The 55,686-nt window shown below is 33.7% G+C and overlaps 1 protein-coding gene and 1 pseudogene across 1 annotated transcript; one reads left to right on the top strand and one right to left on the bottom strand.

Moving 5' to 3' along the window:
- The first annotated feature begins 726 nt into the window (after nucleotides 1-726).
- On the top strand, nucleotides 727-35,348 carry LOC128556657 (uncharacterized protein DDB_G0271670-like). The gene is made up of 4 exons (XM_053542262.1): nucleotides 727-798; nucleotides 2,300-2,341; nucleotides 8,240-8,311; nucleotides 35,076-35,348. The coding sequence occupies exons 1-4, from the start codon at nucleotides 727-729 to the stop codon at nucleotides 35,346-35,348; spliced, it is 459 nt and encodes a 152-aa protein (XP_053398237.1).
- A 4,526-nt stretch (nucleotides 35,349-39,874) lies between these two features.
- Nucleotides 39,875-42,682, bottom strand: LOC123552090 (uncharacterized; annotated as a pseudogene).
- Nucleotides 42,683-55,686: the final 13,004 nt, after the last annotated feature.

Raw genomic sequence — 55,686 nt, 5'->3', positions numbered from 1 at the left:
ATGTGATGTACAATTGTCGCTAAATTTGTGATGAACATTCCTAACGGAGATGAGACTTAACTGTGAGACATAAACTTTCCTATGTGTGCGTGTCATTTACATTGACTTATGTATGTGAAGTGATATTTTCCAAGTGTTAGTGCTCGTGCTTTAATTTCTACTTTAAGTAAGTAGTGGATACAAGCAAAAACGAACTATGTCATATATTTATATATTATATGTTGGCTGAAAGACAAATAATTTCTGTGTATATACATTGATAAGAATGAATATTATCTTTAAATGATCTTATACTATGATTATGAAATATTCTAATTATGTCACTCAAATTTTGTGCTTGCGGGGAAGAATTCTGCCGATCGGAAGTTGACTGGGCGTAGCATACTTTAACATTTTTATTTACTGTCAAGTACGTACTTTATTCAAAATGTATATAACTCTGGTTCTGGTTTTCGGCTCGCGCGAGTTACCAACGTGAATCGGGGGACTAGAGCCAGAGCATTTCAATTCTCTTTTGGAGGGTCATTTTTATAGACAACTTGCGTGGCATCGAGTAGTGGTGTACAAAAGGTATTGCCCTAGTACTCTGGTAATATCTTTATAGCGTTGCGTTATAGCCTTGCCTAGCTCTATATAGCCTTGCTCAAGGATACCTTGCCTTTGCCTTGCCTTGCCTTGCTTTGCTTGGTGATTAATTCTAGCTGGTTATCCAGCTAGATTTCCGTTATGGCTATGGTTACCCGTAGAATAATGAAGGAGTCATACTTGCTGATGCTGGTCACTACAGTGCTGTGTCCGGTTTGGTGACACGTTTGGTATTTTTCATTATTGCTATGGTTGCCCGTAGGATAATGGAAGATATCACTCGTCTGTCATTTCGTCCGTCGTAGTGAACCGTAGCATTGATGAAAGTTGTGTCATGTTAAAAGTTGTTTTTCTGTAAATAAGTAAGTTTTGCTGGTCATGGGTTAGAATATAGACTCGGAGCACGCCTGGTCTTCTTTCGGTCGGCTGATTTGTTCCCTACAATTTGGGCTGGTTACCCGGCTGAATTGGCTGGTTTGACTGGTTACCCGTTTAAACCTTGAGTGGCCACAATATCCCAATATTTAAGGAAAAGCTACTCACGCTTTTGAATACTTATATTGATTATATCATATTTATTCAAAGATTAAATATATTGAATTAAATTGAGAATATTGCACGTTTTCTTTTGGTTTTGATTTCGGGTAATGAAATAATGTAAGATTATGTGATTGCCCCAGACCAAATAATCATCGAAACAATCCTAAAAAAGTTATTGCAACCGATTGTGATGCTAATGAAGAAAAAATATATAGAAGCACTTACGCAGCATTTAAAGACCTTGATATTAATTCTGGGTTAATAAAAATGTGCTGTGAAGGGAAGAATAAAGTAAAAAGTGGAATATCAAAAACTAATGAAAAAAATATAAATTTAAATATTTTATTCCTTCTTAAACTTTATTTATTTTTTTAACTTAGCGATTTTTTTTCTAAACATAATATATAGATACCTGTCAGAGAAACTGAGAGGTCTTCAAATCAATATATTAAGAAATTTGAAATTGAAATTACTTAAGAATTGAATGGTGTTTTTCTGCGGTTCATCGATGTATGAACTGTTCGGAAGTTTACACCTAATTTATAATTACAACTTTCAAATATTCTTCAATTTGTTTCCTATTTGAAAAATCCAAACTTTTATTCTGAAATGCAACCTTAAGAGTACTTGGGGTTACGCGTATTAATTTCGTCGTCATGGACGCAAGCGAACGACTCATTTGCATAAAGCAAAAGAAAGATGGCCGATATCAACGTCGCGACCGTGACGGTCTGGAGTTTTAGGCTTGATTAAATCAAAATCGGATTTTTTGAGGTTGCTAAGATGGAATTTTGGTTTAACAACTGGAACTTATATCAAAGATATTCAATTTTTATGAATATAACGTTTAAGAAATTCATTTGAAAGGATGATTGGAGAAAACAAGTGTCAGAGTCGGTCAGTGAATTGGAAATTGTATTTTTGGAAACTGGAGCAAGGAAAAACTTTGAATGGATGATAGCGATAGGTAAGGAATTTAATTCATTATATGTCTGTTTATTGCAATAAAAAGTATCTACAGTTCACAAATCAATAAACGCGGAAAAACTCCACAAATTGAATTTTTTTTTTTTGCAAATTTTGCGTGGCCTTAAATTAAATTTAATTAGATCTACTAAATTAATTCATCTGTTCACATGTGTTTAGATCTATATCAATTTATTTCTGTCAACAGGTCAACAAGTATTATGTACCCGTGTTCTATGAATTAGATCAGGTATTGAAAATTTAGCACTGGGACAATGAATTATAACAAGATAACAAAGTGACCATAATTCTGAATCTGTTTTTCAAATTGAAATTGTGTTTTCAGTTTTAGTATTAAACTGAAGAATCTGAGCTTAATTTTGAGTATTTAGGGTACTTTGCAGAGTGAATGTGCAGTTGTTAAATGTGCATGAAGACGGATTAAACATTCCCATTCCGGAATCTTGTCGACACATGGTGTTTTTTTTTATTTTCATAGGTTGGATTTAGTATACAAATGTAGATGGCTGCAATTGATGTACGTTTACCAATGTTCAGTCACAATATGTAACCAAAGACATATAGAATGTAACCAAAGGGATATAGGTGGTTACAAATGTATACCTTTGCGCAGAGGTGCACTTTTTGGGCCATATATTGGACTTGGACCATCCGAGATGGGAACCGGAACTGCATTTGAATTTAGCTGAGAATTTTCCTTGGTGCCAGTTGATAATCCGATGAGGATTTTTGACATTCATTTTCTGCTCTGTATTCGTTCCTCTGCTGTATGTCCAAACAGATGCTTCGTTACGACATCCGGTCATAAGCATTATATGCCGGAGCTGAGTCACATCTGGCATCATCTAGCCCCTTGGTTGCACTAGCACGAAGGCAGTGTGCGGTTTATCACCAAATGCAATGGTACCGTACAATAACATACAATCTTCGATGTTTATGTCAATTAGTCGTAAACTTCTTGACAGTTTATACATAATGGACTGCAAAAAAATAACATTCAATTCTTATATCTGTGTGAAATGTTTAGTATTGATTTTTTTTATAAGAAGCTAATTTTGTTTTTAAAAAATGGAATTGAAATTATTTGAAAACAGAGTTACCGTGTGTCAAGACGTGCATTTCTAGAAATATCGCCCATAAAACTGGTGAATTGTTTGATGCTGACTGGTTTAGTGTTGTACCAAATCTGACAAACATGTTTACATGGCAAAATAGCTTTTCAGCATTTGGGTCACAGTGAGCATACAAGCCTTCAAGTTCTGAATAGGACAATTTTCACTGTCACCTTCTATAGCATAAATTTTCTTTTCATTTGTGACGCCACTTTGATTTTCTTTTTCTTTCACTTCATGGGTAAGAGAAATGTACTCCCTGCCTTCCTCATCAGCACAAATCTGAAGGCTGTTGCGGTTCAGCTGTGGGTGAAATTCAAGATACTGCAGTACCGGAAACAAACTTTATTTTTCTATGCCTAATTTGTATTTGTTTATGACCATCAATGTTAAAAAGTAAAATAGGATTTTATGAATATTTTTGTGAGAATTTCAGCGAGCTAATTAGAAAAAGGTGGTAAATCAGCTTTAATGCACAGTTGATTTAGTAGAATGCTTACTGAAAATCCCCATATGTACCAATTTATTTTCCCATCTTAACGCTCCGTTTTAGCTGTATAAACCAGAAATCGAAAAATAATCTTATGTTTTTGCTAGCATATTGCAGTTCCACTGGCCAGATAGCTCGATTGGCAGAGCAACCCAACACTGTGGAAATTTACATAAGGTAATTTGTGTTTGGGGAGGTTCCAGGTTCTGGTCTGGCTGTGCAAACTGTCACGTTGTCAAGACAAGAATAACTTTCTTCAGTTTTTATGGAAGATACCGATAAAATATAAAGATGGATTTTTTACTTAATATATTGCTGTATCACTGCATTTACCTTGAAATAGATTTATTCGCCACTTGGTCAGTATTTTGTTTTGTCTTGGGTAGGGGTGTAACGATACATTGAAATATCGATGTATTGCGATCGTGAGTGTCCTGATAGTATGCATCGATAGAATAGTCACGATCCAATAACAATCGCCGATAGTTCCTTCAACAATCGATAGTTTCGAAATTTTAATAAATACAAAATGCGAAAATGAGTCAAACAGATACAATATATAAATCAGCTTATTTTCAATCAAAGGCTTTAATTATTCTTACAAACAAATTAATAAAAAACACTTTATGTCAAGCTTTTGATGAAATAATAAAATGGATTGGTAATTGGATTTCAGAAGGAAGTGACTGGAGAATAGAGTCAGTTGATGCTCATTATATAAACAGATATAAATATAATCCATTAGCTGCTTCAAGTTATTTAGAATTACCAAAACCATTACAACATCATAGAAAAGGATTAATAAATATAAAGAACGATGATAATGAATGTTTTAGATGGTGTTATTTGGTTTACAAATTTCCTGTTGAAAAAGATCCTCAAAGGGTTTCAAAATATAAAAAGCATATAAAAGAACTCAATTATAAAGGAATAAAATTTCATGTAACATTAAATCAAATACCTAAAATAGAAACTCAGAATGATATTTCATTTAATATATTTGGTTATGAAGATAATAATGTTTATCCATTATACATTTCAAAATACCAATATGAAGAACACTGTGACATGTTGCTAATCAGTAATAATGAAATAACACATTATGTTTGGATAAAAGATTTTAATAGATTAATGTTTAACAAAACAAAACATAAAAATAAAAAAAACATTTTTGCAAATCATGTTTACAAAATTTTTCACAAGAAAGAATATTAAATGAACATATTCCAAATTGTTTAGCTATTAATGGTGTTCAAGCTGTAAAAATGCCAAAAGAGGGAAGTAAAATTCATTTTAAAAATTATCATAAAGGTTTAGCAGTACCTTTTGTAATTTATGCTGATTTTGAATCAATAACTGAAAAAATATCAACTGCTTTACGATCACCTGAATCTTCATTTGCTGAACCATGTCAAAAACATATAGATTGTGGTTACAGTTATAAAGTTGTTTGTTGTTATGATTCTCACTATACTAAACCAACACAAGTTTACAGAGGTCCTAAGTTTATACGTTTAGTAAAAAAATGCTTGAGGAAGAGGAATATTGTAAGGAAATATTTAATGAAAACTTTAAGAAAGATTTGAAAATGTCTAAAAAAGATAAAGCTTTATTTAAAAAACGAAAGTTTTGTCATATTTGTGGAAAAGAATATAAGGAAAATGAAAATCCTGTACGAGATCACTGTCATATAACAGGAAAATTTAGAGGAAGTGCTCACTCAGAATGTAATATTAATTTTAGACTAACACACAAAATTCCTGTTATTTAATAATTTAAGAGGTTATGATGGTTATTTTATTATGCAACAAATAAGAAAATTTAAAAAAGAAATTAATGTAATTCCTAACAATATGGAAAGAAATTTGGCATTTATGGTAAGTGATTTGGTTTTTATAGATAGTTTTCAATTTATGTCTCAATCATTGGATAACTTAGTAAAAAATATTCCAGAATTTAAGTACACATCTCAAGAATTTAAAAAAGAAAAAATTGATTTATTAAAAACAAAAGGTATTTATCCATATGATTATATGGATTCATTTAATAAATTCAAAGAAACAAAATTACCTCCTAAAGAAGAGTTTTATTCAATTTTAAACGAAACACACATATCTGACGATGAATATGAACATGCTAAAAATGTTTGAAGAAATTTGAAATAAAAACAATGGGAGAATATCATGATCTATATTTAAAAACTGACGTATTACTTTTAGCTGATGTTTTTGAAAATTTTAGAAAACTATGTTTGGAATATTATAAACTTGACCCCCTTGCCATTACTTTAGTAGTCCTAGTTTAGCGTGGGATGCAATGTTAAAAATGACTAAAATAAATCTAGATTTAATAACTGATATTGATATGTATCTTTTTATTGAAAAGGGACTGAGAGGAGGAAAAAGTTATATAGCTAATCGTTACAGTAAAGCAAACAATAAATATATGAAAGATTATGATCCTGAATTAGAATCTAAATACATTATGTACCTCGACGCCAATAATCTTTACGGTTGGGCTATGTGTCGACCTTTACCCTCTGGAAATTTTAAATTGGTCACTGAAAAACAATATAAGAAATTAATTGCAAAAGGTAAAACTAACTTTATAATTGAATGTGATCTTGAATATCCAAAAGAATTACATGATCTTAACAATGATTATCCTTTAGCTCCTGAAAAAATTAAAATAGCAGACGAATGGCTTTCAAATTATAGTCAAAATATTAAAGAAGAATTTAAAATAGGAAAAAGTAATGTAAAAAAATTAGTTCCAACTTTAATGAAAAAACAAAACTATGTTGTCCATTTTGAAAATCTTGAACTATATGCACAATTAGGATTAAAAGGAACAAAAATACATAGAATATTAACTTTTGATGAAAGTCCTTGGTTAAAAATGTATATTGATTTTAATACTCAAAAAATATCTAAAGCAAAGAATTATTTTGAAAAAGACTTTTTTAAACTCATGAACAACTCTGTATTCGGTAAGGCGATGGAGAATTTACGCAAAAGAATCAATATTAAGTTAACACATGATGAAAACCTTTTATTAAAATATATAGCAAAACCTTCATTTGTTAGTTCAACAATGCTTAATAAGAATTTGTTTGGTATTCATAAAATAAAAGAAAGTTTATTATTAAACAGACCTTGTTATGTTGGAATGTGCATTCTAGATTTATCAAAATATTTAATGTATGATTTTCATTATAATTACATTAAGGAAAAGTATAAAGGTTCAGCAAAGCTTTTATTTACTTACACTGATTCATTATGTTATGAAATAAATACTGAAGATGCATATAAGGATTTTATAAGGACAAAGATTTGTTTGATAATAGTCATTACAACCCAAATTCAGAGTTTTATTTTGAAGATAATAAAAAAGTAACGGGAAAATTTAAAGATGAAGTGGCCGGCATTCCCATTGTTGAATTTGTTGGATTAATAAGTAAAATGTATTCATATTTATTAGAAAATGAAGTTAATATTAAAAAATGTAAAGGAATTAAAATGCATGTTGTAAAGAAAACAATAGTTCATAAAAATTACAAAGATACCTTATTTAATTCATCTCAAAGTAATCACACCTTTAAAGTTATTCGTTCTGAAAAGCACAATATTTATAGTTATGTTATTAATAAAACATCTTTATCATGTTATAACGATAAAAGATATATTCTTGATAATTGTATTGAATATTCAAGTATTTCATTTGGATCTAATTCAATTTCATCTGCAATTTCATTTAAGTGATTTATTAAATCCTGATATTTAGATTGTTCTAGGTTTTTAGCATACAGGTATAATTCATCATAAAATATAAGAGGTTTTCGAAGCATATGCATTAGTGTATTTGTTTTTCCTGATCCGGAAGATCCACATATTAACATTCTAAAACATGAATCTGGCATAAAAGGATAAAAATGCTTAAAGTTATTAGATTTATCGTTTTTTTGTTTCATAATTAGGAATTTCCATTATATGATAATATTACATTATCTTACATTATCTTATATTATTATACAAATGCTAGCAAAACGTAAAGAAATAAGAGAAATAAACAACCTAGTTGGACAAAAAGTAAGAGCTAAAAGAGAAGAAATAATGAGAGAAAAAATAAGAAAAGCTACTGGCCGAGAAATGTATAGTGAAATTTATAAAAGAAGAATTGTCAAGAGAATTAAAAGCATTACCTGGAATCAAAGAGCAATTAGCGTTACTTCCAAAAGGTATATCAGAAGATCTGACACAAGGTATTAATAAAATAACTAAATGAATGCAGGAAGAATCTAAAAAACAACAAGCTATAAAACCAACTATCTATAAACCAATAGATTGGGAAGCTGAATATACCGGATTGGTTCCTGAAGATGAATTTAAGAAATTAGAAGATTATGGAAGAGAAAAGATGGGAATAACTGAAACACCGTTATCAACAGCAAAAAAAAAAAAAAAAAAAAAAAATAACACCAGAAGAAATAGAAGAAATAAAAAAAAAAATTTTTGAAAAATATGAGGATGATGAGGATGATGAGGAAGATGAGGATCATGAGTATGAAGAAGCTGAAGAATTTCCTAAAAAATCGGAGGTAATACCGAAAGAAGTTGAAGTTAATTTTAATAGACCTATTGATTTGGAACTTTTAGATATAGAAAAATATAAAACACCAAAAGATTTGTTTAACCTAATTCGCGCTAAACAAATAACTGAGGAAGGCTTAGATGAAATTATTGAAAATGCTTCGGAGGATTTCAAAAAATGGGTCATGATTTTGGCGCAATAAAGAGAATAAAAAATCCCACAAATCTCGAACAAAATTATAGAGATGCGGTTAAAGATCTGAAAAAGTATGTGACAAAATATTCGGGAAAGGGAATAAAACATCACAATCGAAAACAAAGTTTTCCTAAAACATTAAAGGTTCTAAATCCATATAAAGTTTCACCAAATGGACAATATGATAATTTAATTATTGACTTAAATAAACTTTATGGCCAAAACAAATTGATTGCTAAGGATCAAAGGACTGGAAAAGAAGTTATTAACGTTAAGGTAGATAATGATTTAATTGATTTGATTAATAAAAGATATAACAATAATAAAAAACATTCAATAAAGAATTAACAGAAAAATCAGGATTACCTATCAATAAAAGATCTATGAAATTTAAAAAAGTAATTAGGGGTCAAGGTTATGACGTTTGTCCATGCACTCCGGAAAAACTGGTTAATAACTTAGAGCTTTTTTGTGGTTCAATTGATGCCGGAAATAATAATGAAGAACTAAAAAATGAAGGTATTAGCATAATTGATGAACTATTAAGAATAAATTAATTGTTACCAAAAGAACATGAAATGTTACATAAAAATTATTTTTCTTGAATATATAAATGGAACAAAAAATAGTATTAAGTTCTGAAGCTGTTAAAAACGATAATAAAAATTCTCCAAGCGATTTTACAGTTAGATTTAGTCGTTTTTTAATTTTAGATAAATATAAAACTTATGCTGTTGGTTTGGATAGTATTAACACTATGACTTACTCTTGGCATAATATTAGTGATGAATACGATAATAAAAGAATTCGTTATAATAATGGTAAAGATTGGAAAGATATCATATTTACAAATGGTTCTTACAGTTATACAGACATCAATAATTATATCAGAGAAACATTAATAAGTAATGGTGATTTTGAATCTGATAAATCAGACATTGCTCCAATAAGTTTTGAATTTGATTTAAGTATTTTTAAGATATTAATTTCAATTCATGATAATTTTATATTGGATTTAAGAATGTCAAATTTTCATACATTGCTTGCATTTGAGAAAAAAGCTTTGAGAAATACCGAATGGGGAACTACAACACCAAATATAACTAACTCTGTGGATACAATTTACATTCATTGTGATCTTATTGATAATTCACTTGTTGATGGTAATTTTAGTGATATTATTTATGCTTTAAGTACTGCAGATTTAACAAGAGCTTATCCATTTACAAAAGAGCCAAACAGAGTCGGATATTCTGAAATTAATAAAAATGTTATAAATTCAATAAGAATATATATTACATAGGTATTTGGTAGAATAATTAATTTTAATGAAGTTGAAACAAGTTTTACACTAATTTTAAAAGAAATATAAATATATAATGTACAAAAAAGTTTATGATAAAAATAAAGGAATATTTATTTATGTTGATGCTCAAACGGGAGAAGAAATTATACAAGGTTCAGGTATCTTTGACACTTTATCAAAATTGTTTTCATCTTCTGTTGCATCTTCAATTGGTAGTGTTGGAAAAAAAGCCCTGGAAACTTCAGGAAAATCCGCGCTTGAAAGTGGAACAAAAAAGATTGGAACAGAAGTTGGAAATTTAGCTGCTGATAAAATTACAGAAAAAATCAAAAGTTTTATAAAACCCGCTGTGGACGTTAAAACACCTGCTGTTGGTAAATTAATTGCCAAGAAATTACAAGAAAAAAATAATAGTAAAAATAATAATAATGAGGAGGATATTGATATAAGAATAAATAAAATATTATCAGGATCTGGGACTTCAGCTCAGCGTAAACGTATTCTCAGATTAATCTATAAAAAAATAAAATAATATATAATATATATGTTTAGAACAAAACAGTATTGTGAAAGATACGAACTAACTCCTATTCAATTAGATACACCTTTAATTTCTGTCTTGGGAAATATTGTTAAAAAACAAAAATGTGGGTATCACTTTACAATTAATGATAGAAGTTCATATTTTGATTGGTTTAATGGTTATTTTTTGAAGTAAGTTTTAAAGTTAATAAACTTGCTAATGGTAATAATTATGGTGGTGATGATCAAATTGCTTTAATTAATAATGCAGCTTCAATAATTGATCAGCTAATAATTAAACAAAATGGAAAAAGTGTGTATGATTGTAATTATTTATATAAGGTAATAAATGTAAAACATTTAGTTGAACTATCTAAGGATTATGCAGAATCAACTGGAACAAATGAATTTATTTATTTAGATAAAAATGCTGTTGCTGAAAGCATAGAAGCCCAAGCTACATATAATAGTGGATTTGCTGCTAGAAAGGGATTAATCCAGGGTGGTAATGAGGTAAATGCTAAAATTCCGTTAAATAATTATTCATTTTTCAGGGTTTGGAACAAAACATGTTACCCCCAAGTCAAGTTCAAATAACACTCCAATTAACAAATGATGATGAATTAATTTACAGAGTTAATGCTGCCGATGCAGGTAGGGCAATTGTAACTAAATTAATTTTGTGGGTTCCGCGATTAATTTTTAATCTATATGGAATTAATTTGATTTCTGAAAGATATATGAAAGCAACAAGTTGGAAATACCTTCGTGAAATGATAACACAATCTGTAGATACACAACAAAATAATATAACTTTTACAATAACAGCCGGTGTAAAAAAACCCGAACATGTGTTTGCTTATTTACAACGACCCGATAAAAGTAATTCACAAGAACATAATCCACATTTATTAGATACATTTAAACTTAATGCAGCAGATAATGATTGTAGGCTGGAATCTTGCCGCCTTGAAGTTGGTAATGGTGTTTTTTTTATCCTGAAACGGAATATACAAGTATATCAAGAATTTACGATGACGTTCTTAATTATTCTTATAAACAAATTAATAAAACCACTGGAAGTCTTTTAAATATATTAAATTTTAAAAAATTGTTTGGATTTGTTCATTTTAACTTAGAATTTAAAAAGGAAGGAATTACAGAAGATCCTAAGCATATTACATTAACAGCAAAATTAAATGTTCAGCCAACAGCTAATATCCGTGTTTATGCAATTATATTGTATGAAGAAACAGTTGAAATAAATACTATTGGAAATGAACTTGTTATTGTTTAAATAAAATATATATAAAATATATAATGGCATCAAATTATATTGAATATAAAGTAAAGGACGGGATATGATAAGGACCAAAAATGGCCCCCACTAAATATGCATTTAAACAACACCATTCCATTGGTAATTAACTATATTTTTCAAAATCCACTAAGATATAATGACCAGACGTCGGTAATGAACCAAAAATAATTGATTATTACACCTATCTAAGACTTACGCTGAAAAGATATTTGATCATTTAGAATGGGGGTATAGAAAACTATTTTGCAATATATTTTATTTTATATTGCTGAACCCTATAAATTGCATGTCGTCACAATACACAGTGATCCAACTTCTTGAAACGAATTTTTATTTTGTATTCTAAGACAGAATGATCGTGCAAAAACAAGGAAAACAAGGGAGATAGCTCTTTCATGTAAGGACGACCGAAAACTCTTTAAAGAAATAAGATTTTTTTTTTATTTTATACATCTACAAAGGCGTATTCTCTACTTATTATGTCTGTTTCGTTTTATTTCGTATCAAGAAAATTTCTAAAACTAAAATCCAAAACTTTCATTTCATATGCGTTACCATAGCAACATAGAAACAGTTTTGCATTTTTTGGATTTATAGTAATTTAGCCAGTTGTTTCACATACTTGATGAAATATTAACTTTTAAAAAACATTTTTGCTTCTATATCTCCTTACATATTTAGTGGGTTTTTTTTTCGTAGACGGAATGTTCTTCTTGTGTGACATTCGTATAAAACAAAACCTTCGTCGAATAAATCAGGAGGCAGGACTTTGTCTTACATGTACAAGTTTACATTTTTCATATTTTCGGTGATTTTTTATTTAAATATGTAATGAAGTATTTTCATCAAGTAAGTTGAAAAAACGACAGTGTTCATTTTGCTTGAATAAATAATATACGAGTTGAATATTATTAAATCCTTACCACATAATTCAAACACGTACCCGCAGAAATGTCGCCGGAAACGAGTTAGATCGGTATTACAACTATGGAAGCATATCTATGTAGTTTATTCAAATTAATTTCTTGGATAAAATCAAAAACGTTTCCTTTGACACGAAACTATAATATCGATATGAGAAGCACGAAATATACATTAGCGTATATAAGATCATTACGAAGGAGTGACATGAAAGGCACGTGCAGTTTCCCGCCAAAATGCCCTTATATATGTAACGTAAAATGCTTCCGATTTCCTGCAAAAGATTTTGGATTATAGATGAAAGAAAATTATTTGATTTTAGTCCATTATGTTATATTCCAATTACAATTATTGCATTTATATTATATATTGCGTTTATATTAAAATCAGTTTACAAGACAACCTGGGATATACCCAAGTAGTAACATTTGTATGCGCGCATGAAGACATTTGATTTTATTCTAATGGTATTGAACACTGAATTCATTAGAGCGGTAGGTATAAATTGTTTACAAAATAACAATAGGTCATGGTTGCACAGTGAGAAGCAGATGACCAGGCTTTCCTCTGGATTACCGCTTTTCCTTTCCTCGAATAGAAAGACAGACAGATTCGAGACGAAACGGCTGCAGCGATAAAGAACCGGCATAGTTGCTCAGTACGCACGTGTTAGTCTAAGAAACATCTGCGCACGTGCCCACGTATAAGCTAATAAGTGATGTCTATAGTAAGCTTTCAATCATGCCGAGTGATATGTGCGCAGAGGTATTTTTTATGTGCGCAAGTAATAGATATTACGAGAACACGAAATAACTAATACGTGCGCACGTTTAAGCATGACAAAAACATCCATGCCACCCCTCAGTAACTACATGTATATACATTCCTCGGTTTTTTAAAAATCATTTTTTAAAAATCATTACTGTTATTCTAGAAAAGAAAGAGAAAAAAACAACACCTGTACATGTGCCTTCATTTCAAAAGCGTATTCATTAACAGTGCAGAGAGCCTAGCTAGTCCGGGTCCGCTTTGATAAATGGATTCATCAGGAATGAAATGTCGAAATTGATTTATATAAGTTGAAGAACTTGCTTCGCAAGCTCAATAAGGACACCGCAGATTTGCGGATCGCGAGGCTTTTCTTCTCCATGACGATTTGATAGGGGGTATTGTGACTATAATCATTCGTCCTCCATCTCATAATCATGTGGGGAAGTTGACAACTACTTGCGGAGAACAGGTTTTTACTTGTACGGAATCCAGGAACTCCGATTAAGTCAATTGTCCGTTACTGTTGAAAAACGGCGTTAAAACGCAAAACAAAACAAATCACAATCAACCTGCAATAAATTATTAAAAACAATAATAAGATGACGCGTCTTTCGATATTTTAGATATTTTTAAGCACAAATATAGCTTAGCTATTGTGTTTTAAAAATAGTTATATAGGGATTTTATCTTTTATTCATAAAATAAAATATTTCACACCGGAAATGACATGTCAGTGACATTAATTGACTCAACATACGCTTATTTATGTAACTTTGTACGGCGATGAAACGGAGTATTTTAATATTGATGAAACAATTCTGAGTTGTTGACTTACTATTTTTCATACGTCATAAAAAAAGAAGTGTAAAAACACATGTTTATAACTTTATCACAGACATACAGTAAAAGAATAATTGACTAATTATAGAAATAACGCGGTTAAGTAGTTTAAAATATTTTAACTCGCGGCTAAAAATATAAAATCTAAATATGGTTTGCAACTCACCATCAAAGAATAGAATCTAGTACTTTCTGTCGTTTTTGACAGACAAAAAAAAGTTTAACAGGATTTGTTGGGAATCGATCTCGCATACCACTGACACTAGGCATAAAATTTCATTTCAATCGCCGCGCGTACCGATTGCGTCACTGAGACTTATGTACAAACTATGTCACAATTTTTACATAAAAGAACTACCTACATGTGTCTACTAGTTGCTGTGTGCACGAGTTATCTTTCTTGTCTCTATAACATTTATGTAAACAATAACAATTTTCTTTTTAAACAACTTTAATTACACTTTATTCTTTCTTTTAAAATGCCGCTTAAACAAAATCAACTTGAATATAATCCCGAAATACAGTTCAAGTAGTTCATGTAACTGATCATTAAAATGTCTAGATCTACTTTCAGTTTCACTTTTGCATTTTAAAAACTCGTCTCTAAACATTTAATTTTCTTATAAAAACAACTCTTGGTTATCAGTTTCATGATTAGAACAAAACGCCCGCGTATCTGTTTGATGCTCGGTTGCTTAGAGATGAGCACGTTATCCTGTTTCCTTCAAAGAAAAGTGAGGCTAAAAATTGCGAAAAAAGTGGAAATTCAATATGAGCCGGACCGAGTGTCAAGCTGATTTTTTCTGAAAATGTATATTTTAGTAACCTTATTTCCTCAGCAAAACTTCAGCTTGACACTAGCTCCGGCTCACAATGAAATTCGAGCATGTAATGTGTAAATCGTGTGTAAAAACGGCAAAAGTCACGGATCTCGAGTATTTTAAAGGTCTGAGTCGTACAAATAACTTGGTTTTGAAGTTTTTAAAAGTCATAGATTTAACGATTATGATCTTCTTTTTTGTTTTAGACAGTTAAAATTTCAATTATGGAGTTTTCATATTCTAATTATTTAGGGGGCCATTTCGCATATCTTATCATATCCCGTCCTTTAACAGATGGGCAAAAGAAAAATAAGGACAGGCCTATAACAACAAGATTCCACATACTTTTAGATTAAAACATGAACAATTACGTGGAAACTTTCCTTTACTTTTAACAAAAACACAGATTAATCAAACTGAAAAATCTATTAGGAATAAGAAGGGTTAGAAATTACAATTTCAAAAAAACAAATGTCCAGTCAAGGTCAAAATGGCGGATTTTTGGGAGCTTTGGCTGGTTTGTTAGGTCGAACAGTACTTCCGGTAGCTGCAAAAATAGCTCCAAAAATATCAGGGCCGTTAGGCGTTGGAGCTTTGTCAGGACTAGCCAGTACTGGTGTCAGTAAGTTACTTGGAAATGGTATGATTTCGGTAGCTAATGATAAGAGAAATATGATATCACCATATCTTACACCTAATCAAAGAAAACAATTAAGGGGAACTGGTGTAATAAAGCTAACTCAAAAACAGAAACAAAACGGTGGCTTCTTAGGTATGTTAGCTGCTAGTCTCGGAATACCTTTGATTGCATCCCTTCTTAGTGGAAAAGGTATACAGATTGATTCTCAACAAAGAACTTACAGACGAATTCCTATTGTAAAAAAAAAATAAAATTTATAAACAAACCAATCTCTAACTTTGAAATTGAACAATGGGTAAAACAACTGAAAATTAAAAACTTTAGAGGTGTATTTATTAGAAATAATCTACCAAACACAAAGTTAAAGAATGAATGTGGAATTATAAATTTGGACAACGCTGTTGGGTCTGGAACACATTGGGTTTGTTATGTAAATAAAATATACTTTGATCAAACCAAGGGTTTTCTTCATAGTACTTTGTACTTTGATCCATTTGGACTTCCTCCGCCAAAAGAAGTAATCAATTACATTCCGGATGTAAAATACAATAACATACAATATCAAGACAAAACAAGTGTATTACTGTAGAATCTGGTAAATAAGCGCATATTCGAATATAAGCGCATATCAAAAGTAAGCGCATACGGCCTTACCGTTATTCTGTATGGGATAATAAGCGCATGTCAGGCCCTTACCATAATTTTGTCTCGAAAGTAGGCGCATATCCGATTACTGGTAAACAAATAACAGATGCAGCACAAAGACGTCATTAACGGTATTATACCGTGATAATTGTTTATCATAAATACAGACGACAAGTGTTTTTACCTGTTGAATAGTCGATAGGTGTTAAAAGATTTTAACGTCTATTGTCTCATAAAACGATAATTGTTTACGATAATCATGCTTTTTGAATAGAAAATTGTTTCAGTAAATGAAGTTTGAATAACAGATAAGTTGTTTGTTTGCCATTCTTTTGTAAATCTGTGAAAAGAATATAGATAAAATGCTACAATCTTAGTGTTGAACAATTATTGAATGGTCCGAGAGATTGAACATTATTTGCAAATTATGTATTCATTATGATTTCATTGTGTCTTAATAATGTATGCAATAAAAGGACCATGTTGATACACTTAAAACAATACTACATAATGTAACGTAGATTATTATATATGTTTTGTTTGTTTAGATGTTTCCTAACATTCTTTTTTCTTCTGTAATTTATACGTTTGTTTATTGTATGCATACACTTTTACTTTTTTGAACTGTATTGTATAAATGTATTTGTATCAATTGTTAATATGCCATGTTCCTATTATATTTGTTAATGGCTAAAGGCATGTGTAATGCCGAATTTGCCGAATAAACCTTGAAACTTGAACCTTGACCATGTTTTATTTTCGTTTTCTCAACCAAGGTAAGCACTGTCAATAGTCTTAATATATCAAAAATAGGCGCACACGGCTTGTCTATAAGCGCATATCAAATATAAGCGCATAGCTTTGGCTTAAGTATAAGCGCATATCAAAAATAGGCGCATAAAAGTGTCACTAAAATTATTATAAGCGTATACGCTTATTTACCAGATTTTACAGTATGTGGTTACTATTGTTTATTTTTTATTAAAATGTTACAAGATGGTATAAACATTTATGATTTATTGTATAACATACTAAAAGTTAACAATGTAAAACAAAATGAACAAACAATTATAAATTATTTTAATAAAAAGGGTTAAAAACTATTCTGTAAATTGTTTTTCAGTCCGGGTGTAAAGTTTTTTAAGGTTTTAAGATATTTTGAAAGTTAAATATATATTTTTTCAGTATTTTATCAAAAACCAAATGTTTTCACAGTAGTGGTTTTTGAATTGTGTGAGCTACTTACGTCCATCAAACCTAAGTACCCTTAGTACTGTGTCAGCATTGGTTGGTTTGGACTCAGGGTTAGGGTCAATCTGGGGTTAAAGTGCGCCTATAACCTCATAATCTATACTACTGACGTCACATTTGTTCAGGTCTATCCGAATACAAAATTATAGAATAAAGGTAAGAGGAGGAGAAACGGGATAAGATTGTCTTAAATTTAATAATAATCTACCAGTTTCGGTTTTCACACACCTTCATCAGGATTAAAATCTATCAAATAAGAGTGCCAGAATGTCACAATATACGCCGTCATAGCAAATTTCTTTAGCACCTGTATTTGCAAATGTAATTTTAATTCTGTGGTTGTGTAGTAATTATTATAATAAAAAAAACTCCTTACCAGGTATAGAGATACCTTAAAATACACATAAAATTTGAAAGTAACATCTTGTTGTACCACAGAAAAGTGGTCTTGGTTTTTCCCTACGGTCAGTTATATTAACGATACAATATAAGTTATTTATAGTAACAACTATGGGAAGTTACCCAGCTAGCAAAATATATGGGACCCATATGGGCCCCTTATGGTTTTCTATGTGGGGCCCACATGGGCTGCCAATAAGGGACCCACATGGGATTTGCAAACGGGATTGGCATGGGTCCCACATGGGCTTCGATATGGGACCCACATGACACCTACATTGGCAATCCATATGGGCCCCACATGGGATGCCAATAAAGGACACACATGGGATTTGCAGGCGGGATTGGCATGGGTCCCACATGGGCTTCAAGGAAAATCGCGCAAATGTATGACATAAAAATATGAATAAGAAATTTCCAGTAAAAGACGAGATTAACATGAAAATAAAAATGTATTCAAAATGTTTAAACAATAATTCAATAATTCATTAGTGCACTTGCCTTTAAATAAGAAATTCTATTACATATGATAAATAACGAGTAAATTTGTAATGATTTTTGTTTCACCTGTGTTGAATTTGCCAGTTTTCCACGGAAAGAACGTGCGCGCGAAATTTTATACTCTCGTGAGATTTTGCGTTAGTATTAAATTATTTTATTTATTTCAAATTTAAATAAAATAAGACAGTTATACCTGTCATTTTAAAAAATATAACGTTATATGACTTAAAATAAATTTTATTTTTAAAAACAAATAAAAAGAACTGTAAAAACGGAAAATTGTACGGAAAGTTACGATTTGTCACGCTTCCTTTTGATGTGGGACCCATCTGGGTCCCATATGGGTGCAAAACCAGTTACCAAAATTCGTATTAAAGGGATGATAACTGATGAAAATTTACACTGCTGAACCAAGCAGAAAATAAATTTTCTCCAAGGGCTATAGACATGTGCCCCATATGGGCCCGATGTGGGCAAATAATTACATACGGGTCCCATATGGGACCAGTATTAATCTGCCCACATGGGCCTACCCGTATACAGCCCATTAAGGGCCCATATGGGCTTGCTTGCTGGGTAATCTTAAAAAAATTCTAAGTCCGCACTAAAATCCTTACCAGGTAGAGATAGGTAAAAAGAAACACCTCAAAATTGGATGTAACATGCATGTTGTACTACAGAAAAGTAGTCTCGATTTTTCCCTACGACAAGTAATACAAAAGTTACAATATAAGCTATTTATATTTACAACAAAGGGAAGTAATTCTAAACAAGGGACCTGGTACTTGCGCATGACACTCCGTCTCATAATGGTGTACAACTGTGCCAATTTACATCAAAATCCCTCCATGCATGCAGAAGAAATGCTCTGGACTAATTCATTCTTGTATCTGACCTTTGGCCTCTAAGTGTGACATTGACCTTAGACATAAGGACCTGGTTCTTGCGCATGACACTCCGTCTTATGGTGGTGAACATTTGTGCCAAGTTACATCAAAATCCCCGCATGCATGAAGAAAAATTGCTCAGGACAAATTCTTGTATCCTTTGACCTCTAAGTGTGACCTTGACCTTAGAAATAGGGACCTGGTTCTTGCGCACATGACACTCCGTCTCATGATGGTGAGCAATTGTGCCAAGTAACATCAAAATCCCTTCATGCATGAAGAAGATATGCTCCGGACAAAGTCTATGGACGACGCCCGCCAGGGGCGTTCCAATAATACGCCTCGTTTTCAAACTGGCGTATAAAAAACATGCCTGAAGTACTAAATAAGATTCTATGCAAAACATGTCACTCAAACCTGTCCCGAAGCACTTGTTCTGCTCTTCTCCGCCATTTTTTTTCTAAGGATATGGTCTATTCCTTACAAAAGGGTGCACGTACGAAAAACAACCCAGATTTGCCGTGGCATTCACCAGTAATTACAATACGAACACAGAAATATAAACACTGATACACAAAATACGGTGGTATTGTGATAAAAAATGGTTTAATATACCTTGCAGAGCTACTTCCTTAACTTGTTTTAATAACACCCCTACAACAATAATCGAACCAACCATAATAGTCCTGTCAAAAATTGGCGGCAAAATGTCTTTTGAGACACCTTTTGGCAGGTTACATCCTTTCAGGGGGGTGTTCTCTAACAAGTTTCACAACAGCCCGTTAAATCTTTTTAACAATTACTACAGTGGATAAATGTAAACTCAATCATGAATAATGTAAACGTCAAAATTGAGAAGTTGTCAGTTTATCGTACAGACTTACGTTTTATAGTTATATTCATATTGCTGTACACCCCCATTTTAATAATAGACAAACAAAAGAGCAACTGCAATTGGAAAACTTCCAATATTTCCGCATTGCGCAGCTTACGTCACAGGTCACTTGTTGCTGCAACCAATCACTGAATTCGTAACATATTGATCTCGGTTTGCGGCAGCTTCCCGGCTTTTCGTATCATACTAACACACACTTGGGTACCAAAAAAAAACAAAAACAATACATAGGCCAAAAATGTTAGAGTGAAAAGTAACTAATGATACTAAATATAGATTGTTTGTTTCTATTTTGAGAAAAGTGTTTGGAACTCAGCCAAATAAATAGTTCTTGCATTTACATATGCTGTTGTTGTTAAATGTTCCATAGATACTTCCAACACTGATTAGAAGTTCATTTTTCTCACTGTATAGTCCAAATTCGTCCTGACATAGGGTTGTGTCCCTTGGTGTTCTGGAAATTGGCCTCGATGGTGGGAAGACTGGATCTGATATCTTGAAGATGCATTTGGTGATATCGATGTTTTGCTTGTTCTCGTATTTTTTTTTGTCTTTCTTTTGTATAGTTTTTGGTAGTCATGGTTTCCTTCCTGGTATAGGAATTCCCGTCAATTGTGTAGTGTTGTCTAAAGCCTGTGTTGTTTCCGGTTCTCTGGTTTTTTTTTGATGATTTTGACGTCCATGTAATGACTTTTTTTTTGGCATGCCTTGTGAACGTGTTTTCTTGCTGGTGAAGGTTTTGTGGCAGCATGTGCACTGGATTTTTTTCGACGGTTGCTGAATGTTTTTTCTTATGGTTATAAAACGTAGATGAGTTGGTACACATTTTTGACAATTAGTTTCGATTTCAATTTGGTAGAATAAAGAAAAAGTATTGGATTAAATGCATTAGGATTAGCTTCAGACATTATTGCCTAAAATTAACAATTGCCTATGAAATTCAGTGTTTTGTTGAACACGTTAACATCTCCTGATTCTTTTTGAAGATTGTTCGTCTGCACTGCTGAATTTGAAAACAAGACTAGATGTTTGGCATCACGTGATTTCGGACGGATGTTTTAACTGTTTTTATACAAACATGTAATTACTTTCAGTTTATAAGTATGCCCTTTTCTCGTTATTCCGAGCCCCTTAACCGGTATTTCAGTAACAGATTTAAGTTTCAAAAGAGTTTTGCTAGAGATTGATACTCCAACATCTAAACTTAAAAAGTCCAACGGAGAAAATTCTAAGGATTGTTGTCAATGAAAAATCCAGGATTTCACATGATGATCCTCACCCTCTGAAACAGCCAGATGCTTTCTCGTTGAACCGAGACTTGTGATCATTTGTATTAGCTCTCAAAAACTCAGGCTTTTTTTTTTTTTTTTTTTTTTTAAAGTTCTTTTTTAAAATCAAGAACAGATACTGCTTGGCGACTCAGAATTTCGGACAATTTTACAACCTTTTCATTTTTAATGCAAGATCCTTGAAATGTTACCTGAATCAAAGTTAAGTTCTTCGGTGTCACAAAACGCGAATTTGTTTATATCTAAAAGAGGGAACTTGCAGGACCCAGAAATCGGACAGTAGGAAAACGCTAATTATCGTCATTTCTGTCTCTCAGAATCACTTTTAGGTCGGTGTTAGTGATAAAAAGACTTGTTTACCTTGTTTAATTCAACTATTAATGTTTGATATAAGGCTGTTGAGAGTTAAAAAATTCAGCTAGCCTATATATGACACAACATTTTGAGTAAAAAAAATGGTTTAACCTTTAGCCTGCTGGCAGCAAGTTATTCTGCCTTTGCGACCAGTGCAGACCAAGACCAGCCTGCACATCTGTGCAGTGTGATCATGGTCTGCACTGTTTGCTATTCAGTCAGTAAATTTTCATTAAACACCCCTTCAAATGATAAATGGTACTGCCCAAATTGAATGATGGACCAGACCATTATAGAAATTTAGCAGGCTAAAGGTTAAATGCATTTAACTCGTGTTTTTAACGGGAAAACCTTGACACTTGTTTTTATGAATAATCATAGGCGGATCCAGTATTTTTTCCAAGCTTAAAACTATGCGAGTTCTCACCCTTTGATTGATTATTTTGACGTGACCCTGCTTATTAAATTCATCTTTTCCATTTTTTTAAATAACTTAAGCCTGGCACTATCTACCCATTTTGATCATTTTAAAACACACAATTTTCTCGTCTGCATTTAGCAGATTGTAGATGAGTACCCCTTGAATAATGTTTGGGCCTCAAAACAAGTATGCGCATGCGCACTGAAAGCACATGCAACTTCCCCCAGCGAGAGCTGTCACAACATTTCTCGAACAAATGTAAATATTCCAATTTTGTTAGTTTTACTTACTGATTTGCAATTGTTGCAGTGGATGTTGCACATAAAGTAAGCGTCTGTACTTGTCAACAAATGATAGAAAAAAAAACAACAACGCCGAAATAAGCGTTTACGCGACTGTCCGGGTTTCTGGGTCGTCCGAAATTCTGAGTCGCGAACCAGTATAAAATTGTGTTTGCAGACAAAAGAGTATTACAATAAATTGTTTCTGTTTCCTATAAGAAGGTTAAATATTACCCCAGTGATTTTAGATAAGCAAATTTTGTGCCAACATTTTCTGTTCATTCTTGTTTAACTGTCATATGATTTGCCACAACATGCATAAAATTTAGAAACTAGAATCTACTGTATATCATGAACGTTTACTGCATCTACAGTGCACGCAATATGCGCAAGCGATAAAACCAATAACTTAACATGACTGTGTACTGTGATTTATCCTCCGTTATTTTGGTCCTTTGGGGTTTTAACGTTTATACTGCCCGTCACAAATATAAAACAATCTAAACGTTGAATTATTTTGGCTAGAACATGATGTAAATGCACATGTTACGCACGGTGAGGATGCGTACATCCTTTTGATGGGATTAGGAATAAAATAAAGATGCTATATGGTTGTCAGAAATGCACTTGTAACTTTGGTAGCGGGGTAAACCCGCAACCAAAAACCAGACAGACGAAAACTTATTGACATTAAAAGAAGCAGCTAGTTACTGCATAAATGTGATGAGAGTACATTACTCCCACATAAAAGACTGGGTATTGAAACTGAAATAGGTTCTGTTGTGACAAATTAATTTTACAAAACATTATTTGACAAGCAATATTTTAAAAGCCATTTTTTACTATGGTAAAGAACAAATAGTCATGTTCATAACTATACATGTATATATTTAAAAAACTTGAAACGTAAACACAAATTCATAAAATAACAAAAGATCATAAACATTTTATATCAAACAGTATGAATACATGCATAAATTCGGTATGATCTTCAAGTCAGTTTTTTGTCGTTTAGATAATTGTTATTGTTATTGTTTAAATTTGACCTTGACAAGAAATATACTATTTTGAACAACAGGGAAGTTGATCACATACAAATAATAATGAACTGTTTGCATAGAAATGGCATATATCTTGTAAATGAAGTGTGCAAAATATATTTCAAGAATAACACATGGCACTGTTTCCTCCTACTTTTAAAACAAATTGCTATTTTGTTCCGTATGAAGCAAGTGGTGAGCTGATTACCTTTCAGAACAATATATTTAAAGCAATACAATAGCTATGAATACATTATTTGTAAGAAATTTCAAAGTGAAACTAGAAGTTCGAAAGTTCTATGTCAAATGAGTCTCAGGTTAAACCACTTTCAAAGTTCAAAGCCGCTACGACCTTGACCTTTGACCTATTGACACCAAAATCAATAGGGGCAATCTATTGACCAAGGTTTATGTCTTTTCGAAGTTTAAAGGCAACAGGATTTAACATGTACATATACATATGTACATATGTTACTGTAACGTAATACACTTTCTGTTATATCCACCTTCTGTTCTATCAGTACGACACTGCTTTGTTTAGCACAGAGTTTCCTTTGTACTATGTTTTATTAAGTACACATGCACATGTATTTAAATATGTGGGCGATACCAGAATACACTAGCCTGGGAAGCCGTAGATGCTATTCGTGCTTTGAAGATATCATAATTAAAAATCCCACTTAATTTGCGCTAATATGTGTTAATTGGCATTCATTGAGTTTCTGAGGCAGAAACAAAGACTGGATTCCCAGGCTAAGAATACACCACAATCATGCGATAACTATAAATAGTAAATTTACGGGGTTTCCTGATTAGTCTAATGTTCGTTATAAATATAGCATATACGTAAAGGAATAGCTGCAAGGTCAGATTTAATCTGTCTATCACATATAGTATAACTGGTGAAATTAGCCAAACGCTTTAAAACATAAAAAAAAACAACCTTGAGGCGGATAGTCTCCCGTTGACAAACAAAGACGTATATATCAGTAGCCACATAGCCTAAATGAAATCCTAACACTTCTCTGCTGAGGTGGATACATTCTTTGCGCATGTCCAATGTCTGATAATGTGATATGTCGCCCGAGCGGGCATTAAGAGCGAAAACAAGGTTATTTTCGCGGAAATGTTTACGAAAGTAGATCTATCGCTATTGTTTAAATTGTTTTATATTTGATTTAACTTTTTTATATATGGGTACTGTAAGTATACAGTACATACGCAATCTATATACAAAAACAAAAATAAATGATTTTGCACAATTAATTAGGGAAAAAACAGCAAGGATACAGGCGCGTAGCTAGCTAATTTCTATAATAAAATTATAATACATTGTCAAAAATTGATAAAATGTTGGCTGAGAAATCGTCAAAGAGACATTTTCAAGGCTAAATGCTTTTGAACAGGACATTTTGTATAACACTGCAGACGTAATTTGTCACGCATAATAATTACAAGTTAAAGCAAAGCAAAAGTTTCTTCTAGGGCATATATATATAATGACCATCTTGTAAAATTTCGGTTGCAATGTCTGTTTTAAATATTGGTCAGTGTGTGGTACCCCAGGATTGGACGCAAGGACAAGACCAAATTTAATACCGAGTGGTTGGGACTCAAAAGGTAAAGTCCAGGATATGCATGACACAAAGTATGAAGCCATTTTAAATATAATGACTGCAATTGATATGTCTGTAAGGCAAAATAAGTTTTGCTCTGATTTCAAGGTACTGTAGATAACAAGAGGGCCATGTGAAGTAGAGGTATAATACGGCACTTCTACTCCCTTGCATATCAGCTAGCGACGTGGTAGAGTGTCCGCTTAGAGAATTCAAGGAGCCGGGTTCAAATCCAGGTCAGGCCCAGGAGATTTTTGGAATTTGTTTCTTATCACGCAAAAAGTCAAAATTCCATTCCTGAAGCTTCAAATACAGAAAGTAGGTCAGTTGGTCATGGTAAAGGTCAGTGAATGTCAGACTCGCGTAAAGAACCTTCCTACTAAGTTTGAGAGTCCTAGACCCAAGCTATGCAGAGTTATAAGGCTTTGGGTACTAAAGGTCACGATGACCTTTTCCGTCGCTGACCCAATTTACTAAAAGTACATTAATTGCGAGAATAAGTAAACATCTCTCAGATTGGAGACATGATATGTATGTAATGATGACCAATTAATACTGACGGATATGGTAGTAAGGTTGCAAAAACAACACATCATGAAATTGCAACTATTATTATTTTCGAACATTCTGCACATTAGGGTAGTATATTCTGCGATGTTTGGAACGTGTGCAGACCGTTCTATTTTAAAGAAACACCTGGGACAGCCGCAATCACGTGAACAATGATTGCGACAATGACTGGTCTTGATTCTATCCCAATAGGGCAAGGTACCAGGACAGTATACTATTTCATTCCTTTGACAAAATCAAGAGGACTAAACTTTTAAAACATTGTTCGGAGTAATTAATTAAATAGGCCCAATCTACGTAGTCACGAGTTACTTGTACAAAAGTCAGTTTCTCTGGTTCTTTAGCGTGCCAGGTAAAAAGCAACCATTCACGGGACTCTTATTCCAAAGTTAGGGGCTGACTATTTGATGATTTGATATTCTGGGGCGTGCGTGTGTGTTGGTGGGATGAGGGATGGGGCGAGGGTAGTAATCTTTAAATTCCGACTTCAGATATGCCTGAAAAAAAGATCTGGCTTCAACATATTGAAAACAAATATTCTGGCTCACAAAGCAGTGAAAAAATGAGGCTCAAGGCCAGATTGAAAGAAAAAAAAATCCCTATTACTCAATATGCAGCTAGAAATCTCGCCTAAAGTGTAAAACTACCCCTATTTTCTGGGAATTCTTACATAAATCGGGTGAACGAAAGTTGAACCAAATTATGACTGACTGAAAATTTGTTATAGTAGTTTTTTTTCTCAGTCACAAATTAGATTCGATTTAAAATAGTTCAAAATATTATTTCGGCAGCAGATAAGTGTTGAGTTTTATAATAGTCCAAACTATGATTACGAACGTTTAACTAAATACTGCAGGTTCGAACTGTGATTACAAATGGTATTGCAGAACAGAAAAGTATTTAATCAAATACTTAGCTCACTCTGGGCACACAGTGCTGTGATCGCTCACAGTCCGGCGTCCGTTCGTCCGTCCGTCCGTCCGTCCACACTTTCCTTTCAGCAATATCTCCTCCTAAACCACCAGGTCAAATTTTGACGAAACTTCATAGGGATGTTCCTTAGATGGTCTTCTTTAAAGAATTGTCCAAAGAATTTAATTCCAGGGCTTTGATATTTTGTATGTAGCATCATCTAATGGTCCTCTACCAAAAGTGTTCAAATTATCACCCTAGGATCAAATATGGCCCCGTGCTGGGGGTCACATGGTTTACACAGGCTTATATAGGGAAAACTTTGAAAATTCACTTGTATAAAACCACATGGCCTAGGGCTCTGATATTTGGTATGTAACATCGGGAGGTAGTCATTTACCAAGATTGTTCAAATAATCCCGCTTGTGTTAAAACTGGTCCAGCCCCGGTGGTAAATGGTTTAAATAGACTTGTATAGGGCAAACACTTTTAAAAAATTATTGTCTTAAACCATAAGGTCCAGAGCTTAGATATTAAGTATGTGGCATGCTCTGGTGGTTCTCTATCAAGATTGTTCAAATCATGACCCTGGGGTCAATATATGCCACGCTCAGGGGTCCGACGTCCGTCGTGCGTCGTGCGTCCGTCAACAATTAAAAAAAATCGTCTTCAAAACTACAGATTTACACCAAACTTCACAGGAATGATCTTTGGGTGGCCCCCTTTCAAAATTGCCCAAAGAATTAAGATCCGTTTAGAACTGTGGTTCCATGGCAACCGAAAGGAAAATCTTTAAAAAATCTTCTGCTCAGAAACTAATAGCCGGATTTCAAACATATTTTGTAGAAATTATCTCTAGGTGACCCTCTACTAACATTGCTTAAGCCGTTCTATTTCGGTAAGAAAAAACAAGGCCGCCAGGGGCGGGGCTTATTTTCCCTCAATGGCTTTTTTGTAAATTTAAAAAAATCTTATTCTTCAAAACCACTGGGTAGATTTACACCAAACTTCAAAGAAATGATCTTTGGGTGGCCCCCTTTCAAAATTGCCTAAAGAATTAAAATCTATTCAGAACTGATGTTGCCATGGCAACCGAAAGGAAAATCTTTAAAAATCTTTTTCTCAGAAACTATCAGTCGGATTTCAAAAATATTTTGTAGAAATGATCTCTAGGTGACTTTCTACCAAAATTACTTAAATCATTCTATTTTGTTAAAATACATGGCCGACAGGGGCGGTGCTAATTTTTTCCCTATATGACTTTATTGTAAATTTCAAAAATTTTCTTCTCTGAAACCTAAAGACTTAGAGCTTAGATATTTGGTATGTGGCATTGTCTAGACTTTTACCAAGATTGTTCAAGTTATGATCCCAGGGTCAGTATTTGTCCTGCCCCGTGGTCCCTCGAATTTACAGAGTTCTATTAGGAAAAAAACATAAAAAATGTTCTTCTCTGAAACCGAGAGGCACAGAGCTTAGCTATTTTACATGCGACATTGTCTAGTGGTCCTTTACTAAGATTGTTCAAATCATGACCCAGGGTCCCTTTAAAGCCTTGTCCCGGAGTTACTTCGTTTTTATATGTGTTATATAAGAAAAATGCTTCAAAAATTATCTGATCATATTTCCTAAATTGTTTAATTTTAATTACCTGATGACCCAAAGTAATTAGGGGTCACTTGACCGTGACCTTGACCTACTGACCTACTTTCTTGTTTTTTAAGATACAGCTTTGAAATGTGGATGGCATATACAGTTTTGCACACCGATCTTAAAACTGACTGTCAGTGACCATGAATGTGACCTACTGACCTACTTTCTTAAAATTTTAGCATCAGTTTGTTATTTGAAACATGTTTACTCAACTGGGAAAAGATATCAATGCTTACTTATATTTGACTTTCTTACCTGATCTCTCACACATGTCAAGATATTTCATATCATTGCATAAGAGCCGCATGGGGAATATGATATCTTTAGTTTGCTGTTGTTTTCTATGTGCAGGTGGCAGATTTCAACACTTTCAGAGTTTATATAAGTGGCCAAGACTTGTCATTTGGAACACTTTTCAACTTGGTTAACAAAGAACAAGGTCGTGAAAACTTGTGACAAAACTCTGGTCAATCATTAAAAAACCGGAAAAGTGGACAATTACGTAAAACTGCCGTTTCAAGCATATTCTTCCACATTTAAGAGTAGAAGGTATAATATGTTTGCTTTGATTTAAGGCTAGGGTCATTATCTACTTTTGAAAAAAATGGTTGGTCACTGACAATGGTACTTTTATGATATTATGGTACGTATTAGGGTCCGATATTGACAAAAATATCCTGTCACAACTCTGAGTAGCTTACTTTGGTCTACAAACTCTGCCAGAAAGGTGCTTTTTTGTATGCAGTTTTTGCATGTCATTGTATAGGTGACATGTACAAAGACAACTTAGCAAAAATATTTGAGCAGTTTAAAAGCATAAGTTTATCTGGCGAGATGGAGGAGGTTATTGGGTGAGCCGAAGGCGAACCTGATAACGTCCGGAGCCGAGCCAGATAAACTTTCTCAATCTTAGGCACTAACCTGTTATTCTATTTATCTTGTCATTACTTCATTTTCCGATATTTGACAATTTATTTTACAAAAATAAGTGTGCGACAACCGTTTTATTGACGTCATATTCGTAATGACGTCACTTATATAATGGCATAATCACCGACACAGTAATGTGGTTACAATTAAAAATCGCAATATCTTCTTCGTTTTTGAATAAAAACTCATTATTTGACCACTCATTTTCTTAGTTCGGACATTTCCAACACAATGGTGATGGTTTCAATGTATAATTTTTATGACAACAATATCGATCACAAGGTCACATGATCAATTGACCGTATATCACTGTTCACGTGTCAACTGACGGTATATCAAGAAAGATATACGGTACCCTGATATCGGGTCGAAAATACTGCAAGTGGCAGGATAAACTGTGAACTACGTGACTATCAAAACAGCAAAATGTCTACTATTTAATCCTAGGACTAATTTCTTGGGGAGCAATACACATAGACACTGACTACTCTTCACGGTGTTCTGTGTAAACAAAGATGGTGCGTCCAATTGTGATTTCATCAAATAAAAGTAACACAATCAGATTTTAACCAGTCATCGTTTAGTAACAGATAAAGTAAGTTAACCAACTGATATATATTAATTTTCTACATTTTCTTGTGGTAATATGATGCCTCTGTGGTGTGTTACTGCTACATTATATGCAAACATAGGTATAATACATGGAGATGGTAACGTAGTTCACAAAATGGTAACGTAGTTCACATAAATTTAGTTGTGATCATAGTTGTTTTTATCTTTTTTCAGAAAATGGCGTTGCATCGTTGTTTCATAGACTTAAACATTATGTCACATGTTTAAGTTGTATTTCTATCATAAGGATATAGTTCTTAAAAATAAGCATTTTTGTGAACTACGTTACCAAATACCTGTACTAGTCGGCATTAGCTATATGCCCTTTTTGTTCCTTGTTCTTTTAATTGAGTTACATCTAGTCTCATTTCTTTACGTTTACGGTGACTACTTTTATTTGTATATTAAGCGTAAAGTAACACTTAGCGTATAATTGATCAAAACACTCTCAACTGAAATCCTTATACATAAATGTTGGTTACACTTCTTACTAGTTATATAAGATTTATTACTAGTCAGCAATAGCTATGCCCCTCACATTCCTGTTGTTTTTATTGAGATCCCTAGTCAATATTCGTTAACTATGGTGACTATATGTCTATTTTGAATAAATATAGAAGGATTTTTTACATCACAGCTAGTACCAGTTAAGTAAATTCAGAACAGAACATACATTTTATTGGAATTAAGCATAAACAGCTCATCTTCTTTTATAATACAATATATTTGCATGAAATGCATTGAGTGAGAGTGAATTAAACCATTGGACTACAATTTAGGAGGATATTTTCTTCAACACAGTACATTTATATTTACACTCTAATGATCTTTTCTAAACCTTTATGGATACGCTCTCTGGTGTACAATTTCGGTGTATAAAAGGTTTACTGTATGCGCTTGTAAAATTGTGAACGCGCAGTGATTCGCACGAAAAAACCCCCCAAACCTACTGTCAATAATTTTCCGATGAAACGATTATAAGAACAACTCGATAAAACCGTGCATCCCATGAGTGACCGATGTTTAGGATAGCATTGTGCGGTTTACGAAAAAACTTTTCAAAACGAGTGAGAAGCTGTGTCCATATAACATTACAATATCGCGTCAAAATAAAATAAAACATGCATTTATACAAGCACATTTTCAAGCCGTTCGAGCCTTGAAAACGCATGGACTTCCGGTGTGCAATAAAACTAAGATACATTATACATTATAGTGCAAACAAATCATGTTGACTTATTATAACGCATTTAATGCATTGTTTCTTATTCTAAACGCCTTGCTACAATATAAGGCTATTTTTATCACAACTGATTTCCTGGTGGAATTTGGGAGTTCGATAAACTTGTACATACTAGGGTGTCTTATGTAGTAATTAGAAATATACAAATTCCTTATTTCATTATATAAGGGACAAATTAATACGAAATGATATTCATCTTCGATATCGTTACAGTTACAAAGTGTACATTTTCTTTCACTTCTGTCAATATTATGATAACTTCCTGTTTCTATAAACAAACTATGTGATGATAGTCTAAGTTTCGCTAACGTGTTTCGTAATTTATAACTTGTTATCATATTTAAATAGACTGCTCTGTTAAAATCAGATTTCAGGTCTTTATACATATATAATGATGAACACAAATCCACACCTTTACGCCGGTGTGTAATATAAATATCTCTCATACGACATCGTAATAATGGTAGAAAAACATCTACGTTGACGGACTCGGGAAATATCCAAACATCATTGAAACCTGAACTCTGTAAAATAGTTCTAACCTTCGAAGACCAATTAACAATTCCAGGGTTTAAATTCAATTTCTGTCCTTTGCTGTTTTACCATACAGTTGAGAATACAATTTTCGCTTTTAACGTTATACAGTGTTATGAAATATTTTACCATGCGTATATGGTGTGAAACGTATAAAGGATATCTACATAGTTCTGAATACAAGGATAATGAGTTTGTCGACATTTTCACATTAAATATCCATTTACAAAATTTCCGATGAACAATTTCTATACTTTCCGCTTGCAGGTAACCCCATATCTCACAACCGTAGTTCAAAATAGATGCAACATATGAGTCAAACAAGTTAAACATAATATCTATTGGGATGTCTTTGCCCTTTGTTTCACTCAATAATGAACTCATTGCTCTTAAAGCCTTGCCTTAAAGAGTATTTGTAGCATGAACAAAGGAGCCACCACTTGACATAACAATTCCTAAATAATTAAAAGTATTAACAACTTCTATATTGTATGGAAGCCCTTGAGGGACAATTGACTTCCGTACTTCCCACTTTTGACTTTTAACTTTTGCACTTCTCTCTTCCAACTTCTTGACTTCCTACTTCCTACTTCTAACTTCCGCACTTCTCACTTCTAACTTCCACACTTCTCACTTCCAACTTCCTGAGTTTCGACTTCTGATTTCCAACTTCCACACTTCTTACTTCCGACTTCCTGACTTCTTACGTCCTTCTTCTAACTTCCGCACTTCTGACTTCCAACTTCCTGACTTTCGACTTCTGATTTCCAACTTCCACACTTCTTACTTCCGACTTCTTGACTTCTTACTTCCCTCTTCTAACGTCCGCACTTCTGACTTCTAACTTCGGCGCTTCTGACTTCTAACTTCCGCACTTCTGACTTCTAACTTCCTGACCTCCGACTTCCAACTTCAAAACTTCTGACTTCCAACTTTCCCTCTTTGGAAGTCGGAAGTAAGAAGTGTGGAAATTTGAAATCAGAAGTCAAAAGTCAGGAAGTTCGAAGTCAGAAGTGCGGAAGTTAGAAGTCGAAAGTTCGAAAGTTAGAAGAAGGAAGTAAGAAGTCACGAAGTCGGAAGTAAGAAGTGTGGAAGTTGGAAATCAGAACTCGAAAGTCAGGAATGGCGGAAGTTAGAAGTCAGAAGTGCGGAAGTGCGGAAGTAGGAAGTAGGATGTCAAGAAGTTGGAAGTGAGAAGTGCAAAAGTTAGAAGTCAGGAGTGGGAAGTACGGAAATCAATTGTCCCTCAAGGGCTTCCATAATATTGGAATATGCATATGTCCATTTGCAATTTCTGTTCAATACAGCACCTTTGCGGAATACAACTATTTTTGTTTTGTCAACATTTACTGTCAGGTTCCATTTTGAACAATATTTTTCTAAGCTATCCAAGGATTTTTGAAGACCTTCTATTGAGTCAGAACATAGAACAGCATCGTCTGCGAATAACAAAAGATATATAGATATCTGATCTAGCGTCAAACCAACATCTAAATTTTCTTGCAATGCGTTCTCTAAATCATTTATAAAGAGACTAAATATAATTGGTGACGTATTCTCACCTTGAAATAACCCTATCTCACTATCAAAAAATTTAGACAATGTATGGATATGCTTTACACGTAATTTTACCTCTTTGTACATGGAATAAATAACCGAAAATAATTTACTGTCAACGCCACATTTTATAAGTTTGTACCATGGACAAGTGCGATCAATTAAGTCATATGCCTTCTTTAGGTCAATAAAGCAACAAAACAATTTTTCCGGTCTCTAATATACTTTTCTACTAATGAATTTAATACAAAAATAGCATCTACTGTACTGTAATCTTTCTTAAAGCCAATCTGAGCATCAGTAATCTTTTCATTTTCTATGGCCAACTTTTTCAACCTTTCATTTTTAATAACGGTAAAAAACTTTGCAAAACAGCTTGTAATTGTAATACCCCGATAATTATTTGGGTCGAATGACTTGCCCTTTTTATACAATGGAATGATAATGCCAGATGACCAACATCTTGGAAACGTTATACTGTGTAATATATAATTAAATAATAAGTGCAATGGGTTCACTATATCATAAATATTTGCTTTGAAATATTCATACAGTATGTTGTCAGACGAACACATTTTATTATTACTTAAACATTTAGATGCCCGTACAATTTCATCAATTGTAATAGGTATGTCAAGCTCTTCAAAAGTTGAGTTATCTGTACTGTTATTCAAAAAATCTTCAACAAAGTCATTGTTTTTTTTTTGTTTTTGTTTTTTAACGACTCAGAATAATTTTAACAGTCTTAGTAGAAGGTCACACAAGGATAATTGTGTGATAGTATTTTAAAGTCAAGATTTTTATAAGTTTTCACTATATACTGTAAACATAGCAGGTTTTTATAAATAGGCTAAAGAAATTCAGAAGTTCTGGTTGTTGATTTTAGCAGAGCACCAGTGAAAATAATAAAAGTCAATATAGTCTAAAATCAGCGAGGGTCAGTAGTAGCAGTACCAGCAGTAGCAGTGAACAGTAGCAGTAACAGTGAGCTGGAGTAGTATCAGTACCAACAGTAGCAGTGAGCTGCAGCAGTAGCAGTAGTAGTAGTATCAGCAGTAGCAGTGAGGTACAGCAGTAACAGTGAGCTCCAGTAGTAGCAGTATCAGCAGTAGTAGAAGCAGTAGCAGTAGCAGCAGCAGCAGCAACAGAAGTAGTACTAGCAGTAGCAGTAGTAGCAGTGAGCAGTAGCAGCAGTAGCAGTGAGGTACAACAGTAGCAGTAGAAGCAGTACCAACAGTAGCAATGAGCTGCAGCAGTAGTAGTAGTAGCAGTACCAGCAGTAGCAGTGAACAGTAGCAGTAGCAGTAGAAGCAGTAGTAGCAGTACCAGCAGCAGTAGCAGCAGAAACAGTACCATCAGTAGCAGTAATAGCAGTTAGCAGCAGCTGTGAGCAGTAGCAGGTTTTATTATTTTTGTTTTGGCTTTAACGCCATTTTTCAACAGTATTTCAGGTATGCAACGGCGGGCAGTTAACCTAACCAGTGTTCCTGAATTCTGTACCAGTTCTTCGCAAGTAACTGCCAACTTCCCTACATGAATCAGAGGTGCAAGACCAATGATTTCAGACACAATGTTTTCTCTCAAATCGTCACGGAGAACATACAGATCTGCTCTCTCTCTGCTGAACTAAGCAGGCGGGCTGAGCAGCAGCATAACCAGCAGTAGCAGTGAGCAGTAGCAGTAGTAGCAGAAGAATTAGCAGTGAGCAGTAGCAGCAGAAGCTGTACCAGCAGTAGCAGCAAGCAGTAGCAGTAAGCAGTTCCTGTACCAGCAGCAGCAGTAGCAGTAGCAGCTGAAGCAGTGCGAGCAGTATAAGTGAAAAGAAGCAATTACCAGTAACAAAGAGCAGTATAAGTACAAGCAGTAGCAGTAGCTGCAATAGCAGAAGTAGGAGCAGCAGTGGAAGCAGTAGCAGCAAAAGCAATACCAGCAGTAGCAGTAGCAGCAATAGTAGTACTAGAAGTAGCAGTAGCAGCAGAAGAAATACTAGCAGTGAGCAGAAGCAGTACCAGCAGAAGCAGGGAGCAGTAGCACTACAAGTAGAAAGGTTAGCAGCAGAGGTAGTAGTAGCAGCAGCAGTGAGCAGAAGCAGTACCAGCAGTATAAGTGAGCAGTAGCAATAAGCAGTAGAAGAACCAGCATTAGCAGTACCAGCAGAAGCAGTTGCAGTGAGCTATAGCACAAGTAGCAGTGGGCTGCAGAAGTAGCAGTAGCAGTGGTAGCAGTACCAGCAGTAGCAGTGAACATTAGCAGTAATGGAAGTAGCAGCAGCAGCAGCAGCAGCAATAGCAGTGAACAGTAGCAGTAGCAGTAACAGTGAGCTACAGTAGTATCAGTACCAGCAGTAGCAGAGGTGAAGGTCAGTAGTAGCAGTACCAGCAATAGCAGTGAACAGTAGCAGTAGCAGTAACAGTGAGCTACAGTAGTATCAGTACCAGCAGTAGCAGTGAGCTGCAGCAGTAGCAGTAGTAGCAGTACCAGCAGTAGCAGTGAGGTAGGTTTGTGGCGATGGGGTGATTTGAAGAGAGCATGAACTAGATCTGTCGGTCAGATGTCAAGGTCACAAATAGAGCTAATTCATCAAAGGACTTCGGACACTATCATATGCTTCTAGCCTACATTTTGAAGGCAAAATTCCCATTAAGTATTTAAACAATATCGAAATCCTTTCGATTCAATGATAAACCAATGTGTTAGTTAACTTATTACAGCAGAAACTGGTTTGTATCTGTTCCTATCAAGATGTTTTTCTTATTTTATCTAGGCCAGGGTATATTTTCTTGAAAAAATAAAATGTTTAATTTCCGTAAAAAATATAATGTCATCACTTTACGGAAGAAGTTTTAAATATATGAATACCAGTCAAATAAAGTGACAAAATCATTTTATTTAAGGAAAAAATAACATTTTAAGATTAAAATCCTATAAATAAATAGAAAATAGAACGATATTTTTGCAAACAACCTGTACTTGATTTATCTATACACTGTTTATTGATGCATTACATGTGTGAATAGGTATACATGTATAAGTGACCGGTCAGTTTTATTACAGTGGTTCAGGTAGTTATTTAAGTACATGTACATGTCTGTATAGTTCTGTTATAAGTGATGGCAGATAGTTGTGTGCTGCATAACATCAATACTAAGAAAAGGCAGTCATCTTATCAAGGGATAAGTACCAGTTGCACAGATAACATTTGAGCCGCGCCATGAGAAAACCAACAGATGGCATATATAAATACGGCCAGACGAGAAAACAAACTAAAAGGTCCTGCTGAGTTTCAGGTGGATTTTTATGCAGCGACCTGGATACATTTTTATTACATCTTTAAGCCAAATGAGCTGAGCCATAAGAAAACCAACATAGTGCAATTGCAATTGCGACCAGCATGGATCCAGACCAGCCTGCGCAGCGCATCTGCGCAGAGTAGTCAGGATCCATGCTGTTCGCTAACGGTTGGTCTAATTCCGATAGGCTTTGAAAGCGAACAGCATGGATCCTGACCAGACTGCGCAGATGCGCAAGCTAGTCTGGAACCATGCTGGTCGCAAAGCCACTATGTTGGTTTTCTCATGGCACGGCTCATTTGGCTTAAACATGTAATAAAAATGTATCCAGGCCGCTGCATAAAAAATCCACCTGAAACTCGGCTGGATCTTTTAGTTCGTTTTCGCGTCTAGCCGTATTTATTATATATGCCATCTGCATGGAAAGCGACTTGACACATCACTTTCGTGGATTCACACTGAATGTGAAACCGTCACATGACATGATATGATCTGCCATGAAGCTACTGTTCTTGACCTATGCATCACAGGCATATCAATGCCAAGCGTTATTTCTGTTGGATAGACTATAGTCAGGATCAGATTAACTGCTGTGCACATATTGCCTCTTTTATGGTGGTGTTTAGGCCTAGTCCGCCGCAAAGAACAGTCTTCAATTCAGTTTTCACAGAAGGAAGAACATGAAGTAATGTTTACGTGTGACATTTAGTATGTGTCTAAAAAAATATAAACGCACAGAAGAAGATGAAAAAATAAAGAAATGAAAAATATATAAGAAATACAAAAAATAATAAAAACAAAATGGAAAACAAATTACATCTTCATCGCTAGTGGTGTGCACGTCGTGAGTGGGTGGTGGGTGGGCATGCAGAAGATTACCTGGTGTGTTGCAAGTATGTTAAAGCACATATTTGTCAATCTACTGCAACAAACAACCAGGATAAGCCAATGAAAATTTAACCTAACGAATAATAATGAATTCACAGTATTTGCTTCTTTCACTACTTTGCATGTATAACATGCCTATGTGTACCCTTTTAAACATTTGTATAGTATCTGAGTTATAAACAGATGTAAAAATATGTGACTATCAATTATTAAAAATGAATATAAAAAGTATTGGTTACTTTACATTAGGGAACACCCTGTAGTTATATTTTTTGTTTAAAAGTACTGTTCCACCCCTTGCATCAACACAATAGTCATAGAAAATGTGTATAATTAATATCTACATATGCTGGCCAAACATGGTTTTGATGCACGGGTGGGAACAATGTTGTTTAAAGCAAAACACTTTTTATATCTATATAACAGGGTACGTAATTCTATTTAGAACAAAAATCACTGTTCTGTGAAACAAATATTGAAAATTTGACTTTAAGAAATAATCTCAAATATGTATTTTGATGGCATATGTAATTAAATACTTATTTCTTAGTAGTTTATTTTTCACTCTTGCAGTAGGCAAATTCATATAGAAAGTGTCCGAAGTCCTTTGTCCCTTATATTTCGTGTCTGGAGTATAAAACGTTAAACTTGGCACATTTATCAGTAGGTGTCTATGAACGCATGAACTTGGTCGGAAGGTCAATGGTATAGGTACTAAACAGTGCTCAAAAATCAAATTTATCCTTCGTATGTCGGGTATGTAACGTATCTTAATAACCATTCAAGATATTGACTTCAATATTGGCATATATGTAGGTGGCGATAAATGATGTGCAGAGAGAATGCATGAGGCCTGTATTTGTCAAAGGTCAAGGTCAAGTCTGTCATTTTCAAAGCAAAAGTTAATAACCATTCAATATATTGACTCCGAACTTGGCTTGCGACGAGACCCTCCCCTTTCCCTAAAACTATAATTTCACTTTTAGTGTGTAGTGTACTGTACTGGTATTCCATCACCGCCGCTGAACAAAACCCACAACCCCTACCCAAAGCCTCACTACATCCCCTTCGGATACACACACTAAATAAGTTTCTTATAATTTTATTTTCTCCTACTCTGATTTAATAGAACTGCGGATTTACATTACACCACGTTGTGGGGCTGTTATTGATATATAAAATAGAAATAGAGAAATGGTTTAGCTTCATTTTACCCCCCCCCCCCCCCCCCGCCACCACCACACACACACACACACACACACACACACACACAAATACGTATATTTGGTCGACGTTTATGAATACACAAGACAATCAAATTGCTTTAAGTACACTGATTATTTTCATGTTTGTCCATTTATTTATTCAAAAGTATATTTCAATATGTCTAATTAAAATATCTGCGGTGTATTTTATTACTTTTATTAAAAATGTGCATGCAATCTATCAAATAATATATGTTACTCGATGAAGACAGCCGGAAGAAGGCAAAAGATGAACTGAACGATTAAAATGAAAAGGGTCGAGAAATAGCAGTACAAACACTTCGAAAATGGGTAATAGAAACGAACTGGTTTAAGTCACCTGCATGTATTATATTCAATATGATTTAGATATAAAATTGATTCATTTTTCAAGAATCTACGTTTGTTTGCTTAGTAGGGTTTTAGGTTAATTTTAGATTTTCGTTTTCTTCTCCGATTTTTACGGACGAGAAGGTTCAGTCAACTTAGAGCACGACAGATGACAGAAAACTACTGGACACTGAAGACAAAAGTTCCGGATTACTACCGAAATCTTGACCCTGCCGACCCAATTGTACAAGCCATAATAAAAACAGGGTAAAACTGTCTTAGTAGTTTTTAACATTTAATTCACATGTTTTCTAGTAAATTATATAAATATCCCAGTGAAATATATCTGGTAAATTCACAGTGTAATATTGAATATATTTTAACGACCTGTAGACTTAGTTAAAACCGTTAAAAAAGATGAACTAAACAGAAAATCGTGTGCTATGCATGTCTGTCACACTTGAACGCCAGTTCTTCCGAAAGATATTCCGATCTTGCACAGTTCTAAACAAATATTCACTTTGTTTAATGGTTTTATTGTTAATAAAAAGTTTTGCCTCGTATTTGCCTAGTAAACTGTGTCATACACCACTTAACAATATGAAATGTTTTATTGTTTATTAAAGTCTCATCGAAGTACACAAATCAATATTAAAGACATTATAAAAATTCTACATACATGTACTTTGCCACTCTTTAGTAGAGTTATAAGAGACTACTAAAAGCATAATATAATACTATCACAGTTTTCAATAATTACAACACATTTAAAAAAAAGTAATAATAATTTAATCTTGTTAAAGAGTATTAAAAGCCACTTTACATATATATACATATATGTATACATGCATGCATACATACATATGTATATATACATTTAAACCCGGAATGCGAACATGTTATATATAGTAAGGCCAAAACTATATGTGACAAGGCATGGGAAAAAGGGGCTTATTGGAGATTTTTGTCGAAATTTAGTTGTTCATGTTTTTTAGTAATCAATGTCTCCCTTTTATGCAAGAAAAATAGAGCTGTTTCAGTGATATTTAAAGAAATATGGTAAATTTTACAACACCATCTTTTCCCAGTTTTTCTGTTATCTTGCAAGTATTTAAACAAACCAATTACTATAATGCAACAACACATTTTATTCATTTTGTACTTTTGTACTAGTCCTTTACATGGTACACAATATGACAAATTTGTATGGTAAAGTAACTGCTCAATAATTAGTACTAGCAGATATATAGACATAATGGATACCATGGTAACCAAGTTAAAATTATAAAAATATATGTTTAAAGTGATTTTCTTTATGCTATCAGCACAAAACATTGCCAAATATAGACATTTTGATATACCTACCTACCATAACATAAGAAATAACAAATTATACATTTTGCCTTACTGGCAGTTAACAGTGCATGTAACTTCTGTTTTAAAAACATATGATGTTTGTTTCCATGTGCATATCTGTTAGTGATGTTTTGTGTACAGCTAATATTGCTAGAGAAATAAAAATCAAAACAGAAAAAATATGATCTCAATAAATTGACTTTAATATGTTTATTTCTTATCTGCAATAGTTTGTCACTACATAATGAACATATCTTTGGTCTTAAATTCACAACATTATTTTGTTACCATAGCAACAATGAAAATATTATACATACTAGGAAAACAACTTCAGAATGAACAGGATAACTATAAAATTCATTTATGTCATTATTAAATCATGTTTTTTTATTATTTTTATCAATTAATGTGAGTGGCAAGTTTCAATAGTCAAATTTGGTTACCATAGCAACCCTGCACATGCAATATGAGGTATAAGAATGAAAGTGAATACACTATACTACAAACAAGAGCCAAATTTGAAACATTTATATCAAAATTTATTAAGAAAATTAATCTTGAAATCACTAAGATCTGTATATAATTCAGGAAATAGATCTACTTACAATTTACTAAAAAAATAAATACTAGGTTCCATTGATGTCAGTAGTTAAAATTTATGTAGAATGTGAAAATACATATACATGTATGCAATTACTTTAACATAGTCTAATCAATAATCAGAATGTCTTTTTTTGTCATTTAATAGTTTCCAGTATGTTATTTCAAGTATGAGTGTCAATTCCAGTGAAATATGCATCACATGTTTTACAAATGCTGTATGAAACATGACAAAAGGGAATATCTGTAGTATAGTACAACTGAGAATGTATTTCAAATAACTAGGAAATAACAATCAAAAGTACTAGTAAAGTAATAAAGTATATACATGGCATGTTCCTTTCAACGGTTATTTTATAAAATGTGTCCCCGAAATCACTACTGCTGAGCACATGTTTATAAACACAAAACTTGTGATGCACTGTAAGAGTCATCAGTTGTTTCTGACATCAGACATATATACATACAAGCAGTCTCCTGATGTTCATGCATACAATAGGCCAGAATCAGAATCTCTCAGTCTTTTATACAGTGTCTAGACAAGATCTTGATCTGGCTTATTGTATGTATGAACATTTCTTCTTCCTTTTTCACTATCAGTTTTAACAGTTATAGCTTCAGGTTTTGGAACCAATAGCTTAGGGCATGAACCTTTTTCTTTAAGACAATACTGCCTAATTCCATTAAACAGATACCACTGCCTAGATGGATCTAATCCTTTAGGTACAATTACAGCTGGTAACTGACTAGCACTTGAGACTGGAGGATTTTTCTTAAAGATATTAATTTCCTGTCCATTGTCTCAACTGTACAGTGTCGCCATTCAGATTTGAATACTCCAAAGTGCCAATCAGGGCTAAACTTTGTACGGCCAGCTTCCATGAGTGAGAACTCAACAGTCCTGTGAAGCCCAGTCATAGTTTTCCATAGCCCATACCTGAATGAAATGTCATTTTAAGAATAACATAAATGTGCTAGCATAGTACATTTCTTTATTTTCAGAATATATGGAAAGGGAAAAATCAATACATCTCAGATATGACAAGATTATTTTTGCAGCATGTATGATGAAGTCTGTGTCTAGCCTGATAAAATTCATATTCTAAAATTAAGCACTTCCTTAATAGGAGTTTTAGTCCCTAGCTGAGTGATTTGAATTTTTTGTATGAAAAATGAATAAAATTGCATACAACAATACAGTGTTGTTCTTGTTTTGTCCAGAACAATTGTCCATTTGCAACTGCACATGCTCCTCTCCAAACCCATGGTGCTGAAAATGATGGTGGAGTAAGCTGGTCACACAGTTAGCTCCTTTACCAGTGCACTCTGCTTCATCAATAAGATAGAATATCTGAGTACCTGGTGTAAAGTATGTTAAAGTCTTGAAGACAATGACAAGTAAAGTCTCATAATAACATTATAACATTATATTACTTTGCCATTATATTATTGTACCATTTCTGTAATAATCTGATATACTAGGTGAATGTTACAATTTTGTATACTTTATAGAATGACAAACTGTCACCTTAGATATATCTCTGATATCTAGAATCATACATACATTTTATGTATAAGTCATGTGCTTAATTGTGTAACATAGACATCTAGAGAGAATACACATTCATCTACAGTTTGATTTAAGCAAATAATATTATAAATTACCTGCTCTTTCTGAGCACACTCCAAAGCACTGGCACTTCCTGGGAGTTTTGAAAAACAGTGGTCCAACTTGTTGTGCATGGTGTGGATAAAATAGCTGCCGGGCAAAGTCAAATGAGTATTGCTGTGTACCAGGCAATGAACATGGTGGCTGACCTTTAATGATAAAACATTTATATTTAAATTGAATCACATTCACCTGTATTTATATTCATCTTTAGTTGTTACAGGTATTGTATATTGTACAAGAAATTGAACTGGCTCATGTAGCATGTGCAAGGATTGAAAAAAATATGGTAGTACTGACTAGTCAAAAGCCTGAATTAAAGCTCCATTGTTATAATGTTTCTTAAAAGATATAAAGGTAGTTTAAGGGGCACACTTTTACATGGATTTTACACACTGGTGTACAAAATGTGAAAATCAGTGCAGGTAACATGTGGTATAAAACATGCTTGTATTAATCATTTATAATATAAATTTTTACTCATTAATTACATTATACAAACCACACTGTATTAAAATTTATTGAAAGGCCAATTTCCTGGCTACTATATAATATTCTCTATTTTTTCTCAGTTTTGTTGCAAATCACAAATCTAAGAGGATGTTTATTATTGTTTAAAAGGATATGATATTATGTGTTTACTAAAGGCAGAAAAAGTCACAACCAAAGCACCGAATTTAGTCATTAATTTTACAATTGGAAATTATTTAGATTGGATATCTTACTCAACTACCACTAAATACTAACCATCCCCATTTTTAAAAAAAATAAAAAAAATAAGACCCATGAATAAAACTTAGTTTTGAGTGTAAAAAGAAAATGTAATGTCTAAATCCTGGTTTCCCTAACTGATATACATATCATTACCAGGGACCTTGTTTAATATATATACATGTACATCAACTACAAGGATAAGTTTTCTACAGTTTAAAACAACTTTTTTCTACAATTTAAATCAACTTATTAATGGTGAGATAACATTATTTATACAAATGTGAGTTTCTTAATTGCAATATATCATTGCAGGCTTTGGCACAGCATCTAATTAACATATTGTTGGAGAACAAAGTAACCATATTTTGGCATAGGATTTAAAGTTAAAATTTGGCTCTTAGTGAACAGAATGTTTCTTATACTTGAATGCATAGGGCATTGTAAGATAACATGGCTCTCATCTTCTACACACCCGATACAAAAAGGGCAAACACGGTTTTTACGAGACAAAATCATGTATCTCCCAGTTTCTAACAGAAGTGGGGCTACCCCACATCTAAACTTGGCAAATGCTGCTCTATGAGTACGAGGTAAAACCGCATTACAGTATTCTTCAGTACAATACTCAGTTTTAAAAAGACAATAAGTTCTTAGCTTGTTTCTACCATTGCCTCTTACAGCATTAGTTCTGGTTACAGTATTTTCCAGTCATTTTTATATTTTTCAAACATAGTACTAGAAACCTGATCACAAAGTTTTTTTTTTGATACAGTCAACTGACTATTACAAAATACATCCAAATCTAACTCTATAAAAGTTTGTTTTACACTAAAACCCAATTCTTACAACTAGGCTTTGCATTATCTCTGGTCCAGAGGAAAATCCTTCTATTGATACTACTATTTTCCATTGTATTTAGTCTATACCACAAATTACACACTGTTCTATATTGTTTAACTAAAGGTGGTTGCCATCCCATGTCACCAGCCACATCGGCAGTCGGTGTGTATTTTCCAACGCCAAGAAAGAAACGTAGTGCTCTGTTCTCTACTGCATGAATACATGTGTATGACCGAGTACCCCAAATGGCAGATGCATACGAGGTGACAGGCCACACAGTTGAATTATACAATTTACTAAAAACTGAAAAGAAAACGACATCCCACCTAGACTCTTATATCTGGCTATAAGTAGACTAAGAGCTCTACTGGCGCTTTGAGCCACAGATTTGACAGTTAGATTATAGTCTAAAAGTTCAGTGAGTAGCATTCCTAAGTATGTATATTTGGTAGTATATTCTAGTATATTATCTCCACATTTAAACACAAAATCAGACCTTGACAAGGATTGTGGTCTGAAATGAACAATGACTTCGTAAGCACGTTCGATGAAGATAGCAGAAAAAAGCAAAAGATGATTTGAACGAACTTAATGAAAAAGATCGGGAAATAGCTGTTCAAACACTAAGTAAATGGGTCACTGAAGCGGACAGGCTAAAGTTACCAACAAGTAAGATTGTTTTGCTGCAAAATTAATCATATTTTAGGGGCAATTTTGATTGATGACAGTCATATTTCGAACAGGATTGAACACTAGTTTTCAACCAACGACCACATGCAAACTGCTGTATAGTACGGCTCAAACATAGTTAAGACGCGAGTGACACTTGATTCAAAGTAACATTAAACCACTCGGCTAATGAGGTCCACATAAAATATTCAGTAATTGCCATAGCGTTTCCGCCAGCGTGATGTCTCATTTAAAACACTTATCGTTAAATATGTAATACTTCTTCTTTTAAATTCAATGAAAACCTTTCGTTTTCTTCGTTCGGAGGCAGAACACGCGAAGATGCTTTATAAAAAAAAAAACGATAGAACTATCGTTTTATCTGAAAAGTGTCATGTTATTTGGCTTGATTATTAAACAGGCAGAAAAGGTGTAGGAGGTCGGGTAGCTCAGTCAATAATAATGTACTGAAGACTGAGTTTTGTACTTTGTGCCAGTTAGACCAATGGTCAAAGATTCAAGTCTGAAAGAGAATCCTACCCCGTGCTTAATTCGCAAACACAAGAACTGACGTCATTCTATGAATTATAGAGCTCTTTTTAACAGAAATATAGATATATTTTCTGACTTGGGTACGAGTGTCGCTTAAGATGTAAACAACACGCAAGCTAACATAAACATGTAAAACAAAACTGTAACTGATTTTTTTGTGGTTTCCTCGCATCCCAATTTCTCAAGCCACGTTCTTTTCTATGTAAAACATAACACAATTTTAGACATATCCATTTTATTTTTCCTGTTTCTGACTCTAGTAACGTAGTGCAGTTGATCTACTCATATAATATTGAGCGTAACAAGGCTGCTACATACAAATAATTCCATCAAATGATTTTGAATATTTAATTCTCGCGGACAGTCATGATAAAGAGTGGTGCAGTTACAGTTGGTTTTAAGATATGTCAATGGGAAGATATTGCAGTAAAAGTTTGATGACAATTCATAGCATTTCATGGGAAAAGGTCGCTTTACAATTGTACTAATATTTACAGTTTCTGCTATAGTCCAGAGAAACCTGACAAGAAAAGTAGACATGTATTTTTCCTTAAATTTTGTAAGACCATTACCTAAGTCTCTCCGAGATCTTTAAGAGCATCGTTTGGAAGTATGGAACGCAATTAAACAAAACAACAGCAGATTAGGTGTGAATAATTATTGAAATGCGCAACACCATTCACCCACCCAAATACCGGATAAAGCGGAATTATCCATAAAGTTTGCATGGATTCCGTCATCCCGAAGGATCGGAAAATATATAAGAACTGCGAAGACAGAAAAAAGCTGGAATGAAATTGTCTTTAAAATAAAAACGGGCAAAAACGCTACCTGTTCACTCTCCCACATAAATTAAATGACAATATTTATTTTATATTTTATATAAATTTTCTTTATTTTCTAGATATAATATATCATGGCTATATTTGATGATGATTATACTTTTTAAACTATTTTAGGTAGTTTAGATATAGTCACTTGCAAGGTATGGAGAATGGACAATGTATACAACGCATTATCTCTGGTGTTTGAATGGATGGCATATGATGAAAATGTTCAAGTGAATGGCTTGGTTGTTTTATCCGACCATACAGACAAGACCATGAACATTGTGCTACATTTGATTTCACCGAAAATATCAAATATGTTGATGAAATATTTCAAGGTACTAAATATCTTTTCTCACATTAATGTCTTCAGGAATCTTCTTTTAATTTCTACAGATTCCTTATCTAAATGCGAAAAATCAAAAGTCTGAATAATAATGAATATTTACTGCTAAAATAGAATATCTTAAAATATTTCCGGTTCTTTTAGAATAAAAAGTCTATTTACTATTTCTTTACTAAATACATAAGTAATCGTTATCATTTATGTAGATATGGAATCATATATAACAATATATTTTGATAATGAACAAGACTTTTATTTGTTTTGTCAAGAAAGCGTTACCTATACCAACAAAAGGTATCAATGATTACAACGAACCTGTATTTTTTGACGCAGTTTTGACAGTGATCAGACCTTTTATGACAGAAAAAATGAAAAGCAGGGTACGTGATTACTATTTTGTATTTAGTCATGGAAGTTTGATTATAAGCAAAACTGAATCATTGGCGGTGCCAAACTGTGATCCTTTATGTGTTTGTTTTGGCCTTGTCTATTTGCTTTACTTTGTTTTTGCATTTTATATAAACATTACATAACGTCTACACGCCCATACATTCATTGCTGTAAAATTGCTACGTGTATAATACTTGTAGTTGACCAGTAGTTAGTTTCTTAATTATGATAGTATAAGACATTTCCATAACTGTCAAGAGCCATCAATGTCAAATGGGACTTGCAGATCTACTCTAAAGAACCCACATAAGTATTTGACTACGACAAAGTATTTCTGACCTGAACAGGTGTTTATCAATAATTTTGAACGTATGCATTCATTGTAAAAGTCAGTCTATGCCACCATTTAAATCAATTTTATCGTAATTTACAAGAAACACGAGTAAACATCGTGCAAAACTCGTTACATTAGTGTACAGAGATATTTAAACAGTTTGATAAGAAATTGTGTAAAATAAATATTCAAGTGATTCCATTTTACGCTTTGAATGAAAAGGATATCCTTACAAAATGCCTTATTTGGAAGAAACAGTCCACCACTTAACATAACAAGTTCATTCTGTGGTAAAACGTGTGAAACGTTATCGTCATTTTAATCATTGTTTCATAAACATAATAGTTTGCTCTATGTTTGTGAATTTAAACTTTTCAAAGAGAAGTCCGTTGAAGTTGCGTTGAGACATGAAAATTTTACATTCTATATAATTTTGTTAAATAGGATAATTGAAATGTTAATATCTTTCTACATTAACACTTTATTTGTTGGTTTGTTAGGTATTGTAAAACACTAATACATTTCACCCTATCCGTATCCCTAATAACTAGTTTCTGTTATTTCTAGAGCTAACTTTCAAGAGATATTCCTATCTAAAAAGACACCAGGAGATGGTTTTAGCAAAATATGATTGTCGTTCTGTGTATAAAATACTTTAAAAAGCGGATTTTAGACAAAAACCGCAAAATTTCTACAGTTTTTACATATGCTTATCTGTACTGACATATAATACTTTGTCTCTAAGAGTAAAAACTGTTAAAACATCTATCCGTCATGCTTCTGTCTCATCTAACGCGACTAAAAAAGTATGGCAGTTCACCTGATGTACAGGAAGACACATGCAGTTTCTGATAGTTAATGACAGTTTTTTGAGGCCCGCATAGCGATATATGTTTCTAGCTATAAATACTTATAAATTAGAAGACATTGTTTTAAATCGACTTAAGATAAATATGCAACAGATACGATATGACTATATAGTATTAATAACAAAATTTAGGTATCCAGTGCATTAATATAACCATCAATGACGCATTAAAACCTAATTATAACAGAAATTATTTGCATGTTATTGTTAATTCAGGGCCTCAAAACTGTACAATTGTTTTATCCTATATCAATTAGTAAATTCGCTAGCATCATGAGAAAAGCATGTCTAATTAATAGGGTTTTACTATTCGATTAGGATGATTGATAAATGTTTTAAGTTAACATGCATTACTGCGCTGCTATCCACCATCGGATATATATACAGAAGCTATTTTCGTATTAAACTTACTATCCTGATCAGTGCTTTTGGTATGGAAATAAGGGTTAAATAGGGTTTTCTGTCAACATTTAATAATTCATTTTATAACACTATGCGGATATTTTTTTCATAAATTGCAAGAGTGATTTGTAACAAAATGCATTTATAGTAAGAAAAGAATGTGTTGTTGTTGTTGTAGCAAGTACTACACGGACGCAGCCTTATGGAGATATTAGACAAGAAGTACTTCCAAGAGAATATCTGTCCGATGATTATTCTGGTCAGTGTGTAGAAACTGTTAGTGAAGTCATTATGTTTAAAGTGCTTTTATCTGAAAAACAACACTTTAATCGTACTCACGACGCTATTTTGTTTTCTGACGTATTTTAAGTTTAAGCTGTTTTATGAATACGACTTAAGTTTTTTACTTAGACTTAAGCTAAAATCACCACAAACTTAAGTAAAATCTTCAACTTAAGTCAAAACTTATACTTAAGATGCTTTATGAATACGGCCCCAGGAGGGACCTACACTTACAAAACATTTTTTATTCATTTATTTCGATTATATTCCAAATAATTGACTATAAGATTAGCTTTTAAGAGTCTCTTTGGGTTTATATATTTCAAAAGTTGCATCAGCTGGTTGTCAGCTAATGCCTTTGCGACTGCACATACAGAAAAAAAGGTAAAAAACCATGAGATTCGGACGCTTCGGTCATTTTCATTGTTTTTTAACAATGATTCAATTCTGATATCGTGCAAATCTTATTTTGCAGAAGGAATGCTTACAAGTATGAATCGTCCTGAGTTTAGGAAATACATAAAGGAATTGACCAGTGAAAAATATGGTGTAGATTTAAACAAGAAGAAAAAGGATGTAAACACTGAGGAAGCTTCTTTCAGAAAACTAAACGTGGACTGACAATACATATTGAACATAACTTAATACAAAAAACTATACTTATTAGTCCCCTACTGGTTGAAAACCAGTTTTGGGGACTATAGGAATGCGCTTTTCCGTCCGTCATTCCGTCATTCCGTCCGTCCGCAATTTCGTGTCCGGTCCATAACTCTGTCATCCATGAAGGGATTTTAATATTACTTGGCACAAATGTTCCCCATGATGAGACAACGTGTCATGCGCAAAACCCGGACCCCTAGCTTAAAGGTCAAGGTCACAATTTGAGGTCAAAGGTCAACAGGGCTTTTTTCCTGTCCGGTCCATAACTCTGCCATCCATGAAGGGATTTTAATATTACTTGGCACAAATGTACCTCATAATAAGATGATGTGTCATGCACAACTTTCAGACCCCTACCTCAAAGGTCAAGGTCACACTTGGCAGTCAAATGTTAACATGGCATGAACAGGGTCTGTTTTGTGTCCAGTCCATAACTGTGTCATCCATGAAGGGATTTTAATATTACTTGGCACAAATGTACCTCATAATAAGACGATGTGTCATGAACAACTTTCAGACCCCTAGCTTAAAGGTCAAGGTCACACTTGGCAGTCAAATGTTAACATGGCATGAACAGGGTCTGTTTCGTGTCCGGTCCATAACTCTGTCATCCATTAAGGGATTTTAATATTACTTGGCACAAATGTTCCCCATGATGAGACGACGTGTCATGCCCAAAACCCCGACCCCTAGCTCAAAGGCCAAGGTCCGTCACAACTGTAGGTCAAAGGTCAATAGGTTTTTTTTCCTGTCCGTTCCAGAACTCTGACATCCATCAAAGGATTTTAATATTACTTGGCATAAATGTTCCCCATGATGAAACGACGTGTCATGCGCAACACCCAGAACCCTAGCTTAAAGGTCAAGGTCACACTTGGAGATCAAAGGTTAATGGGACATTTTTCCTGTCCGGTGTATAACTTTGTCATGCAAAACAGAATTCGAATATTACTTGGAACAAATCACGGTGACAAATGTTCACCACTATGAGAGGGAGTGTCATGCACAAGAACCTGGTCCCTAGGTCGAAGGTCAAGGTCACACACAGATGCCAAAGGTCAGATACAAGAATGACTTTGTCTGGAACACTTCTTCTTCATGCATGGAGGGATTTTGATGTAACTTGGCATAAATGTTCACTATCATGAGACGGATTGTTGTGCGCAAGAACCAGGTCCATAGGTCTAAGGTCAAGGTCACGCTTAGAGGTCAAATGCCAAATTCAAGAATGACTTTGTCCGGAGCATTTCTTCTTTATGCATGGAGGGATTTTGATGTAACTTGGCACAAATGTTCACCACAATGAGGCACTCTTGTGTTTTAGAATTATGTCCCTTTGTTTTACTATAAATAGCTTATATTGTAACTTACTTATTACAGGCCGTAGGGAAAAATCGAGACCAGTTTTCTATGGTACAACATGCATGTTACATCCAATTTTTAGGTGTATTTTGACCTATCTCTACCTGGTAAAGAGTTTTGTGTGGACTTATATGGACTTTTTTTTTTGCTATAAATAACGTTACCTTTTTGATTCGGCCAAAAATGCTATATGAAAACAACTATAGGATTTTATGTATACAAATTTTAATCCAAGTCTTTTGTTTATAACATACTGTATATATAGTACAATATTGTTTATACATTATTGACAGATATCTGTTCATTATGCTATACTGCAGTAGAGAAAATTAGGTGCCTTCCAGTAGGGGACATTGTATTGCATGGCAATACTTCATTCACTTGTTTACATTGTTTTATCTTAATAACTTCCAAACGAAAAGATGACCTGGGGTCTTCTTTCAGTCCTACCTAGCGTGCGCGTGCGTGTGCGTGCGCATCGAAGTTACTACTATTTTGATTAATTAGTAGTAGTAAAATAGCCAAAGGGCACATTTTATAAAGCAACAACAACGTATACAATTCATTTTACTGAAACTCACCATTTTTATCTTACCAACAATATGTGCTTTTTGTAAATTTTATGCCAATATAAAATGTAGCTTGATAATTCATTTGTGTCATTCATTTAATCTGATTATCTGTGTTGATACATTGTCATTGAAGGTGTTATTCATGTTGCACAAAAATTCACAATGTGCATTCAAAAAATAAAAAATAAAATAAAAAAATAAACTGTTATCATATGGGTGAATTTTCTTTATTCTTGCAATGACCCAATAGCTGAATTGCAAGGAAATATTGACAGTATTACAACAGATTTACCGCAGTAGATTTGGTATTTGCATTAAACTTTCAAAAGGCATTTTGGACATATCATAATGTTCATATTGTGACCAAACTTCAGTTTTAAAGAAAGGTCATTTTTAGCCGAAATCTGAAGTCCTGTCCATTTAAAACATTAAGCAAATCTATGTATCTATATGCATATACCTACACTACTTATTTTTTATGTATTTGTTATTTATGTACATTTTAGCAAACCCGTAAAGCTACTCACCCACAGTAAGGGTACACTTTTTCAACATGTTCAATTTCATAGAATGTATATATGACATTGAAAAATGATAAATTGGGTTAAAACAAAAGTTTGATATTTGTTAAAATGCAAGAAGGATGTACATTTTCCGCATTATTTCAAAAGCTTTGCAACGGTTTAACACCTTCTGCACAACAGTTTTGGTTACTGAGCAAATAAACTACACATAGTCTTTGGCTCGTCTTGTCTCTAAGTACAATGAATGTATGGACTGATAATAATGACCAGCATTAGTGTTTTTGTAAACCTTTCATTCTTGTTTAAAACATCTAACAGAAATAGTCAAGCTAAGTAAATCTTTTTCTCACTATTGAACGATACATTTATTTTGCGTTAAAATAGAATTTTTTCACAGTCTTGCAGATAATATTGTTGCGAGCCGGTGCACGGGAAAATTAAGGCTTTAAGACGGACAATACGCAATCACAATTTTAACAATTACTCCAGTCAAATCAACACAGACATTTTACGGACAAAGCACGATCACAATTACACTTCCACCTAGTGTAGAAGATTTGAAACTAACATGGACTCCACTTTAAAGTGAAACAAGGCAGTCTGAAAGACAGCTAAATCCCCCGCCACTGCTATGGATAGTGAAAGGGTAAACCTTTGATTTTAGCTGTGACCTTGACCTTGAACTGACATGGCTGACTCATAAATTCTGCACAACGTCTTGATGAGGTGATCATTTGACCCAAGTTTCATGAAAATCCTTCAAGGGGTTTAGGAGATACAGAGCTGAAACCTTTGACCTTCAGTTGTGACATTGACCTTGAGTTGACATGGCTGACTCATGAGTTCTTGATGAGGTGATCATTTGACCCAAGTTTGATGAAAATCCTTCAAGGGGTTTAGGAGATACAGAGTGGACACAAAATGGAAGGCTCAAACCTTCGACCCTTAGTTGTGACCTTGACCTTGAGCTGGCATGGTTGACTCATAATTTCTGCACATCGTTTTGATGAGGTAATCATTTTACCCAAGTTTTATAAAATTCCTTCAAGGGGTTTAGGAGATATAGAGCGGACACGAAATGGAAGGCTCAAACCTTTGACCCTCAGTTGTGACCTTGACCTTGAGCCGACATGGCTGACTCATAAGTTCTGCATATCGCCTTGATGAGGTGATCGTTTGACCCAAGTTTGATGAAAATCCTTCAAGGAGTTTAGGAGATATAGAGCGGACACAAAATGGAAGGCTCAAACCTTTGACCCTAAGTTGTGACCTTGACCTTGAGCCGGCATGACTGACTCATGGGTTCTGCACATCGTCTTGATGAGGTGATCATTTGACCCAAGTTTGATAAAATTCCTTCAAGGGGTTTAGGAGATATAGAGCGGACACAAAATGGCAGGCTCAAACCTTTGACCTTGAGTTGTGACCTTGACCTTGAGCCGACAAGGCTGATCCATGGGTTCTGCACATCGTCTTGATGAGGTGATCATTTGACCCAAGTTTCATGAAAATCCTTCAAGGAGTTTAGAAGATATAGAGCGGACACAAAATGGAAGGCTCAAAACAATTGACCCTAAGTTGTGACCTTGACCTTGAGCCGGCATGGCTGACTCATGGGTTCTGCACATCGTCTTGATGAGGTGATCATTTGACCCAAGTTTTATAAAATTCCTTCAAGGGGTTTATGAGATATAGAGCGGACACAAAATGGCAGGCTCAAACCTTTGACCTTGAGTTGTGACCTTGACCTTGAACCGACAAGGCTGACTCATGGGTTCTGCACATCGTCTTGATGAGGTGATCATTTGACCCAAGTTTCATGAAAATCCTTCAAGGGGTTTAGGAGATATGAACCGGACACGATTTTGTTACGGACGGAAGGACAGACGGAAGGACGGACGCAGACCATTTCTATAATCCCTCCGCCACGGCGGGGGATTAATAAATAAAATGTAAATCTAGTGAAGGGATAACAGATAAGATGCTCTGAACGTTTCTGCTACTTAATTTTTTTAATGGGCCTTAACAATTATTAAGTGAATGACATAGGACCCAACGTGAAATAAGAACGAATAAAGAAAATACACAGCTTATGAACAAGTCAAAAATATTACAAACAAATTTCACGTTTCTTTACCTAATTTCAACAATCTTAAAATGCCGAAAAATTGCGATGGCGATCAAGATACTCGCGAGCGGGGCTACCCGAGGCTCCGTGACCACTAAAGCAAACAGTTATATAAGTCTAACCTAGATCTATTAAAAAAATGAATAAAAGGATCTAAATCTATGTACTTTTACATTACTTCTTAAATCGTGGATAAAAGCTTAAGATTATTCTTATCGAAACCTACAAGCTTTCAAAACACTTACTTTTAAGTGTTACTTACAAAAAGTGTATGACAAATTATGAAAAATCTAGCAAAAAGTCAAAGTTGAAAACTGCAGCAGAAAGTCGCTGTTAAATTTACATATCCTACGATTAAATACTTAAAATGAATTAAGGAACCAAAAAAATAATAAGTACCTTTAAGCCAAAGTTCCTAAAATTTTCCCAAGTTAAAAATTTATAATTCATCAAGATTGATTTCTAAGTTTTTCTGTGGAAGTCCTCGCAGAAAGGTCAGAGCCGGGAATAAATAGCCCCCATGCACACGGACGCTGGAGTGCTTCCCCGCACTTTGGGGGAGGCCCTTCGGAGACGTCAACCACAGTGGTAAATGCACACAAGTGTGTGCACCAGATAAAAGTCACAAAAAATGCAGAATAGAAACGTGAAATAATTTTACAATAATTAAGTACCTCTACGACTAACATTATCGAATGCAAAAATAAAGTACAAACATTCACGCATTAAAAGAGAAAATATTAAGTTAAACAATTTAAATATTCGCGCTGAAAAACTTCAAGAAGGGCCTAGCTAGAACTGATATATGACGTAAAACAGTAAAGAGGTGCGTGACGTCATCGCTAAAGTGCGAGCACCGGAAGGTAATGGCGGACTAATAACACTTCCGGGTTTAACAATTTGCAACAATTATTATTATTTACAATCATAGCAAAGGATTAAATGATTTTAAGTCTAACAGTAATCGACCTAACAATGTTTTACATGAAATGCAATAAATGAAATGAGCAAACAATTTTACAAGAGAAATATACATGCACATACACGATGTAGCGCTTGCTAAAAATGTGGGTGGGGTGCCCGGGCACTACAATATATTTGTTTGTAACTGATCAGATAGGTTTTGTGGACGTTCTGAATATGGCCTTGAACTCGTACGTAAGTTTGTCACGTGATTCAGCATTAAATGTAGCTGCACGTCTCCCGTTTCCATAGAAACCTAGCGGCGTGGAAAACTTCACTTCTTGTTGCGAGAATTGTGTATGTAAAATCTGAAAAATGCCGTGAACGAGTTACGCCTGTACGAAATGAAATTTTACAGCTGTAAAAGACCTGCATTTTTGCTCAGAATTACAGTCAGGATTATTTCAAATGTACATCTGTAGATCTTATATAATAACCTTTATTTTACAGCTGCAGATTTCAATTTACAGCTGTAAAACAGTTCGAATTATGCAAATGAGATACAGCTGTAAAAAACTTAAGCTGTAAAAATGTAAAAGTTACAGCTGTAAATATGCCTAAAAATTACAGCTGTAGAAATATTTAAAGTGTTGAAGAAGAGGGCATTTTTAAGGAGCGAAAGCAATGGTGTATTTAAAGTTTTAG

The sequence above is a fragment of the Mercenaria mercenaria genome, chromosome 4, assembly GCF_021730395.1.
Source record: "Mercenaria mercenaria strain notata chromosome 4, MADL_Memer_1, whole genome shotgun sequence".
NCBI lineage: Eukaryota > Metazoa > Mollusca > Bivalvia > Venerida > Veneridae > Mercenaria > Mercenaria mercenaria.
This window is presented reverse-complemented; position numbering and strand designations above follow the sequence as displayed.

Bases quoted from the DNA above. Each gene is read 5' to 3' on its own strand.
- LOC128556657 (XM_053542262.1), top strand. From the start codon at position 727: ATGGCTATGGTTACCCGTAGAATAATGAAGGAGTCATACTTGCTGATG. The intron at 2,342-8,239 runs GTATTGAAAATT...GAAAAATATGAG, and splicing joins TGTTCTATGAATTAGATCAG to GATGATGAGGATGATGAGGA. The intron at 8,312-35,075 runs GTAATACCGAAA...CCAGTAACAAAG, and splicing joins AATTTCCTAAAAAATCGGAG to AGCAGTATAAGTACAAGCAG.